The sequence below is a fragment of the Prionailurus viverrinus genome, chromosome C1, assembly GCF_022837055.1.
Source record: "Prionailurus viverrinus isolate Anna chromosome C1, UM_Priviv_1.0, whole genome shotgun sequence".
Taxonomy (NCBI): domain Eukaryota; kingdom Metazoa; phylum Chordata; class Mammalia; order Carnivora; family Felidae; genus Prionailurus; species Prionailurus viverrinus.
In genome coordinates this window covers 107,058,091-107,130,179 of record NC_062568.1, presented here as the reverse complement: position 1 = coordinate 107,130,179, position 72,089 = coordinate 107,058,091, and positions in this window count along the sequence as shown.

Below are 72,089 nucleotides of genomic sequence, written 5' to 3'. Positions count from 1 at the left end.
TCTCAGGTATCAGGAGTGGAGTGTGGGTGTATCTTCTTCACAGCTGTACTTCCTATGCTCAGCAGGCACACGGGCCATTCCAAAACAGCATTGGGAATTGGATTTGTTTTCTTCCAGAGTCTGTTAGCAAGTATCCCCTCCCATGTCTGCAGAGACTGGAGCTCCCTGTGGCTCTACAGGAGCCAGCTCTGCAGGAGTGAGGACTGGTCAGCAGCCACAGAGGTACAATCCCAATTAACCTAATTAGGAAAGATGCTTGTCAGGAAGGCAAACTAAAGGCAATGAGTGTTTACATAAATAGACATGCATTTACTGATTCCTACAGATACCACAGGAAGCCAACGAACTCACTGTTGGTGCACATAGAAAATATCCGTGGAACCTCACTGTGCGGGGCCACAACACTGAGCTAGAGAATGGGGTGCAAGACAAAGGGCTTGCTCCCCACACTAAGCTGCTGGGAGTCGATCTGTCAAGCCCTGCCAGAGTCTTCAACTGACCAGTAAGGTAGTCAGAAGTAGGTTTTGCAAAGATCATTCTGGCAACCATGCATAGAGTAGATTGGGTGAAAATGTGCCCATAGGCGCTGGCAGTGCTGTATGGCCAGGACCCCAACCAAGTAACACTGGCTGGTATGTGGAATGGATAGGCTAGATAGGTGGGGTGCAGAGAGAGGGGGTTCATATACCTAGGGGATGCCAATGCCTTGAATGGGCCCATAACCCAGAAGGAGGCCATCTGGAGGAGGTGGGATGTCAGTCCATGATCTTCTAATGGGCTTAACAATGCCAAGACACCTGGGAAGACACTGCATTTACAAACACCCCGCTCTTTCAGAGGAAGCACTACCCTAAGGCAAGTCCAGACCTCAAGTTCTCTGGTCTGGGCTGGAAAGGACTGTCTTTTAAGCAAGAGCATGACTAGAATGATACTTCTAATGAGGTGAGGGATGGGACATTACTCATTTACTCAGCCTTATTTTCCCCTGTTCCAACAACTAGCCCTCCATGAACCCAGAACCAGAACTGAGTTCTGTATGTGTACCCACCAGGGTCTGTGCATTTGTGTCAGACAGGGGGTGAGGACAACCTAGACAACACAGGCTGCATGCTTAAGCAGAAACTCCCCCCATAAGCCTGGCGGTAGGTGCTCGTCTCAGGTTGTAGGGATGATCTAGCACCCTCACAACGTGTGCCAGGTCTGTAGGCATTCTTGGCCAAAGTCCACTTCAATGTGTCCTTGACTCAGTGGGCACATTCTTTATCCTTGTCCCCTCAGTCCTTGTGTTAGATCCATGGCAGGGACCAAAGGCAAAGCCCTCTACAGATGCATCCTCTGTAGGGCCCCTCATCCTAGTCTTTCCCTATCCCTCTCCCACAGCTGTTCTACCTGCAGCTTCTTTATTGGCTCCCTGGTTGGTGTTTTCTCTGCACCCTGTTCAGGTGTCTGCCTTTGCAGACCCAGCACCTTCCCTCCATATCTTCTATGACTGAAGATCAGATAGTCTCTCAATTTCCTCCACCCCTTTCCTAAAAACTATAAACAGTTATGCCTGAAGGAACCCCATTAAGTGTTCAGAATGACAGATTCCTTCTTTTCTCCCACTTCTTTCTGTCTGGAATGCAGACCTGAGCCATCTATGGCCTCTCCCTCCTTTAATAGGACGTGTTCCAGCCTCCCAGGACTAGCAAGACTGCCCTATACTGCACAGACCACCAGAGGCCCAGGCTGCTCCCCAATATGGAGCTGAGAGCATCCAGATGAGCAAAATTTCCTTTCATGGAAGATCCACCTCTAGAGCCACAGCTGACTGTGAATATAACCCCCAACTACCACTACACCTCCCACGATCTCCACTCAATCAAAACACCCAGAGAGACTTTTTCCACATCAAGGGTAGACTTGATCCTGCTCATGATGCCTATTGTTCAAGGGCAAGGTGAGACATACAAACAAATCACGCTGCAGTTCGAGCAGAAGTACAATCCCAGGGTGCAGGCAGCACCCAGACTCTCTCCACCCTAAAGTGAGCTTTGTTGCAGGTGTGGCTGGATTCATCGTCAGTCATGATCCACAAGGGGACCCTGATCTCTGCTGCCTTGCATATTTATAGGTAGGGTGACCATATTCTTTATTATCTTTATTCTTTATTACTGGGACACTTTTAGAGTGAGAAAAGATGCTATCAATAACTTTACTGGGACAACAGGTATGAACTAAGACAGGTAAACTGAGACATGTGTTCTATTTGCTTGGAAGTTAGGAGGGAGTGGGAATCACCTGGCTGATTTGAAAGCCTTTGAGCTTTGCAGTAGGAGGTTACAAGAATGTCCCATTCTTGGGTGCCCATAACCTTTGGAGCTTGGGTATTGGCACAGGAGTTAGTCAGAGGTCCTATGAGCCTGCCTGAGGGACAACCACCAGTTCATCCAAAAGACCAATGGCTTCTATCTCATCAAAATGCTATTTCTATCCATTACAGAAACTCTGCACGATAGGAATTATTACCACCATTTAAAGATGAGGAAATTGGATTTTAGATCACTTCATTAATTTGACTTAGGTCATATATTTGGCAAGACCATGCTTTCTCTCTTATTCCATGTGGCTACATTCTATTTATGCAATTAAAATCTGATGACAAAACATTTTTTTCTGTTTCAAAACCATACTAAGCTCAACATTTTCCATATGAACTCATCCATTTTCTCCTTAAATCAGCAGTTCCCTCTTAACGCCTTATCTCCACCGGGGCACTCCTGCTTCATCCATCCCCATCAGTGCAGAGCAGAGCTGTGGAATCAGACTGGCTGAAATTTGTTTGAGCAGCACTGTGGAGTGAAAGACTTGGAGCAGGGTATTATTAAAATATTGATCAGATCCAGGGAAAACTCTGGACGTGCATGGCCTGGGCCTGGAGTCAGTGCAGCTGTGGGTGGGAGCCAGATGTGCTGGCCATAGCCAAGCACCTGGATAGGGAGGTCATGCCACATTCTCCACCTGAGCAAAGGGGGCTAAGTCCCAAGGAGAGTCCAGGGCCCACCATCTTGGCCTCAGGGTCTCAAGATCAAGTAAACAGAAGGTCTGCCAAGGTAGGCAAATATGGGACAAGAGGATGGTCAGTGGAGAAACACCAGCCAAGTCCATATCCTTTCCCAGGAAGTGAACTTTCACCCTCATTGTAGTGATTTAGAAAATCAGAAAGTCTCACATTAGGGGAAAGAGCATCACCCACAATCCCAATGCCAAGTCACTGGTACTGTTGATCTTTAACAAATACTTTTTAGTCTCTTATCTCTCAAAAACATTAAGATTTCCTTTTTATCTTATAATAATGCTACTTAGTTCTTCACATACTATTCCATTCTGTTTTTTTCATTAAACATTACATAAGTATTTTCCCATCTTATCAAGTAGCTATTCCATCAAATGTGGACACACCCTCATTTCCTTGGCTGTACACCTATTAATGTGCATATGTTTTGTTCCTTATGTTCACTATTACAAACAGCACCCCAACATACACGCATATTATTAAAATTTTGTCCTCATTTCAGATTAACTCTTCAGAACTGTGATCAGAACTGTGGTCAATGGATAGAAGCTTAACACTTTAAGGCCAGGTACATATTGCCAGATGGTGGTCTATGGTTTCTGTATTGCTAATTTACAGACATTTAAGCAGTGCAAAATAGGGGCATCTCACCTGATTCTTTTCCTGAGGCCTTTAATTCAACGATCAGAAACATTCAACAAACATTTTCTGAGCCCTTCCTATATGCCAGACCCTCTATGGAAATATATTCTTACCAGAAGCATCAATTCTGGTCCCTTCAGTCTTCAGCTGAGTCCAGATGGTACAAATCAGCATCAGCCACCCCAAGCATGCTTTGGGAATCTAACAGAGATAAAGACAGTCTTATGCATCCCTAAAAATCATACATAATTCTGAGGTCACAGCCAATGGCTGAAGGACTACCACCATCCATGTGCTGGGACAAAAAGGGGATGAATTATTCTATAGCCAGAATTACCAGGCTGGAGGCTTTGTGGGTTTCATGATGTGGGCCCAGGTAACCTATATGGACCATCCTGACTTATGTAAAATACAAGATGAGTGTCAGTAAAGGGAATGTATTAGGTTAGATCATATTAAATTACCAATAATCCACCTTTTCTTAATCTTCAAAAATGGCAATTTCATATGGCTCAAACTAATATAATACAAATGTTTATCACACAGAGTTTTGGGGAAATTACACTTACAATGACTACATGACAATAAATACTTCAAGAAAGTTAACAGAAGTACAAGACTTGACATTAAAACTACAAATCATTGTTGAAAGGAATTAAAGAAAATCTAAAATAGTGGGAAGACATCCTATATTAATGCATGAGAATACTTAACATTGTTGAGATGGCAGTACACTTCAAAGTTACCTATAGATGCAATGTCCTTCCTCTCAAACACTTACCTTGCTTTTCTGAAAGAATTGACAAGGTGATCCTAAAATATATATGGAAATGGAAGGAACCCAGATTAGCCAAAACAATCTTGAGGAAGAATACAGCTGGATGACTCATGTTTCCGGATTTCAAAACTTACGGCAGAGCTACAGTAATTAGGACAGTGTGGTACTGTAATGAGGAAGAACAGAGGGATTAATGGAATAAAGTTAAAAGTCCAGAAATAAACCATCATATTCACAGTCAGTTGGTTTTTCCAAGGGTGCCAAGGCCATTCAATGGGGGAAAGAATATTCTTTTAAACAAATGGTGCTGAGACAAGTGGATATCCTTACACCATATACAAAAATTAACCAAAACATGGATCATAGACCAAAAGGTAAGAGCTAAAACTATAAAACTCCTTAGAAAGAAATGTAGGAGTAATTCTTGGTTATCTTAGCTTAGGTAATCATTACTTTAGATAAAATATCAATAGCACAAGCAAAAAAGGAAACATAAATAAGTTGGACTTCCCCAAAATTTAAAAATTTTAAGCTTCAAAGAATGTGATCAGGAAAAGAAAAATATAGCCCATAGAATGGGAAAAATATTTTTAAACATAGAATATTCTTATTAGACATAAGAAATTTGTATGTGGAATATGTAAAGAAACTTTATAACCCAACAATGAAAAGACAAATAATTCAATTTAAAAAGGAAAAAGAATTTAGTAGATAGTTCACTAAAGAAGACACACAAATGGCCATGGGGCCTCTGGATGACTCGGTTAAACATCAGACTCTTGATTTAGGCTCAAGTCACGATCTCATGGTTCATGAGATTGAGCCCCACATCAGACTCTGCACTAACACTACCACTCTCTCTCACTCTCTCTGCCCTTCCCCTGCCTGCATGAGCACACACGCTCTATCTCTCTCTGTCTCTCTCTCAAAAAAATAAATAAATATTTTTTAAAAAGAAACACAAATGGCCAATAATCACATGAAACGATGTTCAACATTGTTATTTATTATGGAAATGCAAATCAACACCACACTGAGATATCACTTCATACCCACTAGGTAGCTAAAGTAAAAGACAACAGAAAGTGTTGGCGGGGATCCAGAAAAATTGCAATTCTTACACACTGCTGGTTGGAATGTAAAATGATGAAGCAACTTTGGAAAATATTTTGGCAGTTCCTTAAATTGTTAAATGCAGAGTTATCATATGACTCAGCAATTCCATTCCTAGATATATGTACAAGAGAAATAAAAACATAAGTCCATACAAAAAACTTGTATACAAATGTTCATAGCAGCATTATTCATAGTTTCCAAAAACTGGAAACAACCAAAAAACTTGTGCACAAATGTTCATAGCAGCATTATTCATGGTTTCCAAAAACTGGAAACAACCAAAATGTATAGCTAGTGATGAATGGATAAACAAAATGGTATAACCACATAACAGAATATTACATATCCACATAACAGCAATGAGAAGTGAAGTGCTGACAATTGCCATAACATGGAGGAATCATGAAAACATGTTAAGTGCAAGAAGCCAAGCATAAAGAGTATATATTGCATGATTCCTTATGATTCAGTATATACAGCTGCCATGTGCAAAGTACTATTCTTGGCCTTGAAGATTACTGAATGAGCACAATAAACTTGATCACTATCCTCTCAGGCTTTCATTCTAATGCATGCTGAGAAACATGATTGTGCACATAATTAATAAGATAGAATTACAGTTATGCTATGTGATAAAGAAAGAGAGATAAGTGTAGGGGACTATGAGCTGGTCTGAGAGAGGGCAGACAAGGGTTCACTGAGGAAGTGACTCAATTTTGTTCCCTGCTCTTTTTGTGCTTCACAATATATTGTAAATATCCCCCCATGATTAAAAACTCTGTACACATAATGTTCATGTCTTAGTAATATGCTGCTCATGGTAGTGTCTCAACATCCTCTGGATGATGGACAGTTAGCTTGATTCCATTTTCCCCATTCTGCATACTGATTCAACAAATATCTTTACATGATACCTTTGCCCAAATTCCTAATAAGAGTTTAAGGGTAAATTTCTACTAAAGTAATTGCTGAGGCAAAAGATAAGAGCTTTTTAAAACTCTTCATATGTGCCACCAAAATGTTTTCCAGCAAGACTGTAGCTGTTCACACCATGGTGTTCTCACCACACTCCACAGTGTCAATCAGAAGGCTTTCTTCACTCTGTCCGGTGCTGGAGCCACCCAGCTCTCCTATCATTCCAGCCCGTAACGCAGGGTTGAAAGGAGAACCTCTTCCCAAATGTCCTTAACAGGACACCACACTCATTCCAGGGTGAGAAAGCATGCATCTAATTGCCTGTCTTTCCCCTGCCAGCTTCCTAAGTGGAGCTCACACGGATCTCAATACATCTAGCCATCTTCAGTGTGACCCTGCCTGTCTCTCTTCTCATGTCTTCTTTGATGCTGTTGTTGTTCATTTATTAGCCCTATTATAAGTCATACAGTGATGTTACTGGTTTTAATACATAAAATTCACTCAAATTCTGCTACAACAGGGTTGGATCCAGACAGAATCAGCACATAGATAACTTGCTTTCAAAGCTGACTACCTTCATTTCTCTAGACCTAAAGAATGAGATCAGACCTTCAAATCTCAGATTTCTGCTCAATAGTTTTGCAGTCTTGGGATCATCTCTCTTAACCTCTCTGAGTTTCTGAAAATGTAGGTAGTCCCAATTTCATCAGAGCAAGGGCTAATTAAATCAGAAAGCATGTCCAAGTGCATTGCCTAAAAGCAAGTTCCCCTTTTAGTATTCTTTTTCCAGGTTCTTGTCATTCATGGAATGGAGCATCCACGTAGCCTCCCCAGGCCAGGCCCTGGGACTTGTACCCAGATGCACACTGGTTGTCACATAGCTGGCCGTAAGCTGCTGTGTCCACTAGGCACAAACAGTTTGATTCTTTGTGGACACATATAATCAATGCAGGCCATAGTCCCTGAGAAGTGTAACATCTTCTGGCACTAACCAGGTGGATGTGAAACCCTGAAGAACAGGTTCAGAAAAAGCCTTCAGAGGAGTCCTCAAGAGCTGTGGGGAGAGGAAGGGAGTGTCCTGGCTTTGAAGGGTGGGTTGGCTTGGGGAGGAATGTGGGAGCAAGAGAAGAGAACAAAGGCCCCTCTTCTAGTTCTCTACTGGAGTTTTCTCCTTGGGACTTACCATGATAAAAAGTTACCTGTTTATCTTTGTTATTATCTCTTACCCAATAGAAAATATGCCCCATGATGGCAGAAATTTTTGTCTATTTTTCTCTCTGCTGAATTCCCACAGTGTGTAGAACATGGTCAAAATTTTTTGACATTCAGTTAGTATTTTTTCAGTGATTGAATGAAGAAGGCAGCTGAAGGGGCAGGAACAAAGACATGAATGTATATTTTTGGAGAGGAAAGATATGGTCTGGTGAGAGCAGAAGAGGAACTCACTGGCTCCAGAGCTTCAAGGGGCTGGCAGACCAGGGGCTTGGGTTGAGGTGCAGACCTCAGCTATGCCCTGAACCCCCTCGACCTGCACACATTCGCATAAATCATTGCTCCCATCTCAACTGACTCATTAGTCAGCAGAATTTTCCTATGGCATGTGTGGGCTGAGCCACCCACACCCTCAAGGGGAATAGTCTATTACTGCGATTGAGGGGCTGTGCCTCTGAGGCTCACATCCCATGCCATAAGGGATGGAGAATTCTATAGGGAACAGGGAGCCCTGAGGGTGATGCTTCTGACACCTGTCCAGATGTGAGTTCCCTGACAGGTGTATTGGGTGTACTATGTGTCTGGCTCAAATCCTCAATGCCAGGCTCATTGCTCTGCTGCACTGCCACGGTAGGAATGGAAATGCTAAGATGGCAACGGGAAATTTGGGGTAGCCAGATTTTCTCTCTTTGGTGCTGGAGTATTAACATTCTGAAGGCTTATTAAAAGGCATTCTAAAGACTTCAGTAGAGCATTTCTCCCAGTACATGTGTTGGCTCCCCTGCTGCCTGCCTGGGGAAATCTGTGGCAGACAGGAGCAACTCTATCTTGGGAACCCCTGCTAAGAGCTCCTTTGGAGAAAAGATGTCTCACATTCCAGGACTGAGCATGTTTGTACACTGACTGCCTTAGATTTGCCTCCCCCTCCCCCACAGGACGTGCAGGGGGTGGAGGGAGAGTCCCTATATCATCAAACCATGAAATACAAACAGGCTGCATAAGCCAGGGGCTCTCAAGGGTCTAAGGGCCATGGGAACACGGGTGGAAAATTGTGTAAAACATTCTGGCATCTTCCAGAGGAAGACAGATGCTTTTGTGTTTTAGTAGGTTATCAGATGAGGAGAAAGATGAGCACTAGTCATGCCCAGGAGACCCCAGCTGGAGAACAGGGGCATCCTCTTGTCTGGCTCTGTCAACTTTTTGTAAAAATGCCCCAACCATCCTGCCAGCCCTGACACAGCAGACCCGCAGGGCAGACTCTCAGGATCCCTGTGCAGTGGTCAACACTGGTCTCTGGAGAAACCCTCACCAGCCATGCCTCTTCATTCCCTGTCAGATTCTCCCTTGCCCCTCCCATCTCAGGGAACATGGTGCATATATGTCTCTCTCCCTTCCCCATGTCCTAACATCTCCATTCTTCCCAGGTCAGCTCAAATCCCTGCCCCATTTCTTTTCCTCTGGCCTTTCACTGTACTCCCTTTGCACAGCTCCTACATTACACTCTCCACCTGCCTGCATGGCTTTGGCACTCTCCCCTCCCCTTAGTGCCCCACACACTTAGGAAGCATATACTTCATCCCCTGGTCTCTTAGATGTGCTAAGTATTCCATGTCTCCCCAACAAGGGTCCCTCCCTCCAGAGAAGCTCTGCCCTGAGCAGGTGGGGTTAAATGTCACTGGAAATCTGCCTCACCTCAAAGCCTCTTGGGAAGCATCTCCTTACCCCTACTGACTTACAGAGGATCTCTGCTGCCCTTACTCCAGGGGAGGGTGACCTCACCTGGCACAAGGAAGAAAGAATATTTGCCTTGCTGCCTCATGTTGGGGCCATAAGCCTGTGGGCTCACCCCACTTCCCACTGGGTTGACCTATGCTTGAGGTGTTGGATGTTAATATAAGATAAGGTAGTTGGAGAGGCAGGAGGGAGCTATGGGTTGTCAAGCTGGGGCAGCCAGGCTCCTACACCTTCCCAGAGAGATTTGAGCATGAGTATCAAGGTCCTGGAGAGACAGCTGCAGGCCTTGTAAGAAGGCAGTTCTAGCTGGCCTCCAGCATAGTAACCAGGCTGGGGTGGGGACGCTCAGAGAAACATGCAAGCTGCTTAGGACTTGTTCTTGGGGACACCTAAGAGGGATGCATGTCTCCCTCCCCAGTGCAATGTTGCCCAGGCTCTGGACAAGACAGATGTTGAGTACACAGCCCAACCCAATCCCCTGGAGTGACCCTCCAGTTGGGACAGGTCCACTCTCAGTGTCCTTAGCAAGTTACACTCACTTTCAAGGATTATTCAGAGTAGTTTGCAGTTTCCCAAGCCCCAGAATCCTCCATGGGCATAAGAGTTTGGCTCTCTCCTTGTCCATCTCCCCATCAGAATGAGCTTTTCCACAGGTCAAGAGACTTGAATGTCAACTCTGGGTAGGCAGGGCATAGGCCAGTGAAGACCACATTACTACTTACATGCTGGTCAAGTGAGTGGACAAGAGAAGTTATGAACAAGAGACTCATGTCATGGAACTTCATTCTATAGATGAAGAGGCAGAGGTGAGCAGCCTCTTGTTTCACGTAGCACATATTTATTAGTGCTATTATTTAAAAATAAGCTTACCCTGTGACAGCAATTCAGCATCTAGGTACTTCTCATAGAAAGAAAAAAATGGAAAAACAACAACTTTCTAAGTGCAAGGACATTTATTGCAATATCATTTTTAATAATGAAAACAGTCAAAATATCCAAAAATATACAAGCAGTTGGATAAAAGACAAAGACCATGCATAAGGACCTACAAACCCTGTTATAGCAGGTTATTGACATGCAGAGCCTCACAGTCCATTGTCAAGTGTAAAGGACAGCTGTCGAGGAGTGTCAATGCAGGTTCTTACAGGAGCCACACCCAGGACTGCAGGAATGATTGAGGAAACACACACAACATTGAACACAAATGGCGGGCAGCCAGTGACATTCTGTATTTTTCAGGAGTGTTTGTTTGTTTGTTTGTTTTTAGTTTGAGTTTTTATTGGTGTGGTAATTAGAAAAATTATGCACTATTAAAAAACACAACAGCAAGTGAGAGAGAGCTAGATTTTTTCCCCAAGGTCCCCTATTAGTGGGAAAATCAAGACAGAAGCTTAGGACCATGACATTTCTGTCCAGTGCTTGTCCCATGGGTCCTACTGAGTCAGTCAGGGACTCAAAGCTTCCTTCCACCCCAGGTTTGAAGTCCCTTGTCCCTCTTGCCAAACCTCTTCTTAGCAGAAAGACAAGGAAGGGATTAACACTATTGTCACAAATTCCTGAGTGCCTTGTCATTACTGGATACCTACATTGAACGTGGTTAATCTTCTGTTCATCACATCTGAAAAACAAGTTTAAATTTTCCCAAGCTGAAACTCTCTATGCTTCACTGTTTGCCTTTTATGCACTTACTTTGCATCACACAGGTTTTGTACATTTCTGGCTGAGATCATTTCTGGGATATTCTTCCTTAATGGGCCTTGTTTCCCATTTTATTCACTAACTGGTTTTTATTAGTGCATAAGAAAGCTTTGGTTAGTGGGCATTGGTTGTGCAGCTGGCCAGATTTATGTGCTGTCTATCTGCTGGCATCCAGCCCATGATGGCTCCCAAGCCCAGCTGCACTTCAGAATCTCCTGGAAAGTTTGTTAGGAAAAGAGATCCCTGCACCCCACCCTTGGCAAATCTGCTTCAGTAGGTCTAGGGCAGGACTCCAAATCTTTAACGAGGGTGCTACACAATTCTGACAGTTGCAAACAGTTCCCAGGCAGGCATCAGGAACCACCTAGGCTCACTTTATTATCACCACTGCATCTCCCCTTTGTAGGCAACCTTCTCCTAGCTTGATCCAGATGTTGCTTTAAAATATATCTCCAGGTGGATCTCTTTTGATTGATTTTGTTTGGCCCTTGGTGATGCCTTTTGATCTCAACATTGATGTCTTTATTCAGTTCAGGGGAAATGCTCCACTAATACTCAATTATTGTAGTCATAATCACCTACATGCACCCCACGGAACTCCCTGGTTCATCATCATCATCATCACCTTTTCCCCTTAGTCCTGGAAGAATTTCAGTAATTTGTCTTCTAATTCACTGGTTTGGTTTTGTTCTTATAGCTACTTTAGTATTCATGGTCTACAATACATTTTTCAAATAAATTGCAGTTGACCCTTCAACAACGCAGGGGTTAGGAACACCAACCCTTGCACAGTGGAAATATGCAAGGTTTTTTTTTTTAGTTTATTTACTTGTTTTGAGCAAGAGAGACAACGTGAGTGGGGAGGGGCAGAGAGAGAGGGAGGCAGAGAATCCCTAGCAGGGTCCGTGCTGTCAGCGCAAAGCCCAACTCGGGGCTCAAACTCACAAACCTTGAGGTCATGACCCAAGCCAAAATAAGGAATCAGATGTTTAACTGACTGAGCCACCCAGGCACCCCAGAAATTCGCATACAACTTTTGACTCCCAAAAAACTTAACTACTAATAACCTACTGTTGACCAGAAGCCTTACCAATAATATAAACATTTGATTAACATATATCTTGTATATCATATGTATTATATAGTGTATTCTTACAATAATAAATAACTTTCCTTATTTATTTTTTTTTTTGGAATTTCTAAACCATGCAGTTCCTTCCACAAGTTTTTCAGAGTGTTGCAAACCTCTAAATTTTTTTCCAATATATTTATTGAAAAAAACCCATGTATGAGTGGACCCATGCGGTTCAAACCCATGTTTTTCAAGGGTCAACTGTAATTGTATTTTCATCTAACAATAGCTGCATTTTCATTATGCCATGGTCTCTCAAATGGAGATTTCCTACATGTTATTCTGCTTTTTGTTTTGTTTTGTTTTGTTTTGTGGGAAGGATAAGGCCTTGGCATCTGAGGAGAATATTCTCTATTAACTCTTAAAGTTGAAACTTGTATTTCAATGATGGGGTCTTTTTCTATTTTCTGTGATTTTGTCCATTTATTCATTCTCAGAGGGTCTTGGGGACTCTATGTTTATCCAGTAATACTAAAGGGTTGATTTGGGTTGTTTCAAAAAGTTCTAGGTTCTTTAAAGATCTTTTGGGATCAGACAAAAAGAAGGAAAAGTTAATGTATGTCGGAGTTTAGAGACAGATGTAGGGGAAAATTCTAACTCTGGCATTTTCTAGTTGTATGATATTGTATACATAGCCTAACATTTTTTCTTTCATGTTCAGATACATACAGATAACTGTATCATGGGATCATGGGATCGACTTAGGTGAAATAATGCCTATAAAACACATAACACTATTCCTGACTCCAAGTAGATAATCAGTAATTGATGCAGGCTGTCATGGGTCATTGTTGATGTTGCTATTACTTGCTTCCTGTTTCAGGTAAGTTTCTGACTCCCTTGCAACTTGTTCTGCATGCAGGTACAGTTCAGACCAGAGGAGGGGCCTAAGTTCCACCCTTGCACTTTCTACAACATCCCTTACCTTCCCAGGTGTACATTTGGGAGAAGGCGGGGCATAGTGTTAGTGCCAAGGAGAACTAGTGGCAACAAAGAGAGAGGCTAACCAAGAAACAGAGTCTTAGAGAACAAACTAATGGTTACCAGAGGGGAGGTGGGTGGGGACATGGGTGAAATAGACGATAGGGATTAAGGAGTACACTTATGATGAGAGCCGAGTGTTGTATGGAAGTGTTGAATCACTAAATTTTCCACCTGAAACTGATATAAGACTGTATGTTAACTAACTGGAATTTAAACAAAAACTTTAAAAATATATATTTCGGTGAATTTCTATTTCTATTCCTATTTCTATTTCACCACCACAATATTTTCCCTAAATTTAGCAGCTTATACTGATGACAAAAAACATGCTCTTCCAAGCAGATGGTCTCTTTCACCACTCCCTACACACAGGGCTTTAGCTCTGTTTGGGGCCTGATAACCCATGTGTCTTCTGGCCCCCTGAGATGAGGTGCAGAGGATATGGCAGCTTTAGGACCTGTGCTGAGGAGGTGTGAGGCCAACCCCTGCCTTTTCATTGTCTGTCCTGCTGCATTTTCGTGTGATCAAAAGTGACCTCAGCATCTTTCCTCCTCGTGTGGAATTTAACTGCCTGGCTGTGATTTTATATAGTGTAAAATTAAGATGCTGGGCCTCTCATCATGCAAGAAAAAAAATCCAGTTCCTCACCTGTGTGGGGAGCATGGCTCCAACTGATATGTTAATGCAAGAGGATGCAGTCCTGAAGCATGGCAGGTGCTTCTAAATATACACTATATGTGGCCCAGTTCTGACTCCTGGAGGCTTTGACATCAAATAAAATGGGATAAGGATTGAAGAGGGAAGCCAGATAACAGATCTTCTCTCCAACAAAAGAGGAGAAGTCAGTAAAATGTTACAGCTTCCAAACAAGGGAAAGGGCACATCATTCCATATCTTGTAAAGGGGAAACCAGTTTCAAAAAATTAGTCTTCTAGCTCAGTAAGACTCTTACTTTTCCTCAAAGCCAGAGACAAAACTGGACAAAGAAGTTAAAAAAAATTCCAGGAGTTCTCCCAGTGCCCCCAGATTTGGAGAGAAGGTGATTATGGGGTAAATGGGCTAACATGGAAAATACAGGCCAACCCTAGGCAGGGGAGGGGAACCCACCTGTCTTCCTTCTGGCTCTCAGAGAGGCAGAAAGAACTCTGAAGTTCCCTTTAACTAAGGGCTGCCAACTGAATGCCCCAAGAATATGGCACCATGGGAACAGGGCAAAAGAACAAAAATATATAAACTGTAATTCAGCCCCGGAACTGAGACTCTGAGAAAAAGGCAGTTCATGTCAGAAAAGCCAAAAAGGCTATCAAGGAAAGTTTGTCCAATGATAGTAAAGCAAATGGAGTTAAGGGTGAGCCAGAGAGAGAGAAATGACATGGCAAGTAGGCAAATGTAGTTCAGAAGTTATGAAACGGGAGGAGAGCATATAGCATGCAAAGAATGGATGAAGAAGGTAGACTGAGTGAAAATAAAGCCTGAAGACAAAAAGAATATGCCTGTGAGTCCTTCACACTAGAAAAAGACTACATAAAAATATAAATGAGTTAAAAGATGAAATTAAAACGCAGAGAAGGTTTTGAAGAGAACTCTTACAAAACTGAGTTCCAAAGCAACATCATTAACAAAGCTAACAAATTAACAGAAACGTCAAGGAACAAGCTAGACAGTCAGTTATGGCCATGGAGGAGGGTGCGTTTGAGGTGACCTGTACATTAAACCAACCAGAGAAAGGAGGCAGAAATGGAGGGCACACAGAGGAGAGCCAAGACATGGTGAACCGGTGCTCCTGAAGTGGAAACGCCACCAAAGGGGCAGGGTATTTCTTCAAAAATATAACAGAAGAGAGTTTTCATGAACAAACACGGACTGAAACCAATCTGAAAGGTGAACCACATTCCAGGAAACATTAGTACAGAATAAATGCCATTGAAATATTTCCTGGCTGAGTCAATAAACATGAAGGGCAAATGCTCATTTGAAGCATTCAGGTATCTGAAGCAAGGGAGAGAGCTTGCCAGGGCCGGGGCAGATGGCTCAGACTGTTCTTGGGCTGCTCCACAGCAGCAGCCAGAGTTAAAAGACGTGGGATGCGAGAAAGTTCCAAGAGCAATATAATGTTACTTAGGAATATTATACCCAGCCACGCTGGTTCACAGGGATAACCGTCCCAGGTAAAATTACCAAAAATTGGCTGTATCCATGACACACTAAAAGAAAAATCTCATCCCATTAGCATGAACAAAAAAGGGATATGTAGGTCCAGACAACACCTAAAACCAGAGAACAAATGGTGACAGTGGCATATTTTCTGTCATGTATTTCACAACCCACAATAACAGAAAAGTGAGTGGGGGTGGGGAAAGAAACCAACAACCCAGGATGTAGTGTGTAGACTAAAAAGTTCCAAGGGAAAGAAAGTGTCATTTACCCCCCCCCCCCCCCCCCCCCCCCCCCGCCCCGGCAAGTTTCCCTTTGGTTGTCAAGGCCACAGACAATCTTGGGCTGGCAGGAATCTCAGAATCCAGTGTCTCAGAGACCTTGGTAGCAGACAAGGGAGGGAAGGTTGCTCAGTGATAAAATCCAGTCAGGCAAGCAGATAAAGCAAAGGAAAAGCCTAGCCAGGGAGTGAGAGGTGATATGAAAAGGACTCAGAGTATCAAATCCACTTAATATAGAAGATTTAACAACAGTGGGAACAGTGCTGTATAATAGAAGGCAAATGCCATTCACCTTGCAAACATCACCAACACAAATCCAGAGAAATGAAGGCAGAAAGGATAAGAATGCTAATTTCCTCACCATTTTGCGTAGAGAATAATTAACATTTTCTGAAATTGAAGCATGGAGTTAAAACACAAAGACGCCAACCTCTTAATGTTTTTCATATTCTTGATCTTAAAGGGCTCTTTTACAAAATAATACCTCTTTTGGAAGGCAACATTTATTTGAAGATCCCAGTTCCTTTCATTTAAATATTATTCATTTTCTTCTCTTAAGTTGAAGGAAAATTTACTAAAATACTTTTATATTGGAAATAGTAGATGTCCCTAATCCCATTTTTATTGAGAGATATTTCTTTGTTTTTCTATATGCTCACCTTTTAGAGTCAAAGTGGGGAAAGAGATGTCTGAGGTGACGGTCACCCAACACTGAAATGGTTGTTGCTTAGCAGTTGAATCTGGGGTAGTTTTACTTTTTTTTATTTTTTTTATTTTTGGTATTGGTTCCATGCTTTATAATCAATAGACTTCATCTTTACTAAATCCATACATTTTGAGAAAATGAATAAAAAGAAATAAAATGCTTAAAAATGAAGACAGATACAATTTTCTATAATATATAGTTTTTGGGTTTTTTTAGATTTTCCAAAAAAGTGTTAAGAGTGTCCTGGTGGGTAAAGGAAGAGTTTATTTCTCCCATGTCTGAAGCAGTCAGTTGTGGAGTGGCTAAGTGGCTCAGCCACATGTCCATGGCCCGGGGCTGGCTGCAGGTGACTTAGAGTGACCTGGCTGGGGTGACAGTGGAGGCTCTGCTCCACCTGTCCCCTACCCTGTAGGTACCCCATCCAGGCATGCTCTCATGGCAGAGGCAGCAGCACCAAGTTACAAAAGCCTAGTCACACAAGTGCTTCTTCATGCCTCTGCTTGCAACAAGTCTAACACCATCCAGGCCAACAAGGTCAAGTGGTGGAGAAATAGAGTTTGCCTGTTTAGCTAGAGGAAACCACAAAAGGCACAGAGTAAAATTCATATACATAGGGAGTGGTGACAAGTTAGTTTCAGCATAATGTGGCCAGGCTGCTTCTGTTCAGTTTTCCCATTGAAATCAACAAGCCAGCTGGTTTTAGACCCTACACACTTCTTCCAGTAGAACCCCTTCATAATGAGGGGGAATCCCAATGCCTTCCTCATCCATTTAACCAGGAGCGGGAAGTACAGAGATTTTTATTTCAGAAAGCTTAGCTAGAAGCTACCAGTTTCATTGGTCCAGGAAAATAATTAGAGATGATACATTTCCAGAAGCAGTGACCCCAGGTTCAGGCAAAGAACAATGCAAAGACTCCAGGGAAAAGATTTTGGCTCCAAATAAAGAAAGCCCTGGCAAACCCTAATGCAGATAATGGGACATGGTCCCCTCATGGCTGGTTGTGAAGGTGTGTGCATCAGAGAGCTGAGGGAGAAGCAGGGATAGGGCTCCAGATGGGATTGCCATTTCAAGGTCACAACATAGATATTTCAGTCCCTGAATAACTTGATGGCTGCTCTGAAACCATGTGTCAGCAAACTAGTAGGGAACTGGGTGCAAAAGTGAATTACTAAATTGTGCAACTTTAGATAATAAAGGTCACTCCTTCAGGATGCAGATATCAGGGACAGGTTGTCTGAAACATCCTTACATTTCTGACCATCACATGTAAATTAGGTCCTAGAAGACAGAAAGAATTTCAGGGACTCCTGGGTGGCTCAGCCGGTTAAGTGTCCCACTGCACCTCAGGTCATGATCTCTCAGTCGGTGAGTTTAAGCCCCGCATGGGGCTCTATGCTGACAGATCAGAGCCTGGAGCCTGCTTCAGATTCTGTGTCTCCCTCTCTCTGCTCCTCCCCTACTCACTCTCTGTCTCTTTCCCCTCTCAAAAATAAATAAAAATTAAAAAAAAAATTCGGACACAGGGCAATATGTCAGTCCATTCACACACACACACACACACACACACACACACACACACAATTTTGCACTGAGTTTTATTCCCAGTTTTATTATTTATCTGCCACAAGTCACCTAACTTTTCTGAACTTCAGTGTCATAATCCATAAAATGGGCACAATGCAATAACATAAAAATCATTTTACAGGGTCATTCCAAAATTCAAATGAGATGCTGTTTTTAAACTGTCTAGCATATGGTTAGCCCCCAATTGATGGCAGCTACAATGATTATTAATAAGTAGATACCAAGGTTAAGAGGAAGGTCAAGGCAAAGATGGGAAAGCAATGTGTGTTGTCAACCAAGAAAGATTTCACTGAAAATTTGGGCAATTAGAAGTGTGCTATTCAAGATACACAGACAGATTTCATGCAGAAACCCAAATTGTGTAAGACAAAGAGGGGGCAAAGTACAGGGGAAAGGTCATGAGTGCAGTTCTCAATTAGGCCTCCTATGCAAAACAGGGATTGAAACTAGGTTAACTGGGATTGGTTGGATTAATATTCAAATGAGGGATTGAGGCTTGTTAAACCTCATTGTCCCCTTTCCTAGTGAAGAATGTTGATGATTCAGGTGTCATGGTGATGAAGAAGTTTCGTCCAGGCTGAGGGCAGCTGGCAAAAAGTTTTTTAAAAAGTCCACGGTTTCTCCTATGAAGACATGCATAAATCCCCCCTCCCTTATGCCCTCCTGACTCCTATTTTAAAAAGAGACACTCTTAGCTAGGTTTGTTTGCTCCATTTTAAAATCTCCTTTTACAATGCTAATACAGCCTCATTTGGGATTCACTACTCGCTTGGACTACGTTTTCTCAGTGTCTCCATGTGCTTGTTCTCAGGGAAGCTAACTGGAGTTGTCTCTGCCTTCCTCTTCAACCTCTGTTACATTCAGATGCATTTAAAGGACAATTAAGCCATGACAACTCACTGATGAATAACTATGCTTTCTGCTAATCTTGTCACGTTGGGCACTGGCTGGAGACACAATTAATACAACATGGCTGAACAGCTTACACATTACTAAGTTGCCCAGCGAAGGTGACAGGGCTGGGTGAACTGCACCTTCATTTTCCACCTTGCTGGGGCTTTCCCAGGGAAAGTGTGGGCCCCAGTGTCCTCATGCATCCACTCTGTGTCACAAGAGCTGAGACTCATACTTGGGCTCAGTCCTCATGCCACGCAGTCTCCACACCTGGGTCATTAGCTCCTGGGTAGAAGCGATTTATAGGAGGCTTTCTAAGATGATGTGTCAGGGCTCAAGGTCAATGAAACAAACAGTGTAGCTTAATAATACGTTGCACCGTGAGATTCACCCTCAACCTCAAAAAGAACTTGTCTTCTGCAATAATAATAGGTTCCAATGGTTGGTGCTTTACCTGGGTTATCTCAGACCACCCTCATAACAGCCTGGGCACAGATGCTCCCACAGAGGGCTCATGCCTGCCAGCTAAGCAGGGTACAACTCCCAGACCCTTTCTGTACACACACACACACACACACACACACCTATTTATATGAGGATTTATCATTTTAAATGTCATTGTAAAATTTCAGAACAACACCTATATTATGCACTTTTCTCAGAAACACTGTCAGTTCACACGGGTCTGTGTCATTCTGTTTAACATCTGCATCACACTCTAGAGTAGATGCTATATTGCTTCAAATTTCCCCTTTATAAAAAACTCTGGAATAAGCAAGCATCTTTGTGCATATATATTTATGTGCATATAAAAGGTTTTTTTTTAAGGCTAAATCCTAGAAGTGAAATTTCTTCATCAAAGGGCATATACACTTACATTTGAACAGATTGACAACTGCATTTCCCAGAAGCTTCACCACCCTGCATGTAACAATGTCTGTTTCTCCACATTCTTGCCAACAGTGGATATTATTAGTCTTTTTAAATTTTGCAAAATAGAGCAATATAGTGTTATTGTTTATAAAAATATAAAATATAAAATATAAAATATAGTGTTATGGTTTAAATGGACATTCCCCTTCAGGTTGGGCATCTTTTCATATGTTGTCCTTAAACTGTGAATTTTCTATTAATATCCTTTGCCCATGTTTCTTTTCAATTATTTGCATTTTCCTTATTGATTCCTTTATATACTTATAAATAGCAATCTCTAACCTGCTAAATATTGTTTTTCATAAGTTTGTCACTTGTCAATTTATTAATGGCTCTTTTTTTCTTTTCTAGAAGTTATAATTAGTTTCTGGTCAAATTCTCTGTAAATGTTTTATAAATTACACATTGCTCTCCAAAAAAGATTTTATATAGTCTCTTAATTTTTTCACTAATATGTGTATTTTAAAAGATAATTCCTTAGGGGCACCTGGGTGGCTCAGTTGGTTAAGCATCCAACGCCTGATTTCAGCTCAGGTCATGACCTTGGTTCATGAGTTCGAGTCCTGCTTCGGGCACTGCACTGACAGTGATGAGTCTGCTTAGGACTCTCTCCCTCTCTCTCTACCTCTTCCCTGCTTGCTCTGTCTCTCTCTTAAAATAAATAAACATTAAAAATAAATTATAAAAAGTAGCTCTTTAATACAATTGATTTATTTATTGCATGGCATGAGTTGAATGTTTCCAAATATGTAGTCAATTGCTCCAACAGCATTTATTAAAATGCCATATTTCCCCACTGATTTGAAGGTCTACTTTAATCACAGATGCAGTTACAGACTACCACAAATCTTTGAATCTATAGTAAAATTTACTATTCTATTCAATTAATCTGTTGGATGAGCCTTGTACATGTATCATAATGTTGCAATAATTTGTGAGTTTAACATAGACCATCTGTAACTTATTAATCTTCTACATCAAATGTCCTATTGGTTATTCTTGTGCATTTTCTCTTCCATTTGAATTTCCATGAAAAATATGAAAAGTGAAATGAAAATTTCACTGTTAATGGGTACAAAAAAATGAAATTTTTTTTCTGTTCTGCAAGTTAATGGAAAAGGAGATAACATATATAAGTATTGAAATTTTCATTTAGATACATAGTGTCTATTTAGATCTCCTTTAATGACATAAATTTATGTTTTATAATTTTGTACTTTTCTTGTTATAAGTCTTGCATTGTTCTTATAAGGTTTATACCTAATTATTTTGTTTTATGCTGTGGAATGCATGGATATTTTTTCATTTTATTTTTCTAATGGGCTACTGCTGATATCGAGGAAAGTACCACATTCTTGTACATTCATTTGCATTTTGCTGGTTTATAAAATTCTTTTTATTTATCCTTTCTTGGATATCTTTAGATATGTGCAAATGTTTCCTCTTTCTAACACCATCATTCATTTTAATGAATTTGTTGTTTAGCTATGTCCAACCTAATGATGATAGTGGGAAATCTGGTTCCATTCCTGCCCTTAATGCAGTACATGTAAGGTAATGCTTGCTGTATGTTTCTGATAAGTGTCCTTTATTGAAGAATTGTGTTCCTATCCCTAGCCTATTGAATGATTTTTTAAAATTAGAAATGAGAACTGAATTTTATCAAATATTTAGCCAAAAATACAGATGATCAAATGACTTATTTCTCTGTTAATGGTTTATGTGATGAATTATCTAAAAATTATTCTTGATATAAGACAATCCATTAATCATGAGGATACTAATACCTAACTTTAATTTACCGTTTATTATGTGCCAGGTACTATTATAAATACTGTATTAGAAATACCAGGTTTCATCTTATGTATTTCCCAATTATGATACATTATATTTTTAATGAGGTGCTGGATATAGTTTGTTTATACAGTACTGGGGACTCTTGCCCCTATGTCCTGAAGTGATTGGGTATGGTTTTGGTTTTGGGTTTGGTTTCTCACCATTCGCATCTGGGGAATTTTTCAGCCTCATAGAATAGAGAAACTTCTTAATATTTTCTATTCTCTATGCTCTATGACTTTTTGTTAATATACACTTTGTCTTTTTATTCAAGGTTTGGCTTTTTAAATCCCCTATAATCTGCTCCAGACATGTTGAAATTTTTAGAGGTACATTTTTTTTACTGCTTTAAACTTTTCTATTATTGATTTTCTGTTGTTTCTAAGTTCATTTTTGGTTGTTACATACTGCTGAGAAACCATTTATTTTATCCATATTTTCTTTTTATTTCAGCTCTCTTGAGGTATAGTTGACAAATGAAAATTACATGAGTTTAAGGTGTAAAACATGTACAATGTGATGATAAATTGACATGACTGATAAATTATAAAAGAATCACAAATATCAGATTAATTAACACATCCATCATCTGACATAAACTTTTGTGTTTGTATATGAAAATTCTTAAGATCTACTCTCAGCAAATATCAAGTATGCAATACAGTATTATTAACTATAGTCATTATGCTATACATTAGATCCCCAGAATTTATTCATCTTTTAACTGGAAGTTTGTACCTGTTAACTAACATTCCCCATTTCCCCAAGCCCCAGCCCCTGGATTCCACTATTCTACTTTCTGGTTCTGTGAGTTCAGCTTTTTGGATTCCACATATAAGTGAAATCATGCAGTATTTACCTTTCTGTATCTGGCTTATTTCACTTAGCATAATGGCCTCCATCCAGGATGCCAATAATAGGATTTCCTTCCTTTTTAAGATTGAATAATCTGCCACTATATGTAAACGTTATCACTTTATACATTCATTAACCAGCAGACACTTAGGTTGCTTCCATGTCTTGGCTGCAAAGAACATGGGAGTGCTGAGATCTCTTGGAGATACCAATCTCATTACCTTTGCATATATACACAGAAGTGGGATTCTTAGGTCATTGTACTTCTATTTTTAATTTGTTGAGAAACCTCCATACTGTTTTTCTTAGTGGCTGCACCAATTTACATTTCTACCAGGAGTGCACAGGGTTTCTCTTTCTCCACATCATCGTCAGCACTTGTTATCTTTTGACTTTTTGGTGTAAATATAGTGATTCAACAATTCTACACATTACTCAGCACTCATCATGAAAAGTGTACTCTTAATCCCCTTCCCCTAGTTTCCCCATCCCCCACCCACCTCCCCTCTGGTAACCATCAGTTTGTTCTCTATAGTTTAGAGTCTGTTTCTTGGTTTGTCTCTCTTTTTTCTCCTTTGCTCACTTATTTTGTTTTTCAAATTCCACATATGAGTGAAACCATATGGTATTTGTTTTTCTCTGACTGACTTATTTCTCTTAGCATAATATTCTCTAGCTCCATTCATGTTGTTGCAAATGGCAAGCTTCCATTCTTTTTTATGGTTGAGTAATATTTCATTGTATATATAAATCACATCTTCTTTATCCATTCATCAGTTGATGGATACTTTGGCTGTTTCCATACTTTGACAATTGTAAATAATGCTTCTATAAACATAGGGGTGCATGTATCCCTTTGAATTAGGGTATTTGTATTTTGGGGACAAATACCCAGCAGTGTCATTACTGGATCTTAGGGTAGTTCTATTTTTAATTTTTTGAGGAACCTCCATATTGTTTTCCAGAGTGGCTGCACCAGCTTACATTGCAGCCAACAATGGATGAGCGTTCCTCTTACTCTACATCCTCACCAACACTGTTGTTTCTTGTGTTGTTGATTTTAGCCTTTCTGACAGGAGTGAGGTGACATTTCATTGTGGTTTTGCTTTGCATTTCCCTGATGATGAGTGCTGTTGAGCATCTTTTCATGTACCTGTTGGTCATTTGTATGTGTTTCTTGGAGAAATGTCTATACAGATCCTTTGTCCATTTCAAGTTATTTGGGGTTTTTTGGTTTTGAAGATTTGTTTGGTTTTTAGTGGTTTTTTTGTTTGTTTGATTTGGGTTTTTTTGCTATTAAGTTGTATGTGTTCCTTATATATTTTGGACATTAGCCCTTTATCAGATATGTTTTGCAGATATTTTCCCCCATTCCATAGATTGTTTTTTCATTTGGTTGATTACTTCTTTGCTGTGCAACATCTTTTTAGTTTGATGTGGCCCTGTTTATTTTTGCTTTTGCTGTTTGTGTTTTGGTGCGAATTCCAAAAAAAAAAAAAACAAAAAACATTTCCAAGATTGATCTCAAGGAGCTTTTCCCCACGTTTTCTTTTTGAAGTCAGTTTCAGGTCTTACACTTAAGTGTTTAATTCATATCTAGATTAATTTTTCTGTGTGGTATGAAATAGGCATCCAGCTTCATTCTTTTGCATGTGGATATCCAGTTTTCCCAGCATCATTTTTTGAAGAGACTATCCTTTCCCTGTTATGTGTTCTTGGCCCCTCGTTAAAGATTAATTGACTGTACATATATAGATTTATTTCTGGGCTCTCTATTCTGTTCCATTGGCCTATCTGTATCTATGTATAAGGATTTACATGTCTCAAATATTAAGTTGACTTATTTCCGTATTTCTTATTTTCTAATCAATACAGGGAAGGCTGTATCTTTCATCTGAACTCTACTTTAGTTATATCTAGAAATTTTTGTGTGTATGAAATATATTCTAATTTGGTTTGTAACTTCAGTTTTGATGTCTTCCTTAACACAAGACTAGATATATTTTACACATTTTCTGTGGTTAATTTTTAATTTATTAAATTATAGTAAAACAAGATGGTCTGTCTGCATGAGTTCTGATTTTTGGTAACTGAGATTTTTAGCATTAAGTTTTACAATATGTGCAGTTTTGTGAATGGTCTCTGGACTTAGAAAAGAATGTAAATTTTTATGGGGTACAATTATATATTTGTTCACACTCTATTCACACAAACAGAAAGATGACAATATTTATTTTATTTTTTAAATTTCCAACTTCCTTCATTATTTTTGTCTGTTTATTTCTGTGTGAAATATATTGTCATGCCTTATAATTATGGATTTATAGTTTGTGTTTCTATCTGGTTTTGCTGTGTCTTGAAGCTATGCTTTTCATGCGTAAATTGCTGACTCTCATTTCTTCTTATAGAATTACTAGTTTCACCCTGGGGTAGGACATGATGGAACACAGTTTCTTGGTTGCTTCTGTGAGTTTTTGTCTGTTAGCAGCTGTGGAAGCTATGGCTTGGCTCACTGCTCCAACCCTTGCTACTTCCTGCCCAGAGAGAGTAGAGAGATCTATTTCACACTTAAGAATTTCAATCATTTTTTGTCTGACATTAATATTGTTACACCACATTAATTTATGTTAATATTTCCCTGCTACGGTTTTTCTAATTTATTATTTCCAACTTTTGTCATGTTCTTTTATTTTAGGTGTATTACTAGTAAACTTCAGTCTGATAGTCTTTATCATTTCATAGAGAATCTACCTTATTCACATTAATAATGATAGTCCATGTGTTTATATTTATTCTTGTCATTTTATGTTTTCTATTCAATAAGGTTTTTTTCTTGTTGTAGTTTTTCCATTTTTCTTTCCTGCCTTTGTTGAATTGATTACATTTTGTTTGTCAGTTTTTTCTTCTTATAAATCAGAATTCATTCTCCATTTTCTCATGGTTGGACAAATTTCTGACAATATATGTATTGTTCTATTGTTTTCTGAAGAAAACCAACCTCTTTAATTCTGTATGTGGAATTAATTTTAAAGTCAATATTATTTTATACTCAACTCTATTTTAATAGTTTCTTTGTTTAACACTCTTTCTTAATTGCCATTTCTCTTTCTAAGATACTAAAAGAAACTACTGTTTTTTTTTCTATTCTCTTCACAACCCTCTGACACCAAAGGTGTGGATTTTCCACCAAGCAATTGTCCAATTCTCAGCAGAATTGACTTGTGCCCCAGACCAGGTATCCCACAATTTAACCCAATTCTGACACAGACCATCTGGAGATAGAGAAGATCCCTCAGGTTAAGGACTCAGTTCCACAGGCTTCCCCCTCTTCCAGATGTCAACCACAAATCCAGGTTATCACCTATGCTTGTGACCAACCAGCTATAAATAAAGGATTCCCATGACCCCCTCCTCAGGTTCCATAATTTCCTAAAATATTTCACAGAACCCAGGGAAACAGTATATTTACTATTATCAATTTATTATAAAAGGATACAGTCAAATGGAAGAGATGTATATGACAAGGTTTGGGGGAGGAAGTTCTGGACACACCACTACCCCAACACATAGATACATTCACCAACCCAAAAGTTCTTCAAACCCCTTTGGTCTGAATTTTTATTCATGCTTCATAATGTAGGCAAGATTGATTAAAGCCTCAAGCCTCTCTCTACTTTCTGGGGTAGGGACAGGGAGGGGTGGGACCTTCCAATCACTTGATTGGCTCCCCTAGCAAGCATCCCATCCTTGGTGTCTTTCCAAATGTACCTCATTGGGTGCCTGGGTGGCTTCGTTGGTTGAGTGTCCGACTTTAGCTCAGATCATGATTTCACGGTTCATGAGTTCAAGCCCCAAATGGGGTTTGCTGCTGTCAGCCTGTCAGTGCAGAGCCTGCTTTGTTTTGCATCCTCTGTCTTCCTATCTCTGCCCCTCCCCCACTTGTGCCTTTCCCCCCCAAAAAATAAATCTTTTTTAAAAAGAAAAAACAAAATAAAAGAAAGAAACAAAAGTCACATCATTAACATAAATTCAGTTGTGGTTGATAGGGGCTTGTTATGAAAAAAGATGTTCCTTCACCTTTATCACCCCAGAGCCTGATTTACTATGGTCATTTTCTCTCTCTAACTCAAGAAATGTTTGGCTGGCATACTCTTAAGAGGGTCTACTCACTAAGAATATAATTCCAAAAAGAGCAGAAGCAAATAATGCTGTTTTATACTCAAGTTCCAAAATGCCACCACAGTCAATTCACAACACAGAAGTTCTGGCCCTAAGTTTGCACGGGTTCCCTTCCCACACCCTTCCTACACAGCTGCTGTGTCTGTGCGTATTCACGTCTGCCAGGTACTTGCACTCTGGCTTTGCAGATGTTGTCAGTTTGAAGTGTTTGAATAAGAGTGATGCCCACAGCACAAGTTCAATTTCTATCAGCTTCATATCAATTTCATATCAGCTGATCATATCAGCTATCAATTCCATATCAGCTGATCACAGATCTTGATAAAGGGACCCCTATTGGGGTGACCTCTTCTACAATTACTCCACTCCATTACTATATACCCTTTGAGACCAGACCCATCAGAGGCACCATGAGGTAGACCAAGGCAGCTTTCCTTCTGGTTGGTTATGTGGAAAAAGTTAAAATGCTATTGCAATATTAAGTTTTTTGCTTAGGCTGATGGCTAAGTTGTCCATCATACTGATGAGGCTACTCTCCTAACTCCAAATATCCTGTCCTTCCATGCCATGACCAGATATTTCCTCTTCTCAGAGTGCCTTGGTCCTTCCTGCCAAGCCACACAGATTCTCCCCAGACTTCTACGAGCAGCCAATGTCATGCTCATTCATGAAGTCTTCTGGAAATGACCCTGCACATAGTCACTTGTCTGAATTCCTGAAATAGTCACCTAATTTTTTTAAAAATGCCTGCCTACCTAACTCATGTTTAAATCTCTGCCACTAAAGAGTAAGCTCCCTGAAAGCAAGGACACTGTCAATTGCCTTTTTTCTACATATTCAGCATCAAGCATGACTCCAGGTGAGGAATAGGCTTCAGTATGTTTTGCATAGGGATACAAATACCCTGATGCAGAGAACAAATTCAAGAGCTGAACAGGTGTAGAAATGTGGGGTTAGCATCAGAGTCTCTATGTCAAAGTCAAGAGTCCAATGCTAAAGTCAAATCCAGGAGATACACAAGCCTAGATACAAGAGAGTTTGGCAAAGGGTAGAGTAGTCTGGAAAACCGCTTCCTCATGCCTCCATGTAAACTGTCTACTGTGCCTAAAGATCTCACACAGAGGAGCCCTGAACCACTTTGCTGGCCTTTGCAGCTCTCACCATTGAAGTTCCCATTCCTATTTGGTTCACCCCTGTGTATTTACTCATTACAGGAGCAAACGTTGTTAACATGTTCCCCTATCATTGTGCCCAGAGATACCACATCCATATTGGCTTAACACGTGCATGTAACTGGCACATCTCCTCAGTTCTTGCAGCTCTATTCCCAAAACCAGTCAGATTATCAAAAGACCAACACCACAGCCCCTTGCATTTACTACCAACAAGTGCTTATTACATCGCTTGCTGACCTCCAGTTTGTGAGCAAGAAGAAGGCACCGAATCACTGTGTCTTTTTTTTCTCTTTACATCCCAAGAGCATGGCATGATGGTGTCCAGCCCAATACCTGGGAAAGCACCTCACTCATTTATCAACATTAAATATCTGCTCAATGGAAAGATGGAGTCTGGTATAATTCTTATTCTCAAAATAAATTTTGAATTTTCTAGCCCACTTTTATGTACAGAAAATTCTTCAATAATCCCTTCACCTGGGCCCACCAACATCTGTCAAGCCTCACTGACTTGCTTCTATCAGACCTTCTTTCCCAAACTGAAGATGAGTCCATGGGGAGAACATCTACTTAGAGACAGAAAGGGGAAGAGCACCCAGAGACAGAGACGGCAAGGGAGTGGTCAGAGGAGCCAAGGAAACTGGAAAGCATGTGAGTCCTGGTGTACAGACAAGAAAGGATTACCAAAGGCAAGGTGCCCATCAGCCATTTCAGGGGAACAATGGGTTTAATAATGGGGGAGTCACTGACATCCTCTAAAAAACAGTGTTGGTAGAAGTTGGAGACAGGTTTCTTCTTGCAAAAGAATGAGCTGTGGCTGGCTGATGAAAAGCAGAATAAAAAGATAACATGTTCAAGAGCTGAAATAAAGGTAAGAATAGAATTATGGCACAATGTTGAAGAGGAAATAGGACGTGTAATAAAATGAAATGGCAAATGTACCCTCAACCCCACTGGAAGACACTGATCTTAAACCCTGTTGTATTCTGATGTGACTGCTATATGCAGTATTGGAGGATATGGGTTTTCCAAAAGGAAACTTAGAGAAAAGGAAGAGTCAACCTGTGACGCTCAAGCATTATTTTATTAGAGGAGTAAACAGATAGCTTAAGCAAATGGCCAACCAGTTGAATCCAGTGCACAGAGGCGTTTAGCTGACACAGTGATTTTTAATATATGAATACCTTTCAGGTAAGATAAGAGCACTCTTCTTGGAAACAGGCCTTACTGCTACCCATTGTATTAGAACATCTGCCTAGTTTATATATGTATGTTATTTGCTTGGCCAACCTTGAAACCATTTGAGCTTCGGGACCCTACCTTACAGGATCCAAGGAATGAAAATGTAAGTATTGATTAGGTACCTTAAGGTATTCAATGACTGGGAATTTAGACTGGGGTGGGGTGAAGATAAATATAAAAGAGATATTTATTCTCTTAAAACTAACAAAATACAAAGGACCAGGAAGAAGGGGGAGTGAGGGTCTTCTCTCTGGTCCTGGTCTGAGAGTCAGCAAAGTAGCTGCTTTTTTAACTGCATGCTTTCCAGCCATCCCTGGGGCATGGGTAAAGTGTGGGAAGCTCCAAAGAAGGGGTTTTCCTGGAGGGTAGAGGTAACTTTTGGTATCATAGTAAGTATGCCAAAGTGAATAAAGGGAGCATCACTTTATTGATGCTGGCAGCTTTTATGATGCTGGCAGCTAACATGTTTTTCAAATACTGCCTTTCTTGCAAGGAACTCAAAGTTATACAACTACCACAGAAGGGGGCCCAGTGTGGAGGGCACACTCTGTATTCCTTCCTATGCCCTTCTTTGCCCAGTACCAATCCTTTCATATCCTTAATATGATCATTAATACCCAGTAAAAGATGACTGGTAAAAAATTTTTTTAAGATCCTTTTCAGTTACTGGTGTCTGGAAGGTTGATGCAGCCATCAAAATGGATCGTTTTATAGCAGATAAAACTTCTGGGGGCATTTCCATTCTTGGGCCCCAAAGAATAGGCAGAGCTGTGGTTTAGCCAGGTCTCAGCCAATAAAGGACATCTGGTCTACCACTCTGCATACTTAAGCCCAGAGTAGCATAAGTCAGGGATTTCTGGGGAGTCTCAGGGAGAGATAGAAATGTCTAAGCTTGAAATCATTGAAGCAAAGAGCCTGAAGCAGAGGAGGAGAATCCACCTTAATTAGTGTGACACGGAGTGGTGGGTTCTGTTACATTCCAGCTCAGACTTTCAAAGGGCCTTTCCCTTCATATCATGGTTACTCTGAAAAGGTGTCCAAGTGTTACACCCTCCATTCTGGCCAAGGGGCGTGTGGGTTTCATGGTTTGGCAGAGAGTGTTAAAATGGTATGGTCCAATAAATGGCAACTGGGACAAATGAAGGGTGGGCAGCATGCCAGATGTGGAAAAGAGTGACTCCAGTTTGGACATATGACAAGCAATAAGCTAACCACTTCCAGTGTTACCACACTTCCTTTCTTCCACACACTTTCTTCCAGTGACACCACAAGAGACAATTCTGGCTCTGATGTGCTTTGCTGTGCACCCAGTCTTTTTCTTTTTTTTTTTTTTTTTAATTTTTTTTTCAACGTTTATTTATTTTTGGGACAGAGAGAGATAGAGCATGAACGGGGGAGGGGCAGAGAGAGAAGGAGACACAGAATCAGAAACAGGCTCCAGGCTCTGAGCCATCAGCCCAGAGCCTGACGCGGGGCTCGAACTCACGGACCGCGAGATCGTGACCTGGCTGAAGTCGGATGCTTAACCGACTGCGCCACCCAGGCGCCCCTACCCAGTCTTTTTCTAGAGGCAGATTTCAATATGCACAAAGCATACTCACACACACTCGTGCGCGCGCACACACACACACACACACACACACACACATACACACCAAGGAAATTCACCCAAAGTAAAATGTTTAGAAATCACAATAATGTAGGGAACAAATTCCCGGAAATAGACTCTGAGGTCAGTGGAGGAATGTATGGCATGTTTTGTGGTAGGCAAACTGGCACTCAGAGATGGTGTGTGATTCCCACACTTACTGCTCCACAGGACTCAGGATCTTTAAGTTCTGGGTTCATGGATCATAAAGTACAGAATGTCCCAACTGGAATATAAGGTTCCAGCTAGAAGTTAAGGGAAGAACACTAATGTCTATTGAACATCTGTGCGGCCCAGAGTCAGGCATGTATCTTCATATCCATTATCTTATAAAATAAGATACTTTCTTCATTCATTTGGCAGATGAGGAAACTGAGGCTATAGGTACAAAAGATTAGCATTTCTACACCAGCTCTGGAAGAAGGAGTGGGAACAGCAGAGGGCCTGGATGCTCTGTGGGTCCATAAGGGAGTGCCCTGGCATCAAGGACAGCATGAGCACAAACAGGCATTCTTCCAAATCTTTTTGCTCATATTCCTTTAGAGCAAAAGGGACACAAAGTGGGTTATGTGGGTTTGGGAAGACTCCAGTCACAAATCAAGTTCTGAGTTAATGGAAAACTTATTAGAGAAATCTTGACTTTCAATAATGAAATTAAAAGTTTATGAAAGTAGTGCAATTGATTGTCCTCGGAATGAACCATAATTTACATTTAATTACAAAGGCAGTGCCCAGATTGGGAGCCGTGCCAGTTAAGCTACTTGTTTCTCCTCTGCTATATTTCAGGGCTTTGCAGCCCTAAGGAATTGGTTTTCAAAAAAATGTGCATCTTTATGGTGGATTTAAATAGCACCCAGTATCTGTATGAGTCAACTATTAGATGCCTACTGAATGAAGATCCCAAGAGAAGCACAAGCAACATTTGACTCCTTCATTCCCAGAAGTCTACCATATTTCTGCAGAGAAAGCACAGGGACAAACAATTGTTATATATTCCTGTGTGCCTGGCATAAATAAATGAGTAGTCAGGAAGGGAAATATCAGCATGGACTGGCATTTTCAAGGAGGATTTGGGATTCGAGTTTAATAAGGTTCTCTACTTAAAATATAAATCCAGGGTACCTGGGTGGCTCACTCAGTTAAGTGTTCAACTCTTGATCTCAGCTCAGGTCATGATCTCACAGTTTGTGGTTCATGAGCTGGAACCGTGCATCTGGCTCTGAGCTGACAGCATGGAGCCTGCATGGGATTCTCTCTCTCCCAATCTCTCTCTCCCTCTCTCTCCCCTCCCCCATTCACACTCTTTCTTTCTCTCTCAAAATAAATAAATAAACTTTAAAAAAGTAAAAATAAATAAAATATAAATCCAAGTATGATACTGCCTCCAGTTAAAAGCTCTCCAGTAACTCTACGTTCCCCAAAAGCTTAGGCATAACCTCTTAGCATGGGGTGAAAGCTCTCTCTGTGAAGCATATTCTGTCCAGCACCATATTTCATGTCTCTTCATGTGTCAGACATCATAACCCAGCAATACCAACACAGTGATGCTGCTTATCCAAATATATCTTTATACTGTTCTCTTTGTATGTCCCCCATCCCATTTGCTCCATACCTAAACCTGGATAACCTGCTGCCGTCCTCTACACATTGGGAAAGAGCATCAATACATAACCATGTCCATGTTGTCCCTGCTCAGTGCTGTATTGTCAGCCTCACCTATACCACTGTTGACTCCTCAGAAACACCTTATGGTTGGATGTGGCTGAGACAAGTCTCCTAAACACTCCCCTCTGATCCAGGCTCTCCAAGGCAGCCCTGCAGGGAAGCTCTCCCAAGGAAGATCTGCATGGTCACATGAAGCCTGGTGTATAGGGTGCTACTCCTAAAAGAAGCACATCTTCCTGGGCTCATCACATTGCAGCAGAAAGCCCATATAAAGCCAGCATCTAGTGCCTTTGAGCTCTGATGCCTGGAAAGCACCAAGGTACCTTTTCTTAGAGTCAGCCTGAGTGATTAGAAGGAGTTTGGCACTGTAGATACCTTGGGTTAGATACCACTTGTACCACTTAATAGTTGGGTTACTTGGGTAAACTATTTGTGTCGTCTTCAGTCTCCCTATATATGAAATGGGAGCAGGAGAATTAAGTACCTCTCACAGCATATCAGTGACTTGTGCTAAGTACCTAGTCTCTGGCTGACATTCAGAAAAATGGCAGCTCCATTCTGTGTAGTCAAAGACCCCATGGGTGAATGCTGCTGGCTGCCCAGAGTCTGTAGCCACAGCCCCAAACAAGGTCATCCCTGATGCTGACTAAGCTGGTCCTGAGGAGCCCAGTTTCCTGGACTTGCTTTCTCTTCCCCAATGCCATTTTCTTGATGTCCCTCCTGTCACCACCTGTGGCACAGATGGGAACTACAGGTGGCCATTTCAGGACCTGCTTTTCTCTTGGGTGCTCCTGGATAGTGGGATGTGGGTGGAACACTCTGAAGCTGCCACTGAAGAATTGTTTTGGATTTTAATACAGGTTAAAGTTGGTCCTAGGCTTCTCAGGATACAAACACCAAAGGCCCCAGTGTAGATTTTGCCATGCCAAGCATTATTTCTAAAGCAGCCTATGGTTGCTGGTTCAGAGGAAGCTGTGTAAACAATCCCGGGTATGATTCCCTGGGCACCAAGGTGCCAGACAGGAAGGACTACCAGTGTTCCAGGCTCTGTCTACCCAGTGCCTGGGAATCCAGGTGGGACAAGCAAGTTCTCTTATGGAGTTCCTCCCATCTGTCTATATCAGCCACTCTGCAGATAAGTTGCATCCTCCTTTTGGTAGGATGCATCTTATTGTTCAAGGTCTGCAGTACCCACAGAGTGAGGATGCCAACACAGACCTGTAGTCTGAGCCAGCAAACTATGCCCACCAGACAGAAAGGCAAGAGAGAGACACAGAGAGATGGTGAGGAGGTAGACACAAGCTGGAGCTGGACCTCTGGCCCAGGGACTTCTCTTGGACTTCAGACCCTAAGATTCAATTGCTTTTCAGCATCTCTACCTGCAAGTCCAAAAGGGCATGTGTCTACCTGATCTTATCCAGAACTGGGCTCCTCCAGGGTCCCCTGGCACCATGCATGGACTACCTAAGAGAAGTAGCCTGAGCTAACCTGGGATCCCCAGCAGCAGACATGGGCAATTATCATAGAGAATCCCTTCCTGTTTTTCCTTAATTCCAGAACTCTGAGATGGTTCAGGATGACATTATGTCCAAACCAAGATTCGTTTTTCCCAAGATGGTATTTAAATTGATGCCCCTGGGCAGGGTGCTTCTTCTAGAACCAAAGGAAAAGTCTTACTGGAAGGAGGTTCTTCCCCTTTCCACCCAACATGTGCCCCACACCCGAGACCTGGAAAGGCAAGACCTTCCTGTGCCAACCTCAGCTGACTTTGCTTAAACCATAGGTTTCCCCACTGTGGCACTTCTTTCTCTCACCTCCTGCCCAGTAAGGCTGTTAGCTTTTGGGACACAGCCTGAAAGATTCCAAAACCCTAGGCTGAGTCCCCCTTTCTGGCTTCCTCAAACACCACACCACTCTAAGGATCAGATTTTGGTGCCCTGAGTGTCACCTTCCTCCTCAGAAAAGGGAAAACCATGGTGTCAAACCCACAGGGAAGTTTTCCCAGATGACACCTGCTGCTTGTCACACTCCTGTCCCTTTCGGGAGGACATCCGCACCCAGGGACAAGTGGAACCAATGGACTGGTAGAAGGGAATGATTTCATTTGTATATGTATGCTGTGCCGCCACAGTACCAGTATGGAGGAGCTGCTTTTAATCAGTGTTTCAAGGCATCTTCCTCCAGAGGAAAAGGAAGGATGTGCTGTGGTGCAAGAAACACTATACTGGTAATTAGGAGTGCATTCAAGTTCCAGGCCTCCACATCTTCTCCTGCACCCCTATGAGTCCCTCAGAAAAGGAGGACTGGGCAACCCATCTCCAGCTCTGATCCAGGCCTGCCATCCTATTAATCAGAGACACAATCAGGATTCATTTGTATGATGGTTTTCATAACTGGGACATTCAGAAGATATGATCCTTCCAGGGCAGAGCCAGAGCTGGCAGTGCCCAGATTTCCACTCTGACACTCCTGTGGCACTGAAGACCAGAGCCTCAATAGGGTTGGAGCACCATGCTTCATTGCACCAATTCATTCATTCATTCAGGGTGCAGGGTGCTGCATGCCTTACCCAATGATGCTAACTCTAAGGACCTACTGTCCAGTGAGGAACAATGACAAGTAGGTACAGCCATGGGTGCTACAAACAAAATGAGACCTCCAGAAACACACTTTGATATTCAACTAAAAGAACCAGATAAGTTGTGTGGTGTGTGGTTCTTCACTCAAGGTTGGATAAGAGTTAACCAGAATTATACATCCAGGGTGTGCATTTCTGAAGAGCAGTGTGTGAAAACATTTGGGAGGTAGGAGATACTTTAAACCATACATAATGGTAAGTCCAATTTCTCCTACTTAATGTAAACTGATTCCATAACAAACCAGGACTGGGGTGGGGGTGGGGGGAATGAGAGGGGAGGGGCAGTGTAGTTCTAAACCTAAGGCAGTCCACTGCAGCAGTGACAAAGGCACAGGGCAGTGCCATCTGGTTTTGACACTAAGATAAGTTCTGTGAAACTCAAAGTCATGCTGCTCCTTTCCAGAACCTTCCTCTGTCAGAGTCAGTAAGACTCCTGCAGTCAGCCTAACAGGTGAGGTGTTAGGCTGAGGAGGAGACAGAAATAATGCCAGCCTGAACTGACTACTACATTAAAAAAAGAAAAGGGAAATCAAGTACTAATAATTTAAAGATCATAATTACTAGAAGTGACTGCAAGAGAGTGTTTCTAAGCACAGGTCCTGAAGGGCCTGTTTTAATAAATTGATAAGACCTATTTTCAATTAGCTCAGCATTTGTATAACAACAATTAATTTCCGTAAAGTCCTTAGACAAACAGAGCTTTGTTAATTAGGTTAGTTGCCCCTTCTGCAGTCTTCATCCCGCTTAATTGTGCCTGGCAAATGCTTTTTGTCACACACCAGGCCACCATATTATTCAAGCATGCTTCTGAGTTAACATCAGCTTGTAGCAACAGACATTTACTGCCAGCCTGGAATATGCCAGACCTGGTGCGGTGGGGAAGGCAGGGATTATTAACTCACGTGCATTGCTGTGACTTGCCTGAGGCCACACACCTAACAAGCAACACAGCTGAGACCAGATACAGACCTGGTCACCCCTGGACCAGTGCTCTCTCTGCCAGCCTCTGAATCATCACACTTTCTGTACTGAGGAATTTGACTGCTTTCTGACATGTACTAAGTAACCCCCTTAAGGACACCATCTCTGCCAGTGGTTAGCAGAGTTTGGATCTAAGCCCAGAGCGTTCCTATGCCAGGTCTAATGCCTTCTTCCTGCTCCTTTCCAGGTATTCACATTTACCTGTAAGCCAGGTAGCATGTGGGATACCACAGAAGAAGGAAACTAAGAGATGGCAAACTATCCCCAGATAGTCATCCTTCCTCTAACTCTTTCAGGAATAGAACCTTCCAGTAACCACCAGGTATAAACTGCCGTTCTGCCTGCATTTTGAGCTAAGTGTCACCTCTGACCTATGTGCCATCACGTGGCCCTGGTGAGATGCAGCATGGAGGCTTGCAATTTCCAGAGTATTTCCTTAAAAGGAAGTTGTTTGTCCTCTATTCCCTCTCCCTCTTTTCTTGGGCAGGAATGGAGATATGGTGATGTGGGGCAGCTTAGTCTTTGGCAATGGAGATAGGCTCAAAAGAAATGGTGAGCGACAAGACAGAAAACACCTGGGTCCCTGGATGACTCCACAGAGAGGCTCACCTATTGGACCACCTACCAGCTACCACTTTTATAGGAGGGAAACACAGTCCCTCTGTCTCTTGAAAGCCACCATCATTTAGTCTCTATTAAAGCTGACTTTATAAATATGGGCTGACTGATCAGGAGCTTTGAATCTATTTGAAGAAATAGGATTTACATCAAGGATTCAATAATTGTGTTTGGTTTCTTCCATTTGCCCCACCAAAGCTACCCTCCACCATCATCCCCTCTGATCTCCCTGGAAAATGATCGGTATAGACCCATGATTTGGCTTCCAGTCTGGCTCATGGATGGAAGGCCCTATAGGAAAATGGAGGGCAAAGAAAATGGAGGGCTGCTGTGCCTGGGCTGCATTATTTACCAAAGATAATTTCCTAAAGGTGGTCTTCTGCAGGTACAGTTGTCAGTGACAGTCAGCTATTTGCTCAATGAGAAATTGTCTTTGAGCAAATCGGTCATTGTTGCATGTGTTATTTCCCAAGATGTGTAGAGATCAAGGACTTGATTCCAAAATGTGTACATCTAATGGTACATTTCCAGACACCGAGACACTTAAATGAGACGCTATCGGGTAGGATGGCAGGAAGAGGGAGTATTGTCACCTGTTTCCACAGCTCAACAGTGTGTAGACGGGGGCCCAACAGAAGTCACTCTCAGGCAGCATGCCCCAGAGTACAGTCTTGAAGCAAAAGGGATCAATTGGACAATGGGCTTGGGGATACCAGGTGTCTTTTCCCTCTTGGAAGATCTTTGGAAAGAGGATCCATTTGCTTTCCATTGTTAACAGTGATATTTTTTTTAAATGTATTTCACTCTGACTCTTGACCCCTTCTCATACCTCTTCCCTCATTCATGGAGATTTGGTCACACTGGACTCCTTGCTGTCTTTCAGTAGAGCCAGCATGCTCCCCTCTGGCTCGCACTCCCCACTTCACTCTGCTGCTCCCTCTGCTTGCCACACTCAGCCCCAAGATCTCTCCAAGACTCCCTCCCTCCCTTCTTTCTCATCTCCATAAAATCACACCACACCCTGTGTCACTTTCCTGCCCATTACCCTGCTTTCCTTCTTCATTGCAATTAACAATACTCAACATGTTCTACATCTATTGTACACACTGCATACATACTAATCGAAGCAACATGAGAGCAGGGATTCTGTTTTGTTGTTTTTTGATGGCTGCATCCCCAGTGCCTAGTGCATCATTTGACCCAAAGAAAACCCTCAAGAAATATTCACTAAGTAAATTAGTATCCCTGCCTTCCTGGACATTAATAGATGGCATATGGCTTAGCTTAGCTTCCGGCCCCATGGATAATATTTAAGGGAGACACAAGGTAGTGATTAAAAGCATGACCTTGGAACTATCCTACACAGCTTTCAGATCTTACTTCAGCCACTTGCCATGTGATTTGGGTACCCAATTTAACATTTTCAAACCTCCTCTCTTCATCTAAAAAATGAGACATTGAAAACAATCAATAAATGGTTTTATCCTAATATATATGTTTGTTGCATCTTCTGTGTTTTATCAGTATTTTATATTTTTCCTCATAAGTCTGTGAAGTGGATCTTCATATATTTATATATTTTGTTAGTTGCATAAAATTCATGATTGTTATAGCTGCTTAGTGGATTGTGCCTTTTGTCGTTGTATGTCTTTGTCAATAATAATACTTTCAGACTTGTACTCCATTTTTTTCCTGTTATAAACATGACAACATCAGTTTTCTTTCAGTTAAATTCTGACTTAAGGAACACATCCCTTTATTGATATGTTTTACTGCCACTAACAGTAACTTAAGATTGAATATGCACGTTTAGCTTATATTTTTCTTAAAAATACTATGGTAATTCTACTCTGCTTTCTCCATCCTGAAAATAAAATCAGTTTGCTTTCACTTTCTGCTAAATGTGCCATTTTCATCCTCCATATTATTTTCGTCTAGTATTTTATGCATCTTACTTTTAAACTCATAGGGGGAAAATCACTATTATTATTTACTGTTAATCTGATTTAGATTTATATATGCAATTATTCTGTTTGCTACATATTGCTTTTTTTTTAAATCCCAACACTTCCTTAAACTCAACAATCTTCATGCTGAAGCACATTAATTAGTTCTTTCAGAAAAGATACTTGAGTAAAAAATTGTCATAGTCCTTGTAGGTTTGAAAACCTTTACGTTTCCCTCATTCTTGGATGATACTTTGTTTGGTATCGCGTTCTTATTACCTTCATCCCTTCTCCTACCTTCTGAAGAATTGTGTATCTGACAGGAAGTGACTGCCAATCTGAAAGTAATTTTTATTTCTGTTTAATGTCTTTCCTTCTTGGTAGTTTTTAGGATTTTCATTTTTCACTTCCTGTTCCACAGTTTCACCCTGATGTTTCTAGAAGAGTTTCTTTTCTTCCTGCTTAAGGCTTAATGTGCTCTTTCAGCGTAAAACTTGTGTGTCTTCTTCAGATATTGTCACTTTTTCATACCCACTAATTACTGCTTCAAGAATTTTGGTTATATTTACTCTTGAGTTTCTCATTCTGGCCTCAGTGTCTTAGATTATCTTCCTCACTTTCTTTCCATATAGAATTCTGATATATTAGCTTTTTCCTCCTATTCAGTAATTCTCTCTTCAGTTACACTTACACTACTGTATTATTTATCTATTGACAATATTGTTTTCTTCAATTTCAATAACTATATATTTAACTTTTACAATTATTATTTGATCCTTTTCCTTAGTTCCCTGTTTGTTTTCATAAATGGTCTTCAAATGTTTAGAGGCTCTCTCCTTTACTTTGTCTCATTTAATGTTTACACTTATTTGCTCTATTGCTTCTAGTTCCTCAGGAGTAAAAACTACCATTTTTTCATAATACCAATTCTCTTTCATAACATTAGGTTTCCTCATTTACCTTGACTTTTTGTCTATGAGCTCATCTTCAGCAAGAGTTACCTTTTATAGGAATCCAGGGTGTGCTCTGAAATATAAAAATGTTTCTATGGAAGCATTTGCTTCTGCCAGAGCCCTATAGTGTCATGAGACCAAATTCTACAAGTCTTGTGTTTTTCAAACACCATAGCATAAATTAGTGTGAATTGAAGTCCCACACCTTTGTGTGACAGAGGCTTGGATTTCTTTTTCTCAAAGGTGACCTTTTATACCATAACCATAGTCCATTATGGGTGGCTGTTTCCATATTACAACCTTAGATTAGACAGTCCCTTTCCATGCACATCATCACCTACCGCCCAGTTCCAGCTTTCACAATGCATAAGGCCTTGAACCTTAATGTCAATCTTTACACAGCATTAAAGCCCCTGTCCTGAGATGTCAGTTCAGTCCCTATGGGTTCTGAAGCTTCAATACTAGCTCTCCTTTATGACTTTGAGTTCCTGCTTTGTTTATAGCTCCTGATTTCCCATTCTTGAGGTGAAACTTGGGTGCTTCTGGGGGCAGTTTTTATGTTTTTGTTTTTGTTTTGTTTTGTTTTGTTTTGTTATTTGATCTGTCTTGGAAAAATGAGCTCAGACTTGTAGTCAAGATAATAAGCTGACATCTCTACTTGGATTTCTAACAGACATCTCAATCTCTCCTCCAACTGTAACCTGATCTCCACTGGTTTTCCCTATTTCAGCAAACCAACAGTCAGCCAGTTGCTTAGAGCAAGAGGAATGAAGAAGGTTCACCTTTGCATGGTCTAATGCCTTGACCAGAAATTTGAGCTCAAAACAATGGCAGTTGCCATTGACTATGCTGTCAATCAACCCACATTTCTCATTATCCTCATATAGTAATATTATCCCATTTTCAAGATGATAGGCCACACTTGCAGTATACTGGAATACCCTGTCTTCTAGGCCTGGATAAACATTCAGCAAAAGAAACATTAATTGGGCATTCCTCAACCTCAGGAAAATTCTGCTGGTTCCTAATAATCACCATTACATTTACTAGGTTGTCACAGCCATTTATTTAATTCCACTAGAAATCATCAAACTCTCTGATCTGAAACTTGTAAAATCTATTTTTACCCTCCTTTCAAAGATGGATATAATATAAACCTGTTGGCATCTTCTGGAAACTCTCCGTTGCTCTAAATTTTATCACAGATTATTATGGTTCTATAACAGTGGATTTATGATCCTATTGATGTTTGTATTCTGGGTCCTGATTTGTGTTGTTTTGAGGCTGGGTCCTCTGCCTCTTCACCATGCTACATCTATCCTTTTCATTGTGTACATTCTGCGTTTTTTAACAAAATAATGGCAGTAAAACAGGAATTGAGATATTGTGCTTTCTCTCTGTCACCTTCTAACATTATACCATATGCCATCAACAGTTAGATTCTGTCAACAAAGCTTCTAAAATCCTCTTTTAAAATACCCATAACATATTTTTCATTTATGAAATCCCTCTGATCTTTCCCTTCCTCAGAATCTTACTCTAGATTTGTGCCATGCTTTGGTGTTTATTATACTAACTCCTTTTTAGCCTGCATGAATCCATCTCAGGATGGCCCTCTCCTATCCTTGTCCTTCTAAGTCTCTTTTCTTGGCTTCTCTTCTTTGGACCCCTGATCTAAGAGTGCCTGGGACTCAAACCTTGGACCTTATTCTTTCTCTGTCAACACTGTCCCTCAAGGTGTTTGCATTCAGTCCTATGACTTTTAATATCAGGTATACTCGGACAACTATACAATCTATCTATCGGCTCATATTCTCACCCTTTAAGACCAAATTCATTTGCTAACCACATATTTGACTTCTCTATTTTGATGTCTAACAAGTGTCCCGATGCCCACCCCCAACAGCACCTGGTCTCTCTGTGTTCCCCCAGTTTAATAAATGATGTCAACATTCAAACTCAAGACAAAATCTTAGAGTCAACATTGTAACTACTTTCCCTTATATTATATATCCAATCCACTAGCTAATCCTGTCCCTTCCACCTTCAAAAATATATTCGAAGTCCAATATTTTCTCTACCTTATCTCTTACCTTTACAACTTGGCTTACCTGCCTGATTCCACTATTGCTCTATGATTCATTCTCCACACAGGAGGTTTTTTCCAGTCTTCCCCATGGTCTACAGGACCCTAAATGGATGTTCCCTGTCTACCTCCCCATTTCATCTCACAGAACAGTTCCATTCATAGTGACCTGCTTTGCCCTTTTCCTGGAATGTTATTTCCAATATAGCAAATCTTCCTCCCTTTATCCAAATCTGGGCTCAGAAGTCACTTCCTCAGACAGCTAAAATCATAAGCCCTGACTAGCCCTTTATTGCTTCATAAGTCTTGTCACTATCTCCTGTATAATTATATTACATGGAATTTGTGTACTTGTCTATGTCCATCCCACCATTAGAAAGTTAACTGTCCAAGAGGCACCTGGGTGTCTCAGTGGGTTAAGCAACTGACTCTTGATCTTGATTCAAGTCATGATTTCATGGTTCATGAGATCAAGCCCCTCATCAGGCTCCATGCTGACAGTGTGGGGCCTGCTTGGGATTCTCTTTCTCCCTCTCTCTCTGTCCTCCCCCCACTCACACACATGCACACATACTCTCTAAATAAATAAATAAATAAATAATGTTTTTTAAAAAAGTAAGTAAACTGCTGGAGGGAAGGGACCTTGCCATTTCCAGGTCCCCGTTGTATTCTGAGAATCCAGAGCAGTACCTACATGTAGCAGGCCCTCCTTAAACATGTGTTGACTTGAGTTGTTCTATTCAGCAGATGATTTCAATATACCACCTGAATCTGTCTGCTGCAAAGGGCTGGATATGCAAGTAAGAGGGAAGAAGAAACTCCAGCCAGGATGCTGGCTCACCTGCTGAGTGGATCCTGGTTATCTTTGAGAGCTGAATGTTCATGGGCCTTGTAAGTGATGGGGAAAGGAAAATTAAAACACAACTAAGAAGCCAAACACTCAGGCATTTGGGGTATGGACATGTGTTGCTCATTTCAAAGGATAACTAAGGCAATACTGTCCAGCTAGGAATACTGCTTGGTTAAAAATATTCTGGACCCACAAATCATTAATGCAGTCTAGTGTAACCCCTATAAGGAGAATATAGCTCCCTGGTCAATGATCTCCATCCAAAGGAAGGTTTGGTTTGACCCCTGGATAATGCTTGTTATAAGACTTACATGAGAACCACTGTCTCATTAATATGCTCAGAGAAAACCGAGTGGCAGTTTCACTCACAAAATGCATATTCAATCTGAAAACTCATCAGCAACCTCATGGCAACAAATCAATGTGTCACGCAGCTCCCAGAACTTAGAAAATGCCAGAAGCTCAGGCCAGACCATTTCTATTATAAGTATTACCTTTGACAAGTCTCCAAAGCAAAGTCTGGCTTCTGTGACATGTAGGGCCAGGGCCCGGGATGGAAACCCTGGTCTTGGAAAATTACTGTGTATAGTATATTATTAAAGACTGATATAAAAAACATGGATGACAGGTTGAAAGGAGAACTGACAGTTTGCCATCTAGCTTTTCCAAATTATAGAAGAAACATAGAACTTTCAATTGGTGGTAAGTTTAGAAGCCAAGAGCAAGTACAGAAGATCCATCTGAAACACCTCTCTCTGGGACCCATCCAGACTCAGCTTCAACATCCTCAGGGAAGGTGACTCAAAATATCTTGGAGTGACATCTTCAAGACTGACTTCCAATGAAGAAAGTAGCCAAGTGTTCCACAATGGTGTTCCACCACACTTTTCCAGCATTGCTGAAGAGGTAAGTCTCAGAGTCAGATGTCCCGGGTTGGGCTGCTGCCCACACTACACATCCTGGATGTCTGCCGCAGCATAGAAATCCACATCACTCCACGCCCATTTCTGTGCTGCCCAGCTTGGACTTCCATGCCCTCTTGATGACCACAGTGGCCTCCTAATGATCTCCCTGCCTTTATTTGTCACCATTAATCCACTCTTCAGCCTACCAGCCTTTTCTTTTCATTTTTTTAATTTAATAGCAAATTTAAAGGTTTTTACTTTTCTTTTGAATTTCATTTGCAAGGTTTTTAATTTTTTTTCATGTCATATGTAAGATTTTTAATTTTTTTTTAAATTTCATACCATAAAGTATAAAAAATACAACAGTCCTCTGTACACCCCTCTAGTGGGAAACTAAAACAAAACCTGAACTGTGGTCTCTAAAGTATTGTGAATTTGGCTATAACACCATTGGCAACTGGCTTTCTATTCCCCAAATCCCCAGCAGGCTAGCTACACAAGATAGCACAGTACATTTCATTAGCCTCTCAATAATGTGACACCACCCACATTACAGGACTGATTGTTTTTTAGAGACAGCTTATTAGTGTATTATCATTGTGTTCTATCTTATTTTATGATTTTTTGGGCACTTAGATTTATGTGACAAATTACCATGCTCACATTTCTATCTCTCAATTTTTCAGTCTGGCTGTTCTATTTTCAACTGACTGCTTACAATGGAAGATGATGTTCATTGCTGCTGACTCCTGCTCTATATGTGGAGTGGACTCTTTCCATCCTGACTTGGTCCAACTTTGTTCCATTACAAGTTTAGTTAGATCAGTATTTGATCTAGCTATTAGTATGCTCTTCACAGATGAGCCATGTGGTATACTATGATTACTTTTTATTTCCTGTAAAAACCTTTGCTTTCCCTGGGGTTAATATTTACTTCGTCATTATATTCACTCAGGTTTTTTTGTGCTCTTGCTCTGTTATAAATCTCCTCTGAATATATCCAAGCATATCATCATGAAGAATCTCTACTAGTGCTTTCCTTTCTGACAAATGTTTTTTTAAATCTTATTTTTAACTTCTGTTATGTAAATTTTCTAATGCACATAAAAGTAGAGAGAATGATACAACAAATCCACATACATATAATTTTGCTGGAATATTTTAAAGAGAACCCCAGACATCATATCATTTCATCTATAAATGTTTTGATATGTATCTCTAACTTACAAGTACTTTTTAAAAATATAACCACCATGCCTAGACACACACACACACACACACACACAATGGAATATTACTCAGCCATAAATAAGAATGAAATCTTGCCGTCTGCAACAACATGGATGGATCTAGAGAGAATTATGCTAAGTTAAATGAATCAGTCAGAGAAAGACAAATACCATATGATTTCATTCATATGTAGAATTTAAACAACAAAACAAATAAACATATACCAAAAAACAAAACAAAACAAAACAAACCCTTAAATACAGAAATAAAACTGATGGTTGCCAGAGGGAAGGTGGGTGAGAATGGGTAAAATAGATGAATGGGTTTAAGAGTTCACTTATCATGATGAACACTGAGCAATGTATATAATTGTTGAATCACTATATTGTATACCTGAAACAAATACAATGCTGTATGTTAATTATTCTTGAATATAAAATAAGAAAAAATACCCAACCACTATGCTATTATCAAACCTAGTAAAATTAATAATTCCCTAATATCACCTGATAATCAGTGTATTTTATGATTGCCTCTAATATGGATTTCACGTTTGTGGGTTGAATTATGATCCAAATGAGGCCCAAACATTGAATCTCCTTGTCTTTCAAGTTTCCTGTTCCATGAAAGTTCCTTATCCTATTATCTCAGTGTCCTTGACTGGCCTATGAAACCCAGGCACTTGTCTAGCAAAATGTCTCACATTCTAAATTTGGCTGATTACTTCTTCTGAGTGTCATTTAACTTGTTTTGCTTTTCTTCATATTTCCTGTATACTGGTAGTTAGATTTAGAGCAGTGATTCTCAGCCTGGACTGAGTGTTAGAATCACTTGGAGAGCTTTTTAAGAATCCCAATTAAAATCCACACTCAAGCCGGTTACATCACAATCTTGGGATGGATTCAAGCCAATGTTTTCAAAGTGCCCCCAGATGATCTCAATGGGCATCAAAATTTTAATAACACCAGCCTGTAGGGCAGCATCAGCTGCACCTGAGAACTTGTGAAATGCAAATTCTCAGGCCCAACACAAACCTGCTGACTCAGAAATTCTGGAGGTAGGGCTCAGCAATCTGTTCTTTAACAAGCCCTTCTGGGGATGTTGATGCATATTAGCATTTGAAAACCACTGCTGCTGAGGTTTGGCTTGATTCATTTTATTCAGGCATAAAGACTTTATGGGTGGTGCTATATACTTCCTGTTGAGGTGGTTCTCAACCTTGGTTACACGTTAAATATCACCTGCACACCTCTTGTTACTAAGCTTCAGGCCCCACTCCACAACAATTGAATCTGAGAATCTGAGAGTGGAGCTCCAAGGTTCATGTTTTTACAAGTCCATCGGATGACTTACACAAGCATGAGAGGGTTAGGAACCATTGCCTAGCACATCGTTTCCTGAGGTATATAGTGTTAGCGTTCATTACCTTTATGGTGCTAAAATTTATTAATGAATTCAGATGTCAGCCTGATTCCCTCCATTATAAAAATGATAACCATCATCTTTTCACCAATCGATGATCATTACCTAGGTTATTTTATTAGGTGTGACAAAGTGGTGATTTTCCAAATTTACCATTCCTGTAGCAGGAGAGTCTCCAGTAAAGAACTATTCCTCTTTAATTATTAGGTTACTCCAGGGGTGCCTTTTTGGCTCAGTCGGTTGAATGTCAACTTCAGATCAGGTCATGATCCCATGGTTCACAGGTTCGAGCCCCAGCCCCACGTCTGGCTCTGTGCTGACAGCTCACAGCCTGGAGTCCACTTGGCAGATTCTGTGTCTCCCTCTCTCTCTGTCCCTCCCCTGCTCATACTCTGCCTCACTCTCTCTCAAAAATAAAAAAAAAACATTTAAAATTTTTTTAAATTATTAGGTTATTCCAAAATTTAGTTTTCACAAGAAAGGTTATACAAATCCTGTCTTCTTTCCTTTTATTGTTTCAGAATGATGAGTTGAACACCATCACCATCAACAACAAACACCAAAGGTCACCAGTTAATATTTTTCTAAGTGTGATTATGAACTATAGATTTTGTCTGCATATAATTCAATACATTCAATTATTATTTTTTCAGGGCTCTAATTGCCCCAGATTTGGTTAGGGGAAATCCTTCAAATAGCTCAGTATGTCCTTTTGATAAAACCTCTTTTTATCTAGTCTTGGATCACTTCCTTGCTTGAATCAACTACTTGGCTTTCCAATACAGTAACATATCCTAGGAATACCTTGTAAATGTCCTTTCCCAGATATGAATCAGCTACTCTCTAATGAGCTGTAGTTTATTTAGTGGAATATGGTATTCAGGAGCTATAATATGAGAACTAATAATGCTTATTGTTACTGAGTTGTCAATTCTTCTAGACTTATATAGTAGACAAAGCAAGAAAACATTTTTTAGGAAATCATGAGTCCAAAATGGTATTTGCATTTTAATTTAAGACTACAGAGTTTTGAGTCAACTACTTTGATTTTATATTTTTCTTATACTAAAATCTTTGTTTTTAACTACATTAGCATGTTTATTTGCTTTTCATATAATACACTTGCTAATAGTTTTATGAACTGAATTCTGTCTCTCTAAAATTCATATATTCAAGCCCTAATCCCCAATATCACCATATCTGGATATAGGGACTTTAAAGAGTCAATTAATGTTAAATGAGATCATAAGGGTGGGTCTTTAATCCAATTAGACTTGTGTCCTTAGAAGAAGAGATACCAGGGATGCAATAACACAAAGGAAAGCTCTTGGTGAGCTAGGAAACTAGTTAGGAAGAGAGTACTCACCAGAAACTAACCCTGATAGCACCCTGATCTTGGGTTTCCAGCCTCCAGAATTTTGAGAAAATAAGTTTCTGCTATTTTAGCCACCTAGTCTGTGGTATTCTATTATGGCAGCCTGAACAGACTAATACATATAGTTTCAAAATAATGCACTTATAACAGTTAATTTACTGAATTGATGCTTAAAATTTATTTTTGTTGTTCTTTTCATTATTAAGTATACCCCACTAAGTATGTAGAGTCAGAATGTTTGATTTAAAGTAAAATTTGACGTGTTTGTGTCACCAATTTGATGTTAGGTTAAGTAGGATTTTTAGTTCCTGCTGAGATATGCTTCTCTAGTCTAGATTGCTTGGTCTCTATATCTGCTATGCAGTTGTAACATTGGACTCTCTCTTAACCATTATTCTGGGTATCCTTGTCCCCTAGAATACTATCATCTTTCTTGGTTTAGTTCTTCATACAAATAAATCCCAGTACCTCTCTGAGAGTGGGTTCATAGATATAATATTTTAATTAATTTATTTTTTCTACCCTAACACTTGATTGACAGTTTAGCTGGGTATATAATTGTAGGTTAGAAACAATTTTTCTTAGAATTTTGAAGTCATTGTTCTATTGTTTTCTGGTTTCTAGTTTGGTATTGATGTCTGATACATTCTATATCTTGATTCTTCACATGAAAACTGTTTTTTTTCAAGCTTTCAGTATTTTGTCCCCAGAGTTCTAAAATATTGAATTTCTATTTTTAGTTATCATAAAGGCTTTTTCAATTTGGAAACTCATGCCACGCGATTCTAGAAAATTTTATTGAATTATTGATGACTTTCTCCCCACTATACTTCCTGTTCTTTCTTAAACTTTTGCTCTTAACTTGGATTTCCTCAACTAATCCTCTAAATTGCTTTTCTTTTTTTTCACAATACTGTTCAGGGTTCCTTTCTGCTCTATATATTCCTTTTAAAAATAGTGTCCTGTTCTTAACTGGACAAAAACCATTCTTACCTCTCTAGTAATATGGACATATTTTTGTTTTCTCTCCCTGCATAGTCTGTTCCATTCAAGTTGAGTTTGTTTTATTTTTTTCTGTTTTTCAGGTTTTTTTTTTAATTTTGGTTCTAACTTTCATATTGCATGTTGTCTTCAAATATCCTGAGACCCTTGATTAATAATGGCATCAAGAAAACTGGATGGGTAATCTCTGTGTCAGAGTCTTGTTGACTGTCTTCCCTGGAAAGAATCTGACTTCAACATATCCTGCATAAAAACCCATTATTAGTATCCTTAGCATTTTTACTTCTCTTGGGATGGTCAGTTTCTGCAGAGAATGTTCTTCTACCACCTGGCTGGAGGGCAGAGGATGGGCTGTTAATGATGTGGGAACATTGAGACAAGGTGTGTAATTATTCTCATGTTCCCTGTTTTCTGTACAATACCTCTATTCAGCTGTACCTGCTGTCCAGCCCAGAGACCCTCTGTTTTATCCTCTCCAAAGACTAAACCTCAGATTCCTGCCAGGGTTATGGGAGCATTTGCCCCATCTCAGACACTTGAGAAGGAGGTATGGGATTCTACATGCTTCATAAATAGATTTGCAACCATTTCTCCTTGTTTTATAAATTCCCGAGGTGTCTTATGCATAAATTCTTTGGCCTTTCAGGGATTCTAGTATATAAACCAGGTTGCTTTTTGATTTTACTTCTGCCAACAAAAAATTTGGTTTTCTCAGTTGACTTACATCATTTGCCACTCACACCATCTGCTTTCCAGCTCCCCAAATTTTTATTTTTGTCCTTGTGGGTTTATGCCTTTTAAAATGTTTCTTATTAAAGTAGAACATGAAAACAGAAAATTGTGTGTAAGAGTAGATCTTAATCAATGTTCAAAAACAGAACACAATCATGTATTCAGTACCCACATCACAAAAGAACATTACCAAGACCCCAGAAGACCCCTTTATCCTCCCTTCCAGTCTCAATTCACCTCCCACATTATCCACTATCCTGACTTCTAACAGTATAGAGGAGGTTTTTTTTCTATTTTTGAACTTTATATAAATGGAATCACTCAGTATATATTCTTTTGTGCCTGACTCTTTTCAGTCAACATTTTGGTTGTGATATCAATTCCTATAATATAAAATATAGCTAGGTCATTCTCAACTGCTGCATAGTTTTCCAATATCTAAAATGCCACAATTTTAGTTATCCACTTTTGATAGACCCTTGGTAGTTACCAATTTGAAGGCTATTATTGATATGTATATTTTTATACATGTATTTTGGTAAACATATATGTCCATTTCTGTTAGGTATATGCCCAGGAGTGGAAATGTTGTGTCATGGAATATGTATATATTCAGCTTTAGTAGATACCGTCATATTGTTTTCCAAATTGTTTGTATCAATTTACAATCTCACCAGCAGTGTGTGAGAATTCTGGCTGTTCTATTTCATTATCAAAGTCTTTTTCACTGTAAGCTTTCTGGTGGGTGTTTGTGCATTAAAAAATTCCCTTGTTGTTTTAATGAGTATAGAAAAGGAAGTAGAGTTTAGTATGTGTATTTATACTGCCATATTTAATGGAAAGCCAACCAAGGTTTTTGTTTTTCTAAAACACTAATTTGATCATGTCTCTCACCATTACTACATAAACCTTTCAATGGTTCTCAGGATAAATTTCAAAGTTCTTTTCTTAGTCTTCAGGTGAGCTGTCTCAGCATTGTTCCTCCACATCCTTTCCACCTACACGACTATAACCACATATAACCACATATAATTTACCTAACACATAGTGCTCACTTTAGGCATCTATGTAATTGCATTAACAATTGCGTTTTCTTACATTGCTTTTTCCAGCTTCTCTGCCTAACTCCTCTGCCACCATCAAGAACAACTCCTGAAGAACACGTTTCTTGAGTGCCCATAAGGTACCCTCCTCTGTATTCCCCCATTACCCATGGATTTCTTTTGTCATAGTATTATCATGCAATGATCACTTGTTTCTCTTCCCTAATGCCTGGGAAGCTCACTGAGAAGAAGCACTATATCTTATTTCATTTTGTGGCAGGACCAAACATCACAGTGCCCAGGTTAGGACACTGAGCAGTGAATGAATCCTTTAACTCATACATTCATTCAATTATTCAACAAATGTTAATAAGTACCAGTTTCTGTTCTAAGTAGAGGGAATGCCATGGTGAAGCAACAGGCAAAATCTCCATTCTCAGAGGCTTACACTCCAATAAGTGAGGCAGATAGTGAACAAACAAACATACACATCAATAAAAGGATGATGGATATGCAGTCAACTTCCTTATCTAGTTGTCCACCCTCGTCTGCCTGCCCTGCTCCTATTTCTATTTCCCCTAATAAACTCTGAGGGCAAGGGTTTTTTCCCCTATTTTAATAGTTTGAATCCTTTTATCCAGATAGTAGTACCCAACAAATAGTAGGTGCTCAATATATTTCCTAAGTGAATGAATAAATGAGTGAATTGTAGGGAAATTAGAAATTGAAGAATTTCACCAAGGAAAATATGGTGTTAATTTAAGTAACCTAGCAATTGACCCAAGGAAAACAAAAACATGTCCACTAAAATACTTTTACATCAGTGATCATAGCAAGTTTATTCGTAAGAGGCAAAAATTGGAAGCATTCCAAATAGCCATCAATAGGAAAATGATAAGCAAGTGTGCTATATCCAAGCAATGAAATACTACATGGCAATAAAAGAAAGAAGGAAGTTACTGGATGAAGCAAACAGGTCACTGGTTTGATTGCCTAGAGGGCACAATAGATTTTTGGGACACTGAAATGTTTTCTACCTCATTTGTATTTGTGGGTAAATGGTGTGTACATTTGTCAAAGTTATCAAACTATACTCTTAAAATGGGTACTTCTTAGTACCCTTCTTAGTGACATAAAATATACCTCAAAAATTTAACTAAAAATTATTTTGAAAGGAAAATTTGAGAATTAGAGCACTTCTCCCCTCCATCTCACCGCAGTGTTATCTAAAACTGTCCTTGCTCTTTTGTTGCCCACTGGAGAAGTCCACCCCAAGCATGCCTGTGCTGATGTCTCCATCCCATGCATCAGGAGTTACAGTTTTATTGTTAGGTTGACTGACCAGGCAGCTCAGGCCTCATCAATCTCCTAGGGTCCAATCTATAAATGGATTAAAGTCCAGTACCTCAGCCAGGCACACCTGACTCCCCACAGCTGCCCATTACTGCAGTCCTTTGTAGCTCTGCCCTGCAGGCAGCTGTGTGGTTGAGGCATATTACCCAACTCCCCAGTACTCTGAGTGTGATCTCCAGACCAACAGCATCAGTACTGCCTGGACACTTGTCAGAGATCAGAGTCCAACCCTGCTCTACAACTACTGATTCAAAATGTGCATTGTAATGTGATTCTCAGGTAACTTGGATAGACATTAAAGTCTGAAAAGCACTAAGCTAACCTTTCTGAGCATCCAATTTCTCCTTGCAAATGGTAATAATCATGCCTGCCTTTTCAGTTGTTAGAAGAATTAAATGAAGTAGTGCTACAAGGCAGCCAGCTCAAAGGCTGTCATTTAGTAGGATTCTTCAATGAATGGCTTTCTTCTCCCTCTTGGTCTCCATGACCAGTAATTCCTGGTTAGCTTCAGGCCCACTATTGTATTGGCTGTTAACAAGGTTTGGTGGCAGATCACAATAGCCATCCTGGACAGCTGGGTAACAGACTTCACAGAGCAGGAAACATTGGAAGCAGCAGAATATGTGGCCCTGGGAGAGAAGGATGCGTTTGCTATTTGTCAACATCCCATTGCACATTCCTTGGCCCATTGTGTGCTAATAATAGCAAACCTATTTTCATATTAATCAAAATATGGCATTTCCAATTAGGTCATTGTCCCCAATGTGTCACCTCTTTCTGAGGATGAATATTAGATCTTTGTCCCTGAAACTTATCATTATTTATCTGTCTGCCAGCACTAAGACAGACACACCTCAGATGGGAAGCAGCAATGCGTCAGATGAAAAAAAAACATTCACACCTCCTCCTCTTACTGTCTTCCCCAATTTCTCTCCCCCCTCTCCTGACTCCCTTTTTATCTTCCTCCTCCTGCTTGGTCTCCCTCCTCTCCTTGTGGAAATGACTTTAGGTCTGGGCTGTTGCCATTAGCTCACAGGCAGTGTAAGGATCAGACTCCAGCTGCTGACCAGAGCTTCTGGGTGCACTCACAGTTGTGCCAGAGCCTCCCCAGCTCTCAAAGGCCCCCAAGCTTCCTTTCTGGTCCTTGCTGTCCCTGCAGCCCAGGGACAGCATCAAGCACTGACAGAGCCAGCACTGCTGGTACCTATTCCTACCACTCCTGCACCACCTCCTTTCGGCCTGGTAACTCACTGGATAGTTCAGGCACAGTTTCTACTTAATCCTTAAAACAAAGGTTTTAGGGCAACATGAAAAGATCCCCCCCCCCCCCCGCACAGCTTACACACCAGGGAGAGGAGAGGTAAAGCACTTGGCCCAAATGGATGAAGGTGGCTGTCAAGAGATGAATTGGTGCCTCACTCAACTGTGTCCCACTGCATCCAGCCATCCAACCAGGATCTCCAAGCTGAGGGCTGGGCTCTACCAGGCTGAGCAGGTCAGCCTCCCTCCTCTGCCCATACAGCAAACCTGTTTTTAGGTAGCCTCCAAAGTCTCCATGGAAGTGGATGATGGTTCTGGGCTAGGAGAACAGGGTAGGGTAGCAGTGCTGGTCCTAGAGATATGGGACCAGGGGTAGGGGTGGGGATGCCCTGGGACACTCAAGGCTCCAACATCTCCCTCCCTGCCCAAGTTATCTCTGGGTCTGCCTGGGCTGTCAAAGCAATGATCAGCATGACCCTGGTTGTCTGGGCCTCCAAAGAGCCCTCTGCTGGCCAAACCACATTGACAGAATTCTGTCCGCTTGTATGTGAGAGGGAGTAAGGGTTAACACAAGATGATGGCAGCTCTCCTCAGGAAAATGGAGCCAGATGGAGCCCATAAGAGCAAGTTACTGCTTAGAAATCCAGCTTCAGATGAGTGTCGCCAGCACTCGGAGCAGTAATTGGCATTAAGAGAGGCTTGGAACTGCAAACCAGTGATTTTCAATTGGTATAAAAAAAGTAATTGACATTAAGTGCTGTTTGGAGCACAAACTAGTGATTTGCAAATGACATTCAATAAGAAATCATTTATGTCTATTGATATTAAATAGGCACAAGCATAGAGGGAGCACAAAGGGGCAGGGGGCAGGGATGGGGAGGATCTGGGAGTCCAGTAGGATCACAGAGGCTTCAGGGAGAACAGACCTCACATTCTGTGCTCCTTCCTTTCAGCCCCCAGATGCCCTGTCTGAGAAAGGATCTACCAGAGATCACACTGCATTCCCCACAGTACAGCACAGTCTCCTCTCACCCTCCCTTGCTCCTGCCAGCTGCCTCCCAGCTGCATCAGATGACTTCCTTAAAAGAGAAAACACTCTCACTTCTTACTTCTTCCCCACTCTGCACCTCCACCACAACTCCCTTTGACTGGGGGCTCCTACAATGCAGATTGTGCCACCTCCTGGGTAAGCAGACCTCGCCTGTGCCCTCTGCTGCCCTCCACCACATCACCCCCGCTTGACTCTCTGGCCCCCACTCCAGGCAATGGCTGGGAGGACACCACACTCTATGATGAGTCAGACCTCAGGCTTTGGACATTCTGGTTGAGGGAGTGAGTTCATGCAAGAAAGCAAGCAAGTGCTCTGCAAGTGATCCAGAGCAGGAGGACATGCTGGCAGGGGTTAAAGGAAGCAGCCCTCCCCTGCCCCTGAGTGGTGATGGGGCTGGTGCAGATGTCTGGGGTCCCCAACCCTCTGCACAGGCAGAGCAGGAAGCAGCACAGCTGTCATCTGCTGCCTGCAGGGAAGAAGCCTGATGCCCCCAACACTGCCAAGCAGCCTGCTGCAGTGCTGGCAAGGCTCTTTATTCCTCATGATGGACAAGAATGAGCCTTGTAGTCCCCAGAGCTATCCTCTCAGGACAACTAATAGTACTGGGGTGTACATGCATTTTGTAATGCCCAAATCTACACCTTTCATGCATAATAATAGTCACAGGATAGATGGGGACTAACATGGCTTGCCCCAATGCACATAAATTGAAAGAAGCACTGCGGGAGTGAAGCCTGGCTATCTCTGACCCTGCAAAACCAGCTTACTTTGCACCACAGTACAGCTCCTATTAAACTTGAGATCTGGTGGAGGGTCCTATGTGACTTAGTCTATTAACCCCTCCCTGGGAACCTGTGTGAGCCCTTCCCACCAAGCAGCTGTCTAGAGCAGGTCTGGGAAGGAGTGAGCAGGTAGAGGACACATTTGGGGGCAGCACTGCTGATGAGCATATATGGACAGTACAGTTCTTGTCCCCAGAATCAGGCAGGATATACAAATAAAGAATTGTCTCTTTCTTGGAAAAAAGAAACATGTCACCAGAAATCTCCTTTTCTTCATATATACTTGATTTCCCCAAGTTTGGAATCCACTAGAATTAGAGAAAAGGAAAATCAAAATCCTCTTGGTCCAGGGCAAAAGTGGAAAGAAGCCCTGGGTGAAATAAATTAAAATCTTCATCTTCCTTTTCTCTCTTGCTAGGGGCACAAATAACCTGGGTCCCGGTCAATGAGCCACCACAAGCTCAGGTTCTACCCAGGTTAGAGACCTGAAAACCAGCAGGAGACTGCAGCAGGGATCAACAAAGAGATGAAATGCCTGAGCTGAGGTAAGGATCCTGGGGGTGCAGAGGAGGGTCTACATCAGATGCATCATGGAGGTCAGACTTGGAAACAGAATATGGGGAGAGAGATGAAGAATTAAGAAAAGAGGAGGTAGGAGGTAAAGAAATTAAGGAAAAGGAAAAGAACCATCTTTCTCTTGAAAAGTCTGGAACAGCAGATAAAACGTGTCCTCCATAATGCCCATTATTCTTTAAACCTCTTCCAAAACTACCAAGTAATGCAACTGGAATAATAATAAAGTGAGGGATATATGCATTTGTGTACAAAGTCAAAATTATCACTGCTTGCAACTGACATGCTTTTATACTTGGAAAATCAGAGAATCAACATAAAGTTACACACAATAAAAGAATTGACCTAGGGTGGCTGGTTAAAAAAACAAACTTCCAAAATCTTTTGTAAAGCAGGTCTTTTTATAAACCTACAGTAGAGTTAGAAAATATGACAAACAGAAGCGATTCACAACAGTAATCTAACCCATTCCATATCTAGAGATAGCTTAAAAGGACTTGAGTACCTGAAACATACTCTGTACACCTGTAGGAAGAATGCCATAACACTCTGCGAAGGGGCAAACATCGTTGGAATAAATGGAGGAAACCACCTTTCTCAGGACTGGAAACTGAATATTATAAACATGTCAATTTTTTAAATAAACAAGTATAATTTAAAAATTAAACTTCTATTTTTTTATTTGTTTGATTTGTTGAAGCTAGGCAAAATGATTGTAAAAGTCACAGATAAGCAACTTTAAGGAAATACTGAAGAAAATTTCAGTTAGGATAAGGATAGACTTGCCTAATCAGAGATTTTATAAAATTGTAAAAATAATACAATAATGTTGTGGAGAAGCATTTTGTAAACAGGTCAATATAACACAATAAAACACCAAAAGTATAAAAAATGTATTATATAACAACTGTATCATTTCATATTAGGAACCAAAGACAGATTATTTAATAAATGATGTTAAGAGTACTGAGTAATAATTTTTAAAATATAAAGTTGAAACTCTACCTCAGTTTCTTATTTCACCAACATGGATCACAGATTTAAAATCAAAATGAGGGGTGCCTGGGTGGCTCAGTCATTTAAACCTCCAAACTTCCATCAGCTCAGGTCATGATCTCGTGGCTTGTGATTTCAAGCCCCACATCAGGCTCTGTTCTGACAGCTCAGAGTCTGGAGCCTGCTTTGGATTCTGTATCTCCCTCTCTCTCTGTCCATCCCCTGCTCACATTCTGTCTCTCTCTCCTTCAAAAATAAACATTCAAAACCATTTTTTAATAAATAAAATAAAATGAAAATGGAAGAAGGCATGAGGTGGGAAGAGAGAGGAAGAAGTAAAAGACTCTAGAAATACTAAAACTATTTGGACTTCAATTCTGAATGTTGGAGTTGGAAAGATCTTCTTTAAAATGGCATCTAGGTATCAGGATCCTTGATCCTTACACAGGATCAAGCCCCAGAAGATGCTTGACATAGAATAGCCTCAGCTCCAGCCCAATTTCCCTTGCCTCCCTGGGTAAGCCTCTGGAATGTAGACTGGAGAGGCTTCACATGCTATTCTGGGGAGTCTGGCCTTTAACTTGAGGTCTAGGGTCAGGCATCAGTGAGGCTTTACAAGGTAATGAGCTGTCTAGATTCAAGTTCCTCTAATGTTGGTGGTAAATAAAGCTCTGGTTGGGCTCTGCCACAGGTGTCTCCAGGGATGGTGTGTGTATGTACAAAGATGAAAGAGAGAGAATGAGATTGAGTTTCCCCCAGTTTAGAGCTGGAGCAGAAAATAATTCTGAAAATATTCAGACCTGTAAATGTGACAGGGCCTTTGAGAAGAGTATCATATGATGCCCTAAAGTGACTGAACTCTAAGTTCAGAGTCCTGAGTCCTCAACAAAAATGTTCTTGTTCTTTGCGTAACAGAAAAGGAGAGAACCACCACAATTCAGGGGCTCCTCAAGTGTGACCAAAGGGCATATTGCTGATAACCACGGGGCTGGAGGACCAGAGAGTAATCTTGACTACACTTCATGACCTGGGAATATGGAGCCCCAAGAAAGACTGAGGTTGAATTTCCTGCTTCCTGGAAGGTAAAAGACTGAATAGATTTGAATTTGAGTTAAAACAGATGAAGAATTGTGATATCTCTTTTTGCATCCCAGAGATTGGGGAGCACAATTCTTAGCTAATATATTTGTATCATAATTTATTTGACCATTCTACTACCGGTATCTTTAGGTTGACTCATTTTTCTCCATCAAAAAATAATTATCTCATAATTTTATTCACAAATCCTTGCATTTCTGGTTAATTCTTCAGTGTAAATTCCTAGAAGAATAATTACTAGATCAAAAGCAAGAACTTTATTGAGGAGCTGACATATATTGTCAAACTACATTCCTAAACCTTACCAACAGGGTTTAAAATTATTGGCCTCAGAGAACACACTTCCTGAATTGAGGTGTGAAGAGTTCCATCCATCCACTACCCAGGAAAATAACCATTACTGGTTATATATATATATATATACACACACATATATATATTCAGTGGTAAGTGCTCCAAGGGCATAGAGCAAATGAAGAAACATTTATGCAAAGAAAGCTATGAAATCTCTACAAAAGCAGTGAGTCTATGACTTCTGAGCCACAACCTACTCTTTCTATCATTCTCTTCCAACTCAGCCCAACTCAAGTTCCACTCTGGGTAAATGTGGTCAAGGATATGGCATTCTCTTTCCCCCTAGCTTTTGGTCAGAAACACATTATCTGTCTGTGTTGTAGAGCCTAAATTCAAGGCAAGTGAATCCAAGAGATCAGGAGTTTTCTCTCCCCACCCCCAACAGGCCCTACCACAGGTGAAGCAGGCCAAAATTAATGGATTCCCAATTGCCCTCATTCCAGTTGACTTGTAGGGAAGAGATTCTATGCCCTAAATTAGATGAAAGCCAAGAAAACCAGAAACCACAACTCCATCCCAGAACCTGCATGTAAAGCAAAGATGTCATTCTGAGAGAAGTGGGCCATTGTCCTCTCCCCCAGTTCTAAAACAGTAGGAGGGGAAAGACAGATCATATGAACAGAGAGCTCTGAAGATTCTTTCAAAGGAACTGAGTTTATTTAAAGAGCGTGGGGAAGTTCAGGACTAAGGGTACTCTCCAAAACAATGGAGATTTCAGTAATAAGCAATTAAGAGGAGTCTGGTAGCTCCACAAAAACAAACGATAAACTGTAGGCCAGCTAGTTTTCTAAAAAGAATCAGGAAAAGAGACAGCTAAGTGGGGCCAGAACAAACTTTAAAGAATGGCTCAAAAAACTGTCCCAAAATGCTGTGATGTCAGATTTAACAAAACTTCAAAGCAGCTATTACAAATACATTCAAAGGACTAAAAGAAAGGACAATTATACAAGTAAAGAAAGGTATGATGACAATACCTCATCAAATACAAAATGTCAGTGAAAAGATAGAAATTATTATTTGTATAAGTTTGTTTATTTAATTTTTTGAGAGAGAGAGAGGGAGACACAGAATCTGAAGTAGGCTCCAGGCTCTAAGCTGTCAGCACAGAGCCCGACACAGGGCTGAAACCCATGAATTGTGAGCCAAAGTCGGAGGCTTAACTGACTGAGCCACCCAGAAATTATTTTTTTTTAAAGACCAAAAGGAAATTATGAAGTTAAAAGTACAATAATAGGAATGAAATATTTATTAGAGGTACTCAAAAGTATATTTAAACTGGCAGAAGAACGAATCAGCTAACTTGGAGGTAGATCAATTAGGATTATGAAATTCAAAGTACAGATAAAAAAAAGACTGAATAAGAATAGAAAAAACTGAAAACTAAATTCATGTGATTCTACTGTAACGGGCAGAGCACATACTTTGTATTTAAAAGATAAGCTTCAGGGATGCCTGGGTGGCTCAGTCGGGTAAGCATCCAACTGCAGCTCAGATTGTGATCTCTCAGTTCGTGAGTTCGAGCACGGCATCAAGTTCTGCAACTGGTGGTGTGCAGCCTGCTTGGGATTCTCTCTCTTTCTGCCCCTTCCCCACTTGTTCTCTCTCTCTCTCTCAAAATAAATAAGTATTAAAAAAATGATGAACTTTAGCATGAAATGTTATGTGTCTTATTCTACATTAAAAACAACAGAAACACTCAAAAAAATAGAAAAAAGCTTCAGAGAAATGTGGGACAACATTAAGCACATGGACATACACATAATTAGAATAACAAAGGTAGAAAAAAGTGAGAAAAGAACAACAACAAATGCTTAAAGGTATAGTGATTAAACTTGCCAGATTTAAAGAAAAACATTAATCCATCAATCCAAGAAGTTTAAAGAACTCAAATTGAAAGAGACCCACACCCAGACATATCATAGAAAAATGTGGAAAGACAAAGAGAAAATCTTAAGAACAGGAAAAGTACTCATCACTTAACATGGGGACCACAGTAAGAATAAAACCACACTAGAACCAGTTTTAAGATTAAAAACTGATTCATCATCAGAAATAATGGAGGCCAGAGTACAGTGGGATAATGTATAAAATTTAATAAAAGAAAAAAGAAAAATTGTCAAGCACAAATCTTATATCTGGCAAAACTATCTCTCAAAAATGAAGGTAAGATAAAGATATTAAAAGAAAAATGGAGAGAATTTGTTGCTAACAGACCCACCGTATAAGAAATACTGAAGGAAGTGTTTTGGGCTAAAAGAAACTGGGGATTCAAATGCACATCAGAAACAAAGAGCACTGTTAAGTCATGTAATCATTAAAGACAGCATGGGTGTATATCTCTTCTTTCTTCTACTAACTGATTTTAAAATAAATTGTACAAAACAAAAGGTATATAATTGGATTGTTGAGCCTATTACATATATAAATGTAATTATGTTTGAAAATAGCAGTACAAAGAAGGGAGGAAGAGCAAGGCTGTACTGGAGAAAAGAAATGACAACAGGTAGTAACCCCAATCCATAGAAATAAAGGAAGAGAATCATAAATGGTAGAAAAGAAATTAAATTTAACAAACTACAACTATATGCCTACCCCTTTACATCTCTCAGCATCTTTAAAAGACTTAAAATTATATAAAGTAATAAAAATGTATTTTTTACCTTATAACATATATTAAGGTAATATATAACAATAATAGCAAAAAAGAGGGAAAGAGGAAATAGATATATATGTAAGAGTAAGATTTTTATACCTCACTTGAATAACTTTTGATAAATCTGAAATGAATTCCATAAGATGTATATGATGGTCCCCAGAACAATCACATAGTGAAAAAAAATAAAAGAATTAGAATTTTACATTACAAAATTTTCACTTAATACAAAGGACAATAGTAAAGGAGGAATAGAAAAAAAAACAGAAAGACATAATACATACAGAAAACAAAAACAAAAAAGTTGTAATTCCCACTATATCAATAACAACAATAGAAGTGCCTGGATGGCTCAGTTGGTTAAGCATCCAAATTCAGCTCAGGCCATGATCTTGTGGTCCATGAGTTCAAGCCCCACATTGGGCTCTGTGCTGATGGCTCAGACCCAGGAGCCTGCTTCAGATTCTGTCTCCCTGTCTCTCTACCCCTCCCCTGCTTGCACTCTGTCTCTCTGCCTCTCAAAAATGAATAAATATTTTAAAAATAACAATAATAAATGAGAACAGATTATACAATATAATCAAAATGCAGAGATTTTCAAATTGGGTATATATATTCAGAATTCGCCAAACTACAAAGCTTGAGGGAACATCCTACACAAGACTGCCCTCACCCTGACACCAACTGCAAGTTTGGAGCTTTGCCTAAACCACTCTAAGTTTTGATAATTCAAAAGAAGTACTCAAAAAACTCACTGAAAGCTGTTACGCTCACAATTATGATGTATTATGGGGAAAAGATACAGATTAAAAACAACCAATGGAAGTGACATAGAAGACATAATATGAAAGGATTCCAAACTCAAAGCTTCTGATGCCCTTTCCCTGTGGAGTCATAATGTGTTACTCTACCAACATCAATGTGTAATAATTTGTACAAAGTATTGTCCATAAGGGAAGCTCACTTGATCTGTTTCCAGAGTTTTTATTGGGAATTCATTATGTAGGCATAATTGACTTACTGACTGCCCACATGGTTGAGCTTAGTATCTAGAATGACTGATGACCCAGATAACCCAAACCTCCCACCTTGTATCACATCATTGGTCTTTCTGATATGGCTAGTCCCTACCTTAAAATTGTCAGTGTGACCAGGCCCATTCTAAGATGTCAGTGGCCAGCTTTCAACCTAAACAAACATAATTCTATTAGATTTAACATAGATTACTTCCCAGAAGCTTAAGGCAAAGACCAGACATCTCTTTAGGCAAAGTCAAATACTTTATCATAAAATATGTGTATATATAAAACATAAAAGAATTAGAAATATATATGTACCTAACAATAAAGTCCTAAAACACATAAAGCAAAACCTGATAAATTGCCAAAAATTTTTTGACACTTTTACAATAATAGTTGAAAAATCCAATACCAAACTTTTTTTAATTTTTTTTAAATTTTTTATTAAATATAATGTATTGTCAAATTGGTTTCCATACAACAACCAGTGCTCATCCCAACAGGTGCCCTCCTCGATGCCCATCACCCACTTTCCCCTCTCCCCTATCCCTCATCAACCCTCAGTTTGTTCTCAGTATTTAAGAGCTTTTATGATTTGCCTCCTTCCCTCTCTGTAACTTTATTTTTCCCCATCTCCCCCACCATGGTCTTCTGTTAAGTGTCTCAGGATCCACATATGAGTGAAAATATATGGTATCTGTCTTTCTCTGTATGATTTTTTTCACTTAGCGTAATACCCTCCAGTTCCATCCACGTTGCTACAAATGGCCAGATTTCATTCTTTCTCATTGCCAAGTAGTATTCCATTGTGTATATAAACCACACCTTCTTTATCGATTCATCAGTTGATGGACATTTAGGCTCTTTCCATAATTTGGCTATTGTTGAAAGTGCTGCTATAAACATTGGGATACAAGTGCCCCTATGCATCAGCACTCCTGAATCCTTGGGTAAATTCCTAGCAGTGCTATTGCTGGTTCATAGGGTAGATCTATTTTTAATTTTTTGAGGAACTTCCACACTGTTTTCCAGAGCAGCTGCACCAGTTTGCATTCCCACCAACAGTGCAAGAGGTTTCCCATTTCTCTACACCCTCGCCAGCATCTATAGTCTTCTGATTTGTTCAGTTTAGCCACTCTGACCGGCATGAGGTGGCCAATACCAAACTTTTGATAATGCATACAATTAGGCAGAGTATTAAGAAGGAATTAGAATAAATGAACAATGCTGAAAAACAACTAATAGACATCTGCATGTCTGAATAACAGAAGAATAGACATTATTTTCAAGGATACATGCGATATCTCCAGAACAGAATGTGTGCTAGGCTAGGAAACAAGCCTCAGTACATTTTAAATAATTTAAATTATATAAATTGTTATCTCACCAGAGTGGATTGAAATTAGAAATAAATAACATAAGGCAATTTGGAAAATTCACAAATATGTGGAAATTTAACCAGCACATTCTTAAATAAACTATCAAAGAAGCATTCACAATAGAATTATAAAATGTTTTGACATAAATGAAATGAAAATACAGTCTTCTAAAGCTTATGGATGCAACCAAAGCAGTGCTCAGATAAGAAATTATAGCTGTAAAAGTACATTTTTTAAGGATTTCAAATTAATAACCTAACTTTATACCTTTAGACACTGGAAAAAGAGCAAACTAAATCTAAAGCAAGCATAAAGAAACAACAAAGATTAGAGAAGAAGTTAATGGAACAGAGAATAAGAAAACAATAAGGAAAAGCAGCAAAATCAAAAGTTGGATCTTTGAAAATACCAATAAAATTGATGATTAGTTAGACTGACCAAAAGAAAAGAAAATAGAAGATTCAAATTATAAAAATTAGGAATTAAAGTAGGGACATTACTACCAACTTTACAGAAATAAAAAAGACTATAAAAGAGTATTATAAACAGTATTGTGCCATTACATTAGATAAGTTAGATGAAATAACAAACTCTTAGACAAATACAAACTACTGAAACTGACAAGAAAAAATAAAACCTATGAATAGACCTATAGCAAGTGATCAAATTAGTACTTTAAAAAATTCCCAAAGAGTAAAGCCCAGGTTACATGGTTTCACCGGTGAATTTTATCAAACATTTAAGGAAAAGTTGATACTCCTTCACAGTTGATAGCTCTTCACAAAATTTTTCAAAAAAATATGAGAGGGGGCACCTGGCTGGCTCAGTCAGTTAAACATCCAACTTCAGCTCAGGTCATGATCTCTAATGGTTTGTGAGTTCGAGCCCTGCATCAGGCTCTGTGCTGACAACCCAGAGCCTGGAGCCTGCTTTGGATTCTGTGTCTCCCTCTGTCTGTCTGCCCCTCCCCCTTTTGCACTCTGCTCTCTCTTTCCAAAATAAACATTAATTTTTTTTTATATGAGAGAATGGTATACTTACCAACTTATCCTATGAGACAATTTTTACCATAATACCCAAACCATAGAAAGTTATCACAGTAAAAAGAAGTAACAGGCCAACTTCTCTTATGAATATAGACACAAAAATTCTCACAAAAACTAGAAAACTGAATCCACATTTTTAAAAGATTACACCCCACGACTAATTGGCATTTATTCTAGGAATGCAAGGTTGATTTCACAAATAAAAATCAGTTAATGTAATATACCACAGCAATAGAATAAAGGACAAAAACCACATGATCATATCAATACATAAAGAAAAAAAGCATTTGACAAAACTCACACAGTTTCATGATAAAACCACTTGCCACCTAGCAATAAAGTGAATCTCCTCAACCTGATAATAAACATTATTTTTTTAAAGACCACGACTAACATATTTAATGGTGAAAGACTGAATGCTTTCCTCCTAAGATAAGGAACAAGACAAAGATGCTTGTTTTCACCACTTCTATTCAAAATTATGTTTAAGTTCCAGCTAAAGCAGAGAGAAAGAAAGAAAGAGAAAAAGGGAAAGAGGGAAGGAGGAAGGAAGGAAGGAAGGAAGGAAGGGAAAAAGGGAGGGAGGGAGGGAGGAAGGAAGAGAGAGAGAAAGCAAAAAAGAAATTAAAAAACATCCATATTGTAAAGGATGAAATAAAATTACTTCTATTTTCATATGAAATAATTTTATATATAGAAAATCCTAAGGAAAATCCTCTCAACAAATCTATAGAACCATAAAATGAGTTTGCCAAGGTTTCAGGATATGAGATCAATATAGAAAAATCAAATGTAGGGGCACCTGGGTGGCTCAGTCGGTTAAGCGTCCGGCTGCGGCTCAGGTCATGATCTCCCGGTCTGTGGGTTCGAGCCGCGGGTCAGGCTGTGTGCTGACAGTTCAGAGCCTGGAGCCTGTTTCAGATTCTATGTCTCCCTCTTCTTCTGACCCTCCCCTGTTCATGCTCTCTCTCTCTGTCTCAAAAATAAATAAATGTTAAAAAACATTAAAAAAAAGAAATAAAAATCAAATGTAATTCTATTTTTTTAAGTAGGTTTCACACTCGGCACAGAGCCCAATGTGGGGCTTGAACTCACAGTCCCAAGATCAAGACCTGAGCTGAGATCAAGGGTCACTCAACCATCTGAGCCATCCAGGCACCCCAGTCAGTCGTAATTCTATACACTAGCAATGGACAATCCAAAAAGTGAAATTAAGAAAACAATCCCATTTATAATAGCCTCAAAAAGAAAAAAAAATACTTAAGAACAAATTTAACAAGTTAATTTATTTGAAAGTACAAAGTTTTTACTCTGGAAACTACAAGACATTGAAAAGACTTAAAGAAGATCTAAATATGTGGAAAGATAACCCACATTCTTGGATCTGAAGATATAATATTGTTAAAATGGCAATATTTCCTTAATCTATCTAAGATTTAATGCAATCCCTTTCAAAATTCCAGCTGGCTTATTTGCAGAAATTGATAAACTGATCCTAAAATTGATATGGAAATTCAAAGGACCCAGAATAGCTAGAACATTCTTGAAAAAAAAGAAAGAAAATTGTAGAACTCATTTTCTATTTAAAAAAAAAAACTTACTACATTTACAATTAATTGATTTTTTACAATAATGTCAGGACAATTCAGTGGGGAAATAACAATCTTTCAACAAATGATAGTGGATCAACTGGATATACACATGCAAAAGAATGAAGTTAGACTTCTTTTTCACAGCATACATAAAAACTAGCTCAAATGCATCATAGATTTACAGATAAGATCTAAAACAATAAAACTCTGAAAAGAAAACATACACAAGTAAATTTTCATAATCCCAGGTTAGGCAAAATGTTCTTAGACATGACACAAAAAAGCACAGGTAACAAAAGAAAGAAATAGGTGAATTGTACTTTATCAAAATTTTAAAATTTTGTGTTTCAAAGGACAATATCAAGAAAGTGAAAAAACAATCGACAGGATGAGAAAAATTTTGTGACTCATGTATCCAATGAGGGTCTTGGATATAAAGAACTCTCACTATTCAATGATAATATAATGTTCAAATAACCCAATTAAAATGAGAAAAAAGACTATATTTTAATGTAGAATATATAATATACATAAAAGAATGTTTCTCCAAAGATATGCAAATGGCCAATAAGTACACTAAAGCATGCTCAATATCATTAACTATTAAGGAATTGCAAATCAAAACTACAATAAGATACCACTTCACTTACATTATAATAGCTACAATTTTAAAAAATAACAGAAAAACAACACAAATGATGATGAGGATGTGGAGAAACTGGAATTCTCATACATCACTGGTGAAAATGTAAAATGGTTCAACCATTTTGGAAAAGTTTGACAGTTCGTACAAATGTTGAACACAGAGTTAACATATCATCCAGAAACTCCATAGATAGATAGATAGATAGATGAGAATGCATAGGTTCACACAAAAAGTTCTACACCAACATTCATAGCAGCATTATTCATAATCCTCAAAAAGTAGAAACAACTCAAATGTCCATCTGAGAGATGATGAATGCAGAAGTAAAATGTGGCATATTCACACAGTTGAATATTATTTGATACTAAAAAAAAAAAGTAATGAAATACTGATGGATGCTACAACACAGATAAACCTTAAAGACATTATACTAAATGAAAGAAACCAGGCACAAGGGATCACATATTACACAACTTCATTTACGTGAAATGCCCTGTATAGATACATCTATACAGAAAGTAGGTTAGGGGCGCCTGGCTGGCTCAGTTGGTTAAGCGTGGGACTTAGGCTCAGGTTATGATTTCACCATTCATGAATTCAAACCCTGCATCCAGCTCTGTGTTGACAGCTCAGAGCCTGGAGCTGCTTTGGATTCTGTGTCTCCCTCTCTTTCTGCCCCTCCCCCACTCTTGCTCTCTCCCACTCTCTCTCTCAAATAAATAAACATTAAAGGAAGGAAGGAAGGAAGGAAGGAAGGAAAGAAGGCTACTGGTTATCTAGAGCTGAGGGAGGAAGTAGGGAATACCTTCTAGGAGGTATGGGATTTCTCTTTGAGCTGATAAAAATGCGCTAATATCAATTGTGATAATGATTACACAACTGTGAATATATAAAAATATTGAACAATACACTTTAAGTGAACAAATTATATGGTATGTGAATTACACCCCAATAAGGCTGTTATTTTTTAAAATAAAATAGAGGTCAGTTATTCAATTCTTGACCCATCAACAAATATTTCAAACAAATAATTTCTACTAATATCTTTACATTTATATTATGTCAACTAACTAATAATATGTTTGAAATTATTTAGATATAATATGTATAAAAACAAGTGTTAAGCAATAAAATCAAGGATACTATGTTCTAGATAATCTAAAGCAAAACAAATAACAACAAAATGCATTGGCTTTATCATATCCCATCAGCATCAAGTATTTTTTTCATTGTTGTCTAAACCCTTGTCAATTTTTTTTAAATATGAAATTTATTGTCAAATTGGTTTCTATACAACACCCAGTGCTCACCCCAACAGGTGCCCTCCTCAATACCCATCACCCACTTTCCCCTTCCTCCCACCCGCCCCCCATCAACCCTCAGTTTATTCTCAGTTTTTAAGAGTCTCTTATGGTTTGGCTCCCTCCCTCTCGAACTTTTTTTTTTCCTTCCCCTCCCCCATGGTCTTCTGTTAAGTTTCTCAGGATCCACGTAAGAGTGAAAACATATGGTATCTATCTTTCTCTGTATGACTTATTTCATTTAGCATAACACTCTCCAGTTCCATCCACATTTCTACAAATGGCCAGATTTCATTCTTTCTCATTGCCACGTAGCATTCCGTTGTGTATATAAACCACATCTTCTTTATCGATTCGTCAGTTGATGGACATTTAGGCTCTTTCCATAACTTGGCTGTTGTTGAAAGTGCTGCTATGAACATTGGGGTACAAGTGCCTCTATGCATCAGCCCTCCGGTATCCCTTGGGTAAATTCCTAGCAGTGCTACTGCTGGTTCATAGGGTAGATATACTTTTAATTTTTTGAGGAACCTCCACAACTGTTTTCCAGAGTGGCTGCACCAGTTTGCATTCCCACCAACAGTGTAAGACTAAACCCTTGTCAACTTAATAGGTAAAAAATAATTACCAGGGTTTTTTCTCATTTTTACGCCATCCATTAGTAGTAAGCTTGGATTTTTCCCCAAGGACCCACTAATAGGCCATTTAGATGTCTTTTTTCCAATTTGAAATTCTTTAGTTTAAATTTGTAGTTGTGCTTTTATATATTTTATTTTGCATCTTACTTTTAAAAACTTCATACTTATCATAAAATACCATTTTGTATCTAATTTCAAATAAACCTAATTTTAATAGCTACACAATAGTCTTTTAGTAGCTATGTAATAGTTTACTGAGTGAGTTCCTTGATGCTGAATATTTTGCTATTTCTTTGTTGTCTTTTCATACACATACAGAACAGCAATCTTAATAACACGCTTAGCAAGAAACCATGTCTATAAGGGGATTATTTATGTAGGAAAGTGACCAGAAATGAAAATGCTGATTCTAAAATCAGAGCCATGCCTTGATGCTTAGCACAATTTACTTTCCAAAAGGCTTGTATTAATTTACACTCCCCCATTGCTTCAAAGCCTAAAATGTTTTGTGTATTATTCTTACAAAAGGAAAATTCATGCCCAAGAAAATAAGGTAGTCTAAGAAACCTTCTGTAAAGGAACCACCACTCTGCTCAGCATGACTGCTGGATGGTTTGTGTTTTCACACTGTCTTTGCTTGGTATAGAATGCACCCACGTGCTGCTCACACTGGAACGCACTGACCCTGCGTTAACTGCATGGTGTCTGGAAACCACCAGTCCCAGAAAATGATGTGTCCCTGGCGAGGTGTTGATTCTGGACACCTGTTCCTGTGGAGAACACTTTAAACAAGGGCCACATTTTTCCAGTGGCCTTGGGGGCTTGACACAGGGTACATCCTGCTACACCCAGCTCACAGGCCTGCACACACAAACTGAAGGTTAGCAACACAAAGGACCTTCTTCCCGATTATTCTTAAACCTGTACTTGTCATTTCCTGCTGCATTCCCCACAGTGATCTCCACATGCCAGGAAACAGGAAGATGAGGAAAAATTCAACCATGCATTTCACAACAGAGCACCTTTGTATGGGACCTGAAGTCTGGGTCAGGGCAATGTCAGTCAAAGAGACTTTACCGAGAGACAGTGCCCTGAGAGACAGTTGTCCACCCTATTTTCTACAAAGTGGAGTGACGTTCACTACATATGTGCTGAAGAGCATCTTCAGATGAAAGAGCAGCATGGCTGAGCACTGTGTATAGCTTACTTGAAGGAATATTTCTGGAAGAGCACACCATATGTTTTACATTTGCATCCAGTCTATAAATATCCCAGTAACAACTTGAGTCCATAAATACTGTATTTAGAATGCTTTGCTGGAAACATCTTTCACTACTCAGTCATCTGTTTATCAGCATGATTGTTCATTGCCCTCCCATCGTGCAGAATTATTCCCATGATCATGGCCATGCTGGCAAGTGAGAGGTTGCTCCCAGATCGAGGAATGGCTGGGAAGCCTGTCCCCTGTGCTGTGTGCTCTCCTTCCACTGGCTCTCAGGCCACCTCAGAGCTGAAAGTGACAGATGTTGCTTCTTTAGCAAAGGCCTGAGTAGAAAGACATGGAATCTTTAATAAGCCCCAAAGAGACTGCAAGAAAGGAAGAACCCTGTGCGCTTGCAGAGCTAACCAAGGACAATAATGAGAGCTTATTATTTCTCACCATCACCATAGATCTATGCTGTTGGTATTATCTTTATTCCACCAATGGGAAAACAAGCCTTGCCAAGGTTGAGACTCCCATCCTGTGACCAAGCCAGGATTCTAACCTGGAGTTACTAATGCCAAGTCCCACCGTAATGGGGGCAAGACAAACAAACCCAAAGGATTAGAAATGCCCATTATTTGCTTTTTGAATGCTAAACAACCACATTTACAAAGTGATTTCATGTGCACACTCTTATTTTCTACTTAGCCTTCTCCTAAAAAGTATTTAGAGATGCTTCTGTCTTTATTTTCTAGATGAAAGTGAGGCTCAGAGAGGATAAGTGATTTGCTCAAAGTCACACAGCTAATAGAGACCAGATTGAGGCTTAGAATTTCAACTTGCCAATTTCTATTTTGGTGTCCTTTCCACACATTCAGGGTATAGATGTTATTTGGGAAGAATCAAGAATCAAGCCATAACCAGCCAGAAGCATCAGGATGTGCTCAGGAGTCAGATCAGCTCTCAGGTCCCATGCTCTGTGGGAAAAGCATCTAGGTCATAGCTGTTTTGGTGGTAGGCAGAAATTTGTGGCATTGAGTTCCATTAGGAGCAGGCAGGTCTGGCAGGATCCCTACGGAGGAAACTTACTAAACACCCTCTGGATCCCTGGTGAGGGGTCCAAGTGAAAGAAAGAAATGAAGCTCAAATAATTATTTGTTTATCTAACCCTGTAGTACTTTCCTGTCTGCACACACTGTAAGCCTCAGAAGGGCAGTACTCAGTGTTATTCCTGCTGCCGTCTTTGCTGAAAGTGTGAATGAGGGAAGAGCTGCTAGATACAGATACCTCCCTGACAGCCACTGGGCACTGCATCTCACAGGACTGCAGAGTGTCTGGGCTAAGGCACTGGCCATGCATGTAGGGCATGCATGAAGCAGAAGGCAACGAGACAGGGCAACATCAATCCTGGAGATGCTGAGATTGGTACACACTGGGTCATGAGGAGTCTCAGCTGCTTTTGCAAAAATAAACAGTGTGGCCAACAGAACCTGTCCACACCACCATCCCACACATGAATTCCAGCTTTATCCAACAGTGAGCAATGGGAGCAGGTCTCTGCTCAAATGACCTGACCTTGCGGGGGGGGGGGGGGGGGTAGTGTCAATGCAAAAGAAACCAGTAAATCAGTAAATCTATTTCACTTGGAAATAGTGCCATGAATAAAATGGTGTTAGAACACAACTAAGAGGTGCTCGTGTTAGCTATGTTGAAGGAACATTTACAGAGAGAGTGAGAGTCAGCATGCTATATTGGAAGCATGAGGAAGTCCCACATGGCCAAAGCAAGATGAATGAGATGGAGAAAAATGAGGTTGGGCTAACAACATGGTAGCATCACCAACCATAGGGTAGAGCTGATGGTATATTCTGAATGTGATAGCAATGGAGCAGAGGTGGCATGACCTGAATTTTGCTTCCCTAAGATCACGTTGGCCTCTCCTGGGACAAAGACCCAAGTGAGGCCAAGTGGGATTAAGCAGTGTACAGCCTTCTCCCATCACTGAGGATATTGGGACCTGGTTTGCTATCCTCCCATTTTCTTCCTGCCATGCCTAACTGCTCTTTAACAACCATGCTAGGGACAAAGACCCCAACTCTTCTCATGCCCTAATCCAACAACTCCCCAGAGTCCAAAATATCAGGTTCACCTAAAAAGGAAAAACTTGGAAGCCAACACATCTGAAGTATTGCAAGATGCTAATTTACATTAGTAAAACTCAAGGGAAAATGGATAGTCATGAATATAGGTGATGGATCAAAGAAAGTAAGTGTAATCCCAGGTGTGAGAAGTTTGTTTCTCGGGGCTCCCCACCCACATTCTGGATGCAGAGTGCTGGCAACAGTGGCTGGGAATAGTCCTACCTGTTAGCTCAGATGGTCACTGGAACTTCAGCTCAGGAATAGCCCATATACAATAAGGCTAGAAGTAAGGGATGTCCTCATGAGATTTTAGGAGATAAAAATGTTGGGGTGGATTGATAATATGTGCCATTTGAGAATGACAGTCCACCATGGGCCTGGCACCCATGCAGTCTTGCTGAGGGTGACGTACTACATGGTGGATCATCCTCTGAATGCTGGGCAATTTCCGAGCCACCTAGGCAGGTCAGGGTGACCACAGCCTGACCACGACCACAACTACCATGTAACTGCTGCTTGCTGCAATGCTCGCTACTTGCTCAAAAAAGCCTGGGCTTTTCAGCTGCAGCAGAAACCCACTGCCTGTGTAGCATTGCGTCCTCCATGGGACTAGGGGGCAAAAAAACTGACAAAACTATGCTCAGGCTCTGGTTGCTGCTTCTACAGTGAGTAATATAATCTTTCAACTCTGGTCCAGAAGTCGGGTCTTTCCTATCAGCATCCACAAAACTAACTGTTAGCATGATCCCCACAGGTCTTGATAGGAACCCTGTCAACTGCACTCCAACAGCATCTTTCAGA